This window comes from Phasianus colchicus, chromosome 1, assembly GCF_987193195.1.
Source record: "Phasianus colchicus chromosome 1, bPhaCol1.hap1.1, whole genome shotgun sequence".
Taxonomy (NCBI): domain Eukaryota; kingdom Metazoa; phylum Chordata; class Aves; order Galliformes; family Phasianidae; genus Phasianus; species Phasianus colchicus.
The window spans coordinates 173,553,337-173,625,425 of record NC_143436.1 but is presented as its reverse complement, the minus strand read 5'-3'; the positions used below and the strand labels follow the sequence as shown (position 1 = coordinate 173,625,425).

At 42.0% G+C, this 72,089-nt stretch overlaps 2 protein-coding genes across 2 annotated transcripts; one reads left to right on the top strand and one right to left on the bottom strand.

Annotated features, from left to right (window-relative positions):
• Positions 1 to 18,293: 18,293 nt before the first annotated feature.
• On the top strand, positions 18,294 to 24,550 carry RFXAP (regulatory factor X associated protein). The gene is made up of 3 exons (XM_031615710.2): positions 18,294 to 19,106; positions 21,290 to 21,397; positions 23,026 to 24,550. The coding sequence occupies exons 1-3, from the start codon at positions 18,312 to 18,314 to the stop codon at positions 23,134 to 23,136; spliced, it is 1,014 nt and encodes a 337-aa protein (XP_031471570.2). The 5' UTR covers positions 18,294 to 18,311; the 3' UTR covers positions 23,137 to 24,550.
• Positions 24,551 to 28,645: 4,095 nt separating this feature from the next.
• On the bottom strand, positions 28,646 to 70,263 carry SMAD9 (SMAD family member 9). The gene is made up of 8 exons (XM_031615696.2): positions 70,179 to 70,263; positions 60,534 to 60,629; positions 55,050 to 55,674; positions 48,065 to 48,322; positions 45,247 to 45,384; positions 43,611 to 43,832; positions 39,042 to 39,298; positions 28,646 to 34,526 (listed from the first exon to the last, which is right to left on the bottom strand). The coding sequence occupies exons 3-8, from the start codon at positions 55,459 to 55,461 to the stop codon at positions 34,383 to 34,385; spliced, it is 1,431 nt and encodes a 476-aa protein (XP_031471556.1). The 5' UTR covers positions 55,462 to 55,674; positions 60,534 to 60,629; positions 70,179 to 70,263; the 3' UTR covers positions 28,646 to 34,382.
• Between the last annotated feature and the right edge of the window lie 1,826 nt (positions 70,264 to 72,089).

Below are 72,089 nucleotides of genomic sequence, written 5' to 3'. Positions count from 1 at the left end.
GGCAGCAAAGAGAAAGAGTTGGCAGTAAGTCGTTTCTGATGGCTTGGTTCCTTGAAAGCCTGCTGTGGTACAATCACTGAACTTCTCAGAGCACTAAACTGCCATGCTCTAGAGGGCTCCAACACAATGCCTCTGACATGCACCATTAAGCAGCACAAAAAATTACCGCATGTACAGAACCTCTGGTATGGATTGAAGCTTTGAAGGCTGCATTCAGCTGACAAGGAACTTTCTGAAGTTGAAGGACATTTTACTCTCTCCCCACTGCTGTCTGACACCATTATCACAATCCACACTATCTATGAGCAGCAGAATGAACCCATGACGTGACAAGGAACATGCCATCGGCTCTATTACAGACCCAATTCCGGTAGCTCCATCCTCAAAACAGCACAGGGTGATGTTTGTTAGAACACAGTGGGGTGGCAATGGCAAATTAGCACAGTTCAGTGCCAAACTTCAGTATCCTTACATTTATTGTAGAACAGTGAGTTCAAAAACTATTGGTTCTTCCTCCTCCTCATCTTCATTTGAAAATAGACTCTTGCTACCTTGCTGTTATTCACTCCCTGAGTGATCATTGCTGCCTCTTATTAAGGAAATGTGGTCTTACATAAGCAGCTACATTAACAGGCATTAATAGTACAGTAAAATTATTGAAATTTCCTCAGACTTTTTTATTTTTTTAGCTACTTCCTTCCTAATTTGGAATAATTATCTGTATTTGCAAGAGGAACCATACCTTCCCTATAAATGCACTTTTTTTCTCTGTTGAACTAGCTAGCACACAGCAAGACAAGAGGTCGAAGAGTGTAACAATTTTCTCTCCCCAAAGACCACAAAAGAACATCAAATTGTCCACTGACAGTGACCTCAAATGACTGAGAATGCTCACTTTTAAGAACGTCTTGGAACATATGCTTTTTTACATTTGAATCTAAAGCTGAATTGGCTTGAAAAGTACATCAAAGCCCCTGTTCCAATGGCAACATTATCCAGGATCCCATACTTAGGAACATTTTTCTTCTCAGTGTGCCCTCCTCCCTACATGCTTTTATATACATCTCCATAAAGTGAAAGCTACCACATTAGAATTTAGCAATGATTGGCAAGGAACACTTTCAGGCAATGCACAGTACAGGCAGAGAATGATGCTGGATTGCAGTCCCACCTCACTCGAAAGATGGTGCTAGCTTACACCCCTGTGCTGCTTCATGACAAACACTGTGTTTTTACTCCTCACACTGTCCCTTAGCTACTAACTCGCATGTTATAGCTCATCTGCTGAAGCTAAAGGGCCACCTCTTAGTTATAATACCTCTGTGGGAGGAAAACCAGCAGGTTCTGTGGATCTTTTCTAAAGTAACATAAAAATAGCAGTCTCATTCATTTTAGTGACGAGACAAATCAACTTCAGCCCAAATTCCCAGCCGAAATTGTTCTAATTTCTGTAAGTGTCAATGTAAGACGGATATTTAACTGCTGCTTGGATCTAAACCATAGGTCCATCAAAAATTCTGTTGCCCAGATTTTAAATTAATTACTAATCCTATTACATGCCAAAATTCTTAATTTCTCATCCCCATGACCTCTTCCGGGGCTGAGGCTATCTGCATCTACAAGAGAATTATAAGTCAATCATGAGTCATAACAAGCCAAATGCTGCACACAATTAGCTGCCTATTTACAGTTTTAAAGACACATTAATCTTGCTAAGAGTTACAGTGACTTATAAACAATTAGGATTCTTGGGATAGGTTTCATTCTTCCTGATTGAGTAATAGATTGACACAGTCAGTTGGTGCTTTTTCTCAGTGCAGTTCCAGTATAGGCCATACACAACTGTGTATACTCTTGTGCAGGAAGATCTGGTGCTAAGAGCCAAATGGAAATCTGCAGCTTATAGTAAACACTTGTAGACCTAATTCCAGTATTTGAACATGGAAGTTTTCATATGTTCTGTTCTTTCTCATTAATGGCTCTTAAACTCGGGGCTCAACTATGCTTCAGACACTGCTAATATTTGCTATAACTGGTAATACTTGTTCAGTGATGCAGAACAGCCTTTGTTTAGAAAAACTCTCCTAGATGAGATGCAAATGGATGTGGGCCAAATCTGGCCAACAAACTGCCTCAGTTTGAGCAGTTTTGCCCACATGTGTTCTTCAAGCCTCATCACACACAGGAGGCTTCAGGTAGTCCCTCTGCTACACCACAGGCATCACTATCTTTCACTGCATCATCTACATGTACTAAGGCTGGCTCTTGTTCTTTTCCAACTGTGGTGTAGATGCAGAAACCCTATAAAATCCAACCACATTCCACCTTTTAATTCCTTTTCTCCCACTCACTGAAAAAAAAAAAGGCACCATTCAGCGGAGTGTTGCAAAACTTTAGCCAGTACTGTGCCCATGGCACCATCAGAACTTCAAAGGCCGCAGGAGTGGATGATGAGGCCTCTCTAGTCAAGGGATATTTGGTAAAACACTTCAGAGAGCAGTTTCCAACACCCAGTGCAGTTAGAAGTACTTTTGTTGGGCGGAGGGAAAGGAAAATAGGAAAAAAGAAAACTCAAGAAAAGCAGATGTCAGTATGCTTGATAAAGGTAATAAGAGTATGCTTACAGTAGTACTTCTGCCAGTAACGATGAGAGAACTTTCTCAATCAGAGATATTATTATGTTTATTAAAATTGCATTATATCATTTTGTTGTACACCATAAACAGTTCCATGTAGCACCACGGCATATAACACAATGCATTCATGTCTTACTTTGGATGTAGTTTTCTTTCATGAATTTTTCCGTTCACCTTTTGAACTACGTAAACATGTTGAATTCATACATTTCTCCAGTAAAGACTTCCATGGCTTAGCTGAAATACCGTATGAAAATTCACATCCTTTGTTTGCTTTTATCCAGTCACTTGCTAGTTTTGTTCAATGTTCTCTTATTCTTGTGTTGGGAGAGGGAGCTACTTAGTATTTTAATCGTCTTTTCTCATTTTCACAGCTTTTCTACCTTCTCAGTTATCTCTGTCAGTCTATTCACTGCTCTATTTATTATTTAGCAGTTCCATAGTTTTGATCATCCTTATCACTCATCTCTACTATTTCCAGTTTTGGTGTCTGGACTGAGATAGAATAACCAGAACTGTACTGAGCACTACCTAGAAGCACACTGTGCTTATTATTATCTGCTTAGTTTGCTCTTGCTTTCTTACAATTTTTAACATACTAGTTGCCTTTTTGCACTGTGAATTCTGAGCTGGCATTCTCCAAGATCATTCTTTGGGATTTTGTTCCTGCAGTTGAGCTTAATTTTGGATTGTTTTTTCAGCTGCACTCCTTTTAGCTACATTGAATTTTAACTGATCCCTCATGAGAAAAGGTAAGGGATGACATTTCCAGCAAAGAAGATTCAGGTTAAAGCACTGATGCAGTTTCCAGTGGTAAGTAAATCATGGATGCAGACTGTTTAGATAGGGTCCAGCTCTGCCTCTTAAGAGTTATTTTAGAACAAGTTAGGCTATCCATATTCATGTCTACTATATAGTAAATTATGATTTGGATCAGAAGATGAATAGGCGCCTCTTAAGGGTTTTAAAAGTAACTAAAACAACAGTTTCAAAAGACTTCACTAAGTCTTTCAAGGTTCATAAACTGCCACTGATTTTCTTCCTTCTGATCATGCTGGACATTTGCAAGCTCAATGCATCTGGAGAGCAAATTATTCCAGCGATGTAATGTTAAAAACAGAAAAATTTAAAAATATAAAAAATAACAATGAAATATCCTAGGTCATCACTTAAACACCAATCACTTATGAACTGACCTTGACATACCAAGTGCAGAAGTAGTAAAGCTGCTAAAGAAGTGACAGATATCCTAGAAATTCAGAGGTTACGAAATGTAGAAAGACTTTCAATTGTTAGGCCTCATCTACAGAGCAGAGCTGTTGAAGAGAAAATTGAAAAAATTAAAAGATTTGACAGTACATTGACATATTCACATGCAGTTCTACATTTAAACTCAGTGAACTTCTAACTTATCCCGTCCCCACAAGGATCCTACAATACTCACTATTTTAGGCTGTCTTCAGAATGGAAACATTTCTGAATTAAGTACTGGAGAATCACAAGGAATTGTATGAGGACAAATCTAACTTGCATATCAAGACTAGAATTTCTTATTTCAGTGACAGCACTCCAAACTTCACAAGAATTAAGTTTGTCTTTTATCGCTCACTGTGTTTTGAGAACAATGAGAGGCTGGTTTACTGGTTTTTTGTTTGTCTTTGGGCATTTAATAAAAACTTCTTCAACCTGTATATCTTTGGCTTCAGCTTATTTAGCCTGTTTAACAGCTTTTAGCTTACTTATTTAATTTTATCAGATGTCTTATGTTGATTCTTGGCAACGCCACTTGATACTGGGACACTTGGTAGGTGCAGTATGACAAATGACAGAGACAGTACACGTGCCACAAAAAAATTCTGGACAAGTAGCAGATAGAACATGATCTGGCTAATAAAACAAAACAAATAAATAAATAAATCTGAAAACCCTGTGGAAAGGCCCATTAGTTGCAAAGAAGTGCATTACAGCTACAGCGATATTGAGCTTGTATTCGTGAACAAGGAGATACATGTTTCTCCATGTCCCACCTCTGCCTCTTTGAATGCTTTAGAGAGAAAGACACCACAGGTAGGAGATTTGTTCATTATCAGCCTAAGGAAACTCACTTTAATGACTATAGGGAACAATTCTGAGGTATAAGGGAAGAGGTAGAGAAGAGAACTTGTCTTGCCACAACCAGGAACTCATAACCGTATGTAATGAAGAAATGAGCCTTCCCCGGAACACAGTGGAGGGGAAAGAAATGTCTGAAACATTTCCACTAAATTTGGCTCACTTGTTATATTTAAACATTAAAAAGATTTGCAAACTATTCTAGCTAGTATGAATGTTCTCTATGATCCTTAATATTAATAACCTGAGTACCATCAAAGTAATATTAACAGTACCTGCAGTTGAGATGCAGAGTTTAAAATGAGAAGGGGCATTAGATTCTCTGATTTGGATCTCTAGTTCCATAGACCATTTCACAGATGCATCATCTAGTTCCCTTGTGTCTGGCTAAACACATTTTCCAGCAGTTTAGTGAGGCCTGAATTCGAGAAACAGAAAGCTTGAGAATCCACCATTGCTTTATTAGATTAATCCAGTGATTAATCAGCGTCACTTAAAAAATTGTGCCTAATGTTCCATCTGAATCTGGTATGAGTAAAGTATCCAAAGTATCCTTTTTTTTGGCTTACGTTTTCTTTATTTAATTCAAGTTCCTTACTATTATTCTCTCTTCATAAAGGTACTTATAATGATATCATGTCTCAAGTCTTACTTTTCAGAGAACACATTTTGTGTCTCATTCTAAAGCTATCCCTGCATGTTCCTCTAGGTCTCAAACCATTTTGTCTAGGTTTTTCATATATATGTATCTATTCTAATAGAGAAGCTAGAATTGCTACTTGTATTTGCATTTCACTGGTGTTCTACAAGAAAATAACCTTGTCTCCCTAACAGTAAGTATTAAAAGTGATTTTCTTTTTAACAGAGCATCACTGTGAGTTTTTGGTGAGATAATTACACACAGTACCTTTAAATCATTTTCAGAACCACATTGTTCTAGTAAATGTTCAGCACTTTGTAAGATTGGTTTGAATTTCATGTTCTCAGCTTTGCATTTGGCTGTCATAATGACTATCTTGTTTCAGGGTGCTAGGGGCACAGCCAAAGCCTCACTACAATTTACCATACCATGCATCTGGAAATGGTCTGCAAATTTCATCAGCTGTGAGTTTGTATTTACTTCCAGATCATTAATTCAAATGCTGAAAAACATAAGGATTAGTACAACCCCACCACAGACGGTCATGTTCAGCTGTGGATTCCATGAGAACAATTCATCACTCACATCTGACTAAAGAATCAGCTTCCAGATTATTTTCTTTGCTATTCCTTTCCAATTCATATACAATATAGATCTCTATCAAAATGCACTAGTATATTGCCAAATTTTTACCAAAACCTAAATAAGTTTTGTATTTTTAATCAAAGAAACATATTCTATCCTAAAAGTGTAATTTGATATTCAGATTCACTTAGAAAACCCTATTTCCTGTTGATAACCTATTCTTTATTCTGTTTGATATCCAATTCTTTAACAGCTATAACTCACATCCAGTATTCACTATTAAGATTTATCTACCTGTGACTTTTGCCAGTCTATCCTGTAAATACTGCTTTGAGCCATCCTCCCTATCTTTGGAATATCACCACAGCACTAACAGCCTTCCTGTCTCATGGAATAGTTGGTGATGTTCCAAGATTTATTAAAACTAAATTTCAGCAGGCAAGAGGTCCATCTGGTCAACTCCTTAGGTCTCTGGGTACAAATTACATAGGTCTGTAGACTTGAGAAAATTTTTCTTCAGCAGATGTTTAATATCATCCTTAGTTGCTATTAAACTATAAAATACTTTTCATTTCCTCTTCTGCTAGAAGAAAAGCATCATACATTTTAGAATCAATTAACATAAATATTTATTAAATTGTTGTTTTCTTCCTTATTAACTTTATCATCTCCATTTAGTACTGAGCCTAAGCAGGATTTATTTTCTAGTACTCTTCGTCTTCTTATTTCATTCTACGTGATACTAGCATTCTTTAGCAATTTTTCTACATTTCATGACTATATATTAATTGCTAGAGATAGCTCCTGCCATATTTTTCATTGCACAATTTTAATGATAAATTCTATTCTGTCTTCATTATCGTGACAAGACTGGCTCTAAGCCAAAGCTGTCCCTTTCGATAGATTGGAACTACTGGGACTATACAATCCGTTCTGCTCTTAAAACAACCATTTTCATTCTTTTTTTTTTTTTAATTTATTATTTTATTTTATTTTATTTTATTTTATTTTATTTTATTTTATTTTATTTTATTTTATTTTATTTTATTTTATTTTTAATCCTAAACCTAATACGCATTCCATGCATGTTTATGTGCAGTACATTTTTTTAATTACTATTTAATGGAAAATTTATTTTTCCACAGTGACTGTAGTTAGTCTTGGATACTGGTTTACATGCAACCACAAATTTTCCAGTCAGTAATTATTTGTTCTTTAACACAATCTAGCACAAAACAGTCACCCTTTGTTTTCTGTAGCATCTGTCATGTAAGAAAAATATTGCCTTATATTTTTAGAAAGTTTAACAATATTGGCGGCCTGGACCACTCATAGCTGTTCTATACTTTCAATCTAATATAGGATGATGTATTTGTTATAGCATTGACTGTTGATCTGCCTGATGAGGACACTCTTGAAAGACCATTACTCTAAGTTGTATGGGAGTAAAGAAGCAGATAAGACTAATAATGCTAGTGATAGGTTAAAGAGCAACTTTCATGGATTACATTAATGCACTTAGTAGTGCTGGCTGTCTTGCCTGTCAGCAAGGTACTGAGAAATTAAGGATATTATCTCTAATTAATGACAGTGGAAATAGGTCAAATACATCTGCAACTCATCATGTCACTGCTAGCATGTGACATACTAAACTTTGAAACAACAGATCCAGCTCACAGGCTAACTAGAAAGACTAAACTCAGTGAAAGAAATCACTAGCCTTCACAAATATCAGTGCAGTCAGTAGAGGTGAATGATTTTCATGCTAATGCTCTTCTTCATTATTTTCTGTAAGCAAAATGGATCTTACAATCTCATCTGAATTAAAAAAAAAAAAGTATTGCAACTTTCTTTGGAATGAAGGCTGGAGATGCAGAAGACACTGTCAACAAATAAATGGCTTGTAGGTCCAAATTCTGTTTGAAGTGCTATTTGGATAGATACGTGGAAATTGGCAGGGTTGACTTTGTTCTTACCAATTTTGGTACGGGTGCTCAAGTTTCAAATCACAGCAACAAATATATGTAAACATAGGTTCACATTATTAATTCTTTCAATAATTTTAAAAACTAACAAAATACAGCTATTAAAATAGATGAGAAGGCAATCTATTATGTCTAGATTCTCTCCATCTAAAAATCTTCCTTAAATACAGGCAGTTTCAGAGCAGCACAGTGTTTATTACCCAAGGCAAAGCATGTGAGATTTTCATCACCACTAACAAAGTCCATAATCTCCATCTGTGCACTCCTTACACTGCAGACTGTAAATCAGCCTTCTTCTCCAAGCACTGGCTTGAAGTCATTGACTCCCCTCCCTTCAGGGTAAAGAAGACTGGAGGAGCTTCTCAGTGGTCTGGCAGTGCCAACGAGAAGCAGAATGGCTAAATTTCCAGTTTTCAGACTTGTATATGTTACTTAGTCAGCTTGGTCCTCAGTCAGCTTCCAGACATTACTTGGAACAAAGCTGTCTTTACCAAAACCCTCATGTCAAGGATAATTTATAATAATAAAATAATACCATTATTTCATGCCATTGCACAACATCTGCATTATGAGAAGGCACATTTAGAAATAGAAACTCCATATCGAATGGACATGATGGTATAAAAATTGAGAGGGCAGAAAAATCTAGATTGCACATTGCTTCCTTTCTCTCCAAAGATAATCCCATGGATGATCAGGAGATTCTGACTGTGTGGTAAAAACTATTACAAGATTGCTTGCAAGCAGTATAAAAAATGGGTGATCAATACCAACAATTCATTAAGCCTATAAGAAGCCATCAATTTAATAAAGAAATGAAGTTCATAATTACATATACAAAGTCCTTAGGAAATACTTGTCCTTGGTTCCTTAACTGAACAGCTACTGAAAATCCACAACAGCCAGAATAGCATTTTTCAAAAGGGAACATTGTGCTCTGCTTCTTCAAGGAGATGATCTTGTCTGACCAACTGCTATCACTTGAAGTAACAAAGCAGCTTCCTCACCAAAGTTCCATGAATAACTGCTGCTTCTTGGGAAAATTATGGATCTGCAGATGACCATCTCATATATACAAAGCTGCATAATCTTCTCGAATTTTCTTGTACCGGCACAGGAATCCAGGAGTGTGATTCAGCATAGCCATTCAGTTTTCAGTGACCAAATTAACTTTTAGCTTTCTATATGCCAATAGCTGCTTCTAAAATAATAACCAGGATCTGGACAGAGACTGAATATCTACTGAGTAGGAGAAATCATTGATCCCAGCTGGGAGAAGTTCATCCAGTGAATCACAGCCTTTATCCCTTTGTCTGTAATGAGTAGGAATTATGCAGAAATAGATGTGTTTCAGCCAAATGCGTTGGCAGGCTACAAGGGAGTTTGCGGAAAGGTCCTGAAATAATACATGAAGCTCATTTGCTTGGAAATAGCTGTTTATGCTCAAGTGCAAAAAAGCTTGTCATATGCCTACAGAAATACTTGCATCAGGTGTATGTAGCTGCAAATGCCAATGTGTTATAAAGACTATAAATACAAATGCTTGAGGTGCAGTTGCATGACAGGACCTCAGCGTTTGAAAGTGTTCCAAGCGCCAGTCTCAAAGCATGTAGTAACTAATCAAGGAGTCAGTCCTAGATGTCTCAAAGAGAAGGTGGATTAAGATAATTAGAATTAAGAGAGTGAAGCAAACAATCATGCAGTGCTCTGATTGCTCATTAACAGCTCAATTTTGAGCTGTTCAAGAGCTGATCGTGGTCAGGTTCTTGGATTTTGAGCCAACTTGATCCAGGTGGAAATCTGGACCCTGATTTAAAAACAGACTCAAATGGACTTTCCAATAGTCTGTTAATTCTGGAGGTTTGTAGGGAAGCATTCAGATCCAAATTAGAAATGTTTTTGTCAGGATGAAAGGCAGAAAATAGCTGTATGCAAAAAGAGAGCATATTTGATAAGAAAATGTTATTCCTGTTCCTGAATATGCAAGTCATAGAATCATAGAATGGCCTGGGTTGAAAAGGACCACAGTGATCATTGAGTTTCAATCCTCTCTGCTATGTGCAGTGTTGCCAACCACCAGACCAGGCTGCCCAGAGCCACATCCAGCCTGGCCTTGAATGCCTCCAGGGATGGGGCATCCACAAACTCCTTAGGCAACCTGTTCAGAAGAAATAATTTCTGAGGCACAGATTACTTATGTTCTGAAGCCATGCTTCAGTTCTGTAGTGTGCTTAATTCTTTCCTCCTCCCCTGCAAAAAATTGAATCTTTTAGTTTGAATTTTATCATTATAAAGTCCCTATCTATGAACTTCTTTTGTATATGTATTTGCCAAGCATTTCAAAGAGAATGGGAGTAAGTTCTTGTGCAAAATAAAACTAAATTGTTAAAAAGCCAAGAGTGTGGCTGTTTTTCTTCTCATTTTCTGCAAATCGGAAGAGTGAGCTAGCAAAGCATGTAGGAACATACAAACCTTATAAACTGATTGTTATTAACATGTAATTTTATAAATCAGGGCATTTTGTCTTTCCTGTATCAAGAACATTCTACACTTTTGTCATTCTCTGTCTTCAAAAACGGGTACTTTATCCTACACTGCAGTTAAAAAAAAAAAAAAAAAAAAAAAAAAAAGACAAGATTTGTTATGCTCTGGCTTTTTCAGAATAGTGTCTTAAACAGAATAAATCCAAGCAAAAAAAAAAAAAAAAAATTCAACTTCTTATTGAAAAACAAACAGCAGAACTTCTGTAACTGTGTAGAAGAATTTGCAAAGTTGCTATTTCACAGCTTCAACAAAGTGACAGAAAATTGCGTAAAAATAACTCCAGTTCAAGTGAAGAACTTTCAGTGAATGGGTTAGAACCATCCATGAAGGGGACTCTAAAGTGTGAAATAAATCTTTCAGAAAGCAAGACACTTTCAAAAACTTGTATATGAGAAATGTGTGGCATTAAGCCAAAAATAGAAATTATAAATTTTGCTGCAAAGATAACTTTGCCAGAAGAAATGCATCTTCCAACTATGTGGAATGACATGTAACATCTTATTAAGAGAACTATTCAGGAAATACTTTGTGGCTTGATTAAAGTGTGAAAAGACTCCTCCGAACAAAACTTGGGTGAGTAACTCTAAGGTGAGACTGACCCCAACATGTGACTCTTTTAGATCATGAAACAATACAAATATGAATGTATAAAAAATGTTAGTAACATTACCAAACATTATAGAAAGAAAAGATGCTGAAATTCAGATACAGATATGTGTTTCTTACACTTGTCAGTTGCAGATGTTAGCAATGGACAGTGCAGCTGATCTGATATATCTCCTGCCAGTAGAGGATTGCTTCCCTTATCTAGAGCTTTGCTTCCCTCTAGTTTTAACTTTCTTAATAAGTGAGAGTCTTCCTATTTGTACTGGAAGATAATGCTTCACACTGTAAAAATGGAGCATATTGTATTTATTTGTTCTTATTTTTGTTCAAGTATTCCATTATTTATGCTTACTGCTTCATTAAGCAGAGTGACTACGCATACTTTTCTTCTCAGTTATCCACTCTTTCTTGGATACACAGAGATCTTCCTGCATGTCATTAAATGATTTAGATTGAGAGGGAGATGTTCAAGAGCCATTTAGATGCTGTATTGAGGGCTGTGGTTTGGTGGGGAAGTATTGGTAGATGGATGGTTGGACTGGATGGTCTCGGAGGTCATTTCCAACCTTGGTGATTCTGTGATTCTATGATTCTAAGTAGAATTAGCAGATACTAACCTCTACCAACATAATACCTGCTTTGAATCACAAAGATTCAGACTCACATGGATATGAGAACATTCAGGAATGCTGGTTCTGAAGGGCAGGAGAGTATGCAGAATGAAACTGATTTGCTTGTGTGCTAAAAGCAATAATCTCCCATCCATCCATAGCAGGCGGAAATCATCTAGACTAATAAAATGGCCTCTAAATAAGGTCTGCCTCAGCAACTGAAAACATCAACAAAATACTGCTCTGCAATTTAGAAATGTTATAGTAATTAAAGCTGTTGAGCTTATAGGGTTTAATAAATTCCTGTAAGAGATTCAAGGCATACCCTAAATCATGGGTGCTCAAGCTTTTGGCTTGCTTGGGCTTCACTGAGCATAGAGGAATTGCCTTGGGCTGCATATAAAATATATAATATAGTTAATGTATAGAAGCAACAAAACTTCTTTGTTAATAAACATTTTTTATTATAACAGTAAAAAAGGGAGCAACAACAACATAAAACTAGTGAGAAAATTTTTTGTGAATCTAATGTAATGAGTGTCTGATTCGATGGAAATGGTTGCAATTCTTAGTGAGTTCTCAAGGTGGTTATCAGAGATTTTGTTGGATGAAATTCTGCTCTTCGTGTACTTTAACCTTGACAATATTTGTTCACGAATGTATGTACTATCAAAAATGATGTCATGGATAAGGTGTGATTGTGAAGAGGGTGAGAGCCAATGCTCAAAACACATAAAACTATGCTATAACTTGAGTTAGCGCTGCATTGTGCCCTTGCCAGCAAATCAAGACAAGTGATCTTTTCCCTTTGCTCAGCACTGGTGAGGCCACACCTGGAGTGCTGTGTCCAGTTCTAGGTTCCCATGTATAAGAGATTTGGACATACTGGAGAGAGCCCAGTGGACAGCTACCACAATCAGGTCCTGGAGAGCCTCTCCTGTGAGGAAAGGATGAGAAAGCTGGGACTGCTCACCTGGAGAAGAAAAGGCTCAGGAGGATCTCATCATTGTCCATAAATGGCCAAATGGAGGGTGCCAAGAGGATGGAGCCAGGCTCTGTTAATGATGCCCAGTAGCAAGACCAGAGGCCATGGATACAAACTAGAGCACAGGAGGTTCTCTCTGAACACCAGAAGCACTTCTGTGCTGAGTGGATAATGGAGCTCTGGCACAGGCTGCCCAAAGACTGTGGGGGCTCCTCCTTGGGGATCTTCTAAAGCCAACTGCACATGGCCCTGGTCACTCTGCTCTGGGTGTCCCTGCTGGAGCAGGGGTCTAGTCACATGTCCTCCAGAAGTCCCTGACAATGTCAACCGTCTTGTGATTCTATGATAGATAAGCTGGTTAATTTACATTTAATTAAAAGTAAATAAATGAAAGGGAAGACTTGATTTCAGCAAACTTATTTATCTGCTGTCATAAGAAAAAGGTAAAGACAGAAAATGAGAAGGGTGTGGGGAAAGAAATCCATTTCTGATGGCCATCTTACATCAGCCATGCACACATTACGACCACTATATACCTATAATTCAAACCAAATTTCTGTTCACGTAGTTGGGGTTATTTATTTATTTCAATCATTTGCAAAAATAAATTAATGTATAATTCAGAAAGACAGATATGCTTCTGGCTTTCTAGTATTGTTGGGAAACAAATACTTGAATAGTGTCAAAAGCAGTATTTAGAGCATTTGATAAAATTGAAATTAAACTTTTGTAGACTTACTTGAAAACCAAGTTTTAATAAACTGACAACCGCAGCAACATTTATTTTGCTACTGATGGAAAGATTTAGAAGCCATTGCTGCCTCAAAATTACTATCAGCGAGCATATTGATCAGTCTGCACTTTGCCTTCCTTTGAGGGAATATCTGTTTTGAAGCTGCTGAGGTTTTTGTGTCTTTCCATGACTGTACCACTGTGCAATATGACTGGAATCCAAGAGCAGGTGGGAGGAATAAATGGGGGGATTGCTAAGCGCTAAGAGGTACAATAAAGAAAGAAAATCTCTGTTACCTATATACTTGCATTTTGATGATCAAATGAAGTGTTTCTAAAGAGTTGTGCTTTAAAAATAATTACTTCTCAGATTTCTCCACCAGTCCTCATTCCCTTGTATGTTTCAAGTACCTCTCAAAGCTGTTTTAAAAATCCGAGTGCTCCCCTTGACTTGACCTTTTCATTTTATAACCGAGCAATAAGGTTACAAGATAATTTGCATTTAGATTATATTTTCTTTGTAGGGCCATCACACCATTGGATGCATGAATTTCATAGTCCCTCTTCTCACTGAAGTTCTTACTGTGGCTTGTGCTCTTCAAGATAAAGGCAAATGCACTTCAGTGTAAAACATGCAGCAATTGAGTGAACAGAATTCATACCACCACTCACACGAAAATGTGGACATGACTTCCAAAATTTGAAAGTTTTACTGCGGCTAAACTCCTTACTACTATTTTGGCCTGTAAACAGGACAGCTCAGGCTCTCCAGTCACTGAAAACTTGGTATGTTGACAGCTTGTATTTTTTAAATAGGTGGTTAATTGTTGGAATAAATCTTACTCCTTGCCAGTCTGCTTGTCATTGGTTTCAGGCAGCACTAGCTTCCCCAAAAACTAGATTTGTTGATTATTCTCCTCAATTTTATCTGTTTGGTGTTTTTCTAAATACATGTAGTTTCCTGAGACAATTAAAGACTGTGTATTAAGAAATGGCACAGGGAGCTACAACATTAAAATGAACTATTTCACAGATGGAACAGAGATGGCAAAAATTTGGCATCTCCTCTTAAATGTACATGTGAAGGCAAAACAAGATGCAGCTGCTCCTGGTTGGCTAGCAATGATGTATAGAATAGTTATAAAATTTGTAAAACATGACCTTCCTTCCTCAAGAGCTTGAATGCCAGAAGTGCAGCCCAGAAAAAAGAATACTTTGCTTCATTTGTTTTCCATCGCAATGTTTCTCTTTCACAGAAAACCAGCAGGAAAAGCAACAACAACAACAACAACAACAACAACACATCAATGGCAGCTTTTTAAGAAGGGCTTAATTTGTTAGTGGTTCCTAATCTATTTTCTGTTTATGTTTCTATGCCCTCAAGCAAGCAAAGGACAAGGTCCCGTAGTAATGAGAATTGGATAATACCTTACACAGCAGTTCAATAACACGCTCCCTAAATATCAAATCAATTTGCTAATTAATTAACCCCCTCGGTATTTTCGTAAGGCACTGTTAGTTTTCTGATTTATTTTTTCCCTCAGATGAGGAAGATGAACTAGGAAACAGAAACATGCTTCTAGAAACACATTGGAGAATGAGATCCCCAAGTGTTACTAGGGTGTCTGAGGCAAAATCCAACGCATTCCAAAAGACAACAGGGCTTTTCTAGAAGAGCATTTGTATGGAAAACTTCACACTGGAAATGGTTTTCTCCTTTAGCCTTGAGCTGTTTAAATCTGCTGGTCTTACTGGCCTGAGCCAAAACCCAGCTGTCTCAGTGGGGTTTGAAAAACTCAGTGGCACTTCCTTCTTGAATATCATGGGTATCAGCCTCCAACTTCTTATTTGCATTTTAATTATAGTGTGGATGTGTGAAGTGAGTGTGGGTGGAGAAAAATGCTTTTATTTTGGATTCATTATTACTTTTGAATTTATTTTAATTCATGTCAGGGACACTTAGAATTTTAAGTAGGTGTTCTTTCAAGATGTATTCAAACTCAAACGAATAAACAAAAATGATTTAAATTGAGCTACAATGCAAAAAAAAAAAAACAAAAAAAAAAACCCTCATAACATTTACTGATGCCCTTTATTCTGAGCTCACCATCTAAAGAGATAAAAGGCTGAATGATAAAGCTACATGTTATAGTTACATGCTTAACTACTAGTGCAGATACAAGGCTGAGAGTCCCAAAGAAGATCTTGTGAGAAGTGGCTGTAACAGAAACGAAAGCCACAGTGAGGCAGGTATGGGGGAAGTGTCTCCATTGACAAAAAGAAATAGTCTTCAACATTAGTTTAAACAGTAGAGCTGGGAGTTGTCTTGCTAATTTTAAAGGTGATAGGCAGGTCAAAGGAGATGAGGATAGAGCACTCAGTTCATTGTAATTTGACTGAGTCATTAGCTGTTTTGACAGATGAGGGAGAAGTGTCTTAGGCATGGTCAAGGTTGAAAGTGAATGGCTACAGCTGTAAATGGCATAATCATTTGTCTTAATGGCAGCTGTGGCAATTACCAAAGAACAAATGGGATCATGGGATCAGCACTGTTTCTTTAATATGAGATGAACTTAGGTGTACAATGAGTAAGGCTAGAAGTCATGGAGAGAAAGGAGAAAAGAAAAATGAAGGGGGAATAAATAGCAGATGATCACAGAGATGAAAGCCAGTGGGACTTCCCTATGGAGTTAGGAAAACTCAGCACCTGTAGCACAGAAAGATGATGCAGAAGGAAAATGGAAGGTTAACAAAATGATTACTTTTTTTTTTTTTTTTCCTGGAAAGGTTTAATTCAATTTCACTCTGGGAAAAAAAAAAAAAAAAAAAAAAAGACAGGACTGAGGAGTTAAAAGGTGGCTGAAATAAATGATACAGCGTTTATTTACATTCCATAAGTAATGTAAATTCCATAGAATAGGCTTAGGTTGGAAAGGACCTTAAAGATCATTGAGCTCCAACCCCCTGCCATGGGCAGTGCTACCCAGCAGCTCAGACTGCCCAGGGTCCCATCCAACCTGGCTTTGAGTGCCTCCAGGGATGGGGCACCAATAGCTTCTCTGGGCAGCTGTGCCTCATGGCCCTCTGAATTAAGAATTTCTTACTAACATCTAAATTAATTTCTCCCTCTTTTAGTTTAAAGACATTCTCCTTTGTCCTGTTGCTATCAGATCATGTAACAAGTCAGTCCCCCGACTGCCTGTAAGCTCCATGTACTGCAAGGCTGCAATGAGGTCTCTCAGGTGCCTTCTCCAAGCTAAACAAGCCCAATTCCTTCAGACTTTCTTCATACGAGAGGTGCTCCAGCCATCCAATCATACTAGTTTACTTAGAAAATATTTGTAAAGGTACAAACTGGGTGAACATGGTCTCAGCTGCTCAGATGATTCTTGTAATAGCTAAAAGCATCCACAAGTAATGCCAAAGTGAGCCAAAGTGATAATCCTGTGATGCCCAAACCAATGACGGAAAGGGTAAGAAAGCTGGAAGCTGCAAGTAGTAGAATGGTGGCCATTCTACGCCGTCTTCATGATGCCCTGTCATCTGAAATCTCGGAAGAAAACTCCCTAACTCCAATGTGATGTTAGAAAACAGCATTCCTTTATTCCTCATGATACATACCAGGTGACTTGACAAGCAAGTGCGCCCTTTCAGAGTTCAGGTTCTACATTTAAACCGTTAAGACATACAGATGCAGTACGCTGGCATACATATTCATTCTTTTTCATGGTCTCATAGATATATGCTAATGTTCCTTTGGGCGTGCTCAGTGGTATCTAGGGTGATCAAGTGCCCACCTACTTCTTCCCCCTTTTCACCATCAGCTTAATCATTGAAGCCTTTGACCCACTTCCATCCACTTTTCCCCAGTTTGGAAGATTTCCATTGCTTATTAGGCCACTGTGAGCTATTTCTTAAACACAACGTATGTGGAACTGGAGGAAAATGTCCCTGCATGTTTTGAGTCAAAAGACAGAATTATTCTGCTGAGACTCCAGTACTTCTCATGAGACAAAATCATTGAGGCAGAAGATGAAAGTATTCTATTATGTCCCTTGTGCAAAATTATTGAGGGAAAACAAGACTGTTTTCCCTCTAAAGCTGAAATGGAAAGTTTTAGACTATCACTTATGGATTTGTTTTGCTAATGTACTGGTTCTTAAACTAACATACAATCCCTATTGCTAAAAAAAAGCAACCTATATCAGCCCCATTTGGAGTATTGCATCCAGGTCTGGGGCCCAAAACACAGAAAAGATGTGGAGCTGTTGGAGAGGGTCCAGAGGAGAGCCAAAAGATGATCAGAGGGCTGGAGCACCTCCTCTAAGAAGACAGGCTGAGGGAGTTGGGCTTGCTCAGCCTGGAGAAGATTGTGAAAACATCACACTGCAGCCTTCCAGTATATAAAAGGGGATTATAAAAAGGAAGGGAATCAACCTTTCACTTGGTGATAGGACAAAGGGAAATGGTTTTAAGCTGAAGGAGGGAAGGTTTAGATTGGATGTTGGGGAGAAGTTTTTCAGAGAGAGAGCAGTGAGGTGCTGGAACGGGTTGCCCAAAGAGGTTGTGGATGCCCCATCCCTGGAGGTGTTCAAGGCCGGGTTGGATGGGGCCCTGGGCAACCTGATGTAGTATTAAATTTGAAGGCTGGTGACCCTGCATGCGACAGGGGGGTTGGAGCCTCATGATCCTTGGCGTCCCTTCCAACCCAAGCCACTCTATGGTTCTATGATTCACAAGGAGGCAAAGCGGAAGCACAGCAGCACCTCTGGGTACCCCTCTCCCGCTGGCTACAAGCACAGCCAAGGCACGGTGCACACGCAGACCCTCATCAGGACAGCGTGTGTGCAGTCAGCCACACCCATTTCCACATGCATGCTAGACAAGGAACTGATAAGCCCAGCGCACACCAACTGCTGTGACACAGCTGGGACGCGGTTCTTCACCGGAGAGCCGCAAGACAAAACTCCAGCACGCAGCGCGAAGCTGCGCCACGAAGGAGCTCTTCCGCTGGCGACAAGATGGCGGCAGGCAGGCGGCCCTGCCGTGCATGCGCGGAGAGCGCGGGGCGGCGGCGCCTGCGCGCTGGGGCAGCTGCGGGCTGAGGCGCCGTCGGGCGCGGCGGGCTCGCTGACCGGCGTCCTGCGGGCCAGCCCCGCCGCCGCTCCCCCGTCCTCCGCCTCCTCGTCCGCCTCCTCCTCCTCCTCGCCGCCGCAGCTGGCGCTGCTCGTGATGCAGCCGTGCGGCGGCGAGGAGGAGGCGGCGGCGGGAGGCGGAGTGCTGCCGGGCGCCGACGCGCCGCCGTCCGCCTCGGGCGGCCTGATGCTGTTCTACGAGCTGGGCCCCGGCGACGGCGAGGCCGAAGCGGGAGAGGAGGAGACGGCGGCGGCGGGCGGCGAGAGCACGGCCAGCCCCGAGGAGCTGGAGGAGGAGGAGCAGGCGGCGGCCTCCAGCGGCGAGGCGGCGGCGGCGGGCGGCGGCTGCAAGAGCTGCACCTACCAGGGCTGCAGCGAGACCACCACGCAGGTGGCGAAGCAGCGCAAGCCGTGGATGTGCAAGCGGCACCGCAACAAGATGTACAAGGACAAGTACAAGCGCAAGAAGAGCGACCAGGCCCTGGGCGGCGGCGGCGCCGCGGCGGCCAACGCGGGGGGCGGCCCCAGGGCTGAGGTGAGGCGGGGGGCCGCCGGGCTGCGGGGCGCCGCGGGTGGAAAAGCGGTTGCGGCCAGCGCGGCCCGCTTCGTGCTTCATCCGCTGCGTTCGTTTTGCGGCGGGAACTCGTGTGCTTCTGCCCGCTTTCCCCCTTTGAAGCGTCTCCAGCTCCAGTTGCTGCTCAGCCTGCAGGGCGGAAGGTTCGAGCGAGGCGTCGTTGCAGCCTTACAGAGAGCTAATGAGAGGGAGGGGGATTAAGTTTAAAAACTATGTGCGTGGGTACATAGCGATAAGACAAGGGGAAACAACTTTAAGTTGAAGGATGGGAGACTTAAGTTAGATTTGAAAGGAAACTTTTCACTGACAAGGTGGCGAAGTGCTGGCACAGCTGCCCAGAGAGGCTGCGGGTGCCCCATCCTTGGAGGTGTTCACAGCTGGGTTGGGTTGCACACTGGGCAGCCTGATCTAGTGCTCAATTTAGTAGCTGGCAACCCTGCCCACAGCACAGGGCTTGGAACTTGATGATCTTTGAGTTCCCTGCTAAGCCATTCTGTGATTCTGTTTCTTTCTCGGTTGAGAGGAAAAAACAACTATTGCATGCAGTAACCAAGATGCAAATGAATTCTGGGTTTACATACTGGTAGTATGGCATTCTTTATTCCTTTCCTAATAATTCAGCACAATCGGACTGGCAATAGAAATAGTCCCCATAACTCAGGAGGGAATATGGGAGAGGTATACAATTTGAGCATTTTGTGTAGCAATGGGTTGAAGGTTATTGGTGTGTGGTATGCAGTAGTGATTGCTGCATGCTGGGTAACCAAGGGCTTGTTTCTCCCAAGTTGGTTGGAATGTAACAACTTCAAGGCCTGAACCTGCAGGAGAAATAAGGATAGCAGGACTTTTTATAAAGAGATGTGGCAACAAGACAAGGGGAAATGGCTTTAAATTGGAAGAGGGTAGATTATGACTAGATATCAGGAAGAAATTATTTACAGTGCAGGTGTTGAGACACTGGAACGGTTTGCCCAGTGAGGCTGTGGGTGCCCCTTTCCTGAAAGCATTCAAGGTCAGGCTGGATGGGGCTGTGAGCAACTTGGTCGAGGGGGAGCTGTCCCTTCTATAGAGTTGGAACTAAATGATCTTAAAGGTCCCTTCCAACTCAAACCATTCTATGATTCTTTGCTAAACTTGGTGCGCTGTTTTGTTGCGCTAGTAGTATATTTTTTGGCCTCGCCAAGCACCTCTGGAGTCAGATTCTTAATAGAGGTTTTACTTCTCATCTTTGTGGACAGGATTAAAGTGAAAGACTGTTGGGTTAGATGATTGTTCTGCTCTTAAGCCTTTCAGATAGAAGGGAAGTATTGATAGAGATTTGTAAGTTTGAGGAGGCTGTTGGGCAGGAGGGGAGAAACAGTGGAAAGCCAAAGAAGATGTCCTAAGTTGTGAATGTGATCTGCTTAAGGTCAACGTGACTGAAACTTTCCAAAGTGTGAATATTTTCTCTGTAGAACATCATAGAATGTCTTCTGAACAGTGTAGCTCTAATTCGTAAGTGGTGGTTGTACAAGGAACAGGATAAAAATGCAAATGAAAAGTATGTAAATTTTATTGTTTCTTGCATGTGGCTTTGACAAGTCCGTGCTAGCATAATGAAGTATGTTTTGTTTTGCTGTTAAAAAAAAATTGTCACTCCTACCCAACTGCAAATGCTAAACGTAGTTCACTTACACAAACAAGACTGAAGTGTTTTGAATGACTTCACTTACAAGAAACACGGTCAAATTCAGGGCATGAACTAACCATAGTAACTTAGGATCATAGAATCCCCAAGGTTGGAAGAGACCTCCAAGATCATCCAGTCCAGCTGCCCGCCTATCGACGGTATTTCCCACTAAACCACGTCCCTCAGTACAATATGAAATGTTTTTTGAGCACCTAACTTGGTTTGTTTTGAAGTTTAGAAGATTAACTCGTCTGTATTGCTGGAACATTCTCTGTGACTGATGGAACAGTGAAGATAATGTGGAAAGGAAAAGAGACCAGATGTTGAATAAATACAATTGCGTTCTGTTGCTGTTATTTTCCTCTGCAGATCAATAAGACTACCAGATTCTTTACTCTTAAGATTCTTCAGCAGTAAAAAGTAAATGTATGATACCAGGCTCACTTCTCTATTTTATTTTGTCTTTAACGCTCAGGATTGTGTTGAAGGTTCAGTTTCTGCTACAAAACAGAGAACAGGCTCCATTGGAGATCGCCCAGCAAGACCGACTCTTTTAGAACAAGTATTGAATAAAAAGAGACTGGTAAGTTATGTCGTCTTAGAGGTCTGGAACTCGGATACACGAAAGTGGTGTAGCAATGTTTCGCTGTCACCCTTTGTGAAAGATAAAAATCAGTTCAGTGATGCATGTGCATATCTTCAGATGTTAAATATGTTGCAGTTCAGGTGTCTGACTGCTGCTGCCTGAAATGGAAAGGTTACTGAATTTATTGATTGTTGCTTTGTTAACTGAAGTTGGTTTTTTTTTTTTTGTTGTACTAGGTAGGTTTTAATTGGTTAACCAACTTTTCTGTAAAGTTTCAGATAGACTTGAAGTCCCTACACTGTTCTTCTGTAAACTCTGCTATTGTAAATTTGGTAGGCTTATTGTATCACTCTCAAAATTGCATACTATTTGTTGGTAGAACAAACTGAGCATGTGGACTGCACGGATGGCATAGGTTATAAGGTTTGAAACACTAGTGTTGCTTCTGTAAGTCTTTTTAAAGAATTGTGCCTAATGAAAGGGAATAATTCAGTACTTAACTATTGTTTGGGCTTTTTCATTGCAATTCTTTCTACTTCGTTGGTTTTCTTACAGTCTCCTTCCACCAGAAGCTAATAGAACTGTCTGCCTGCTCTCTGTTAGCAGTGCAAAGCAGTTTTAGAATCCTTGCAGCCCTTGTTCAGAGTTCTTAAAGAAACATCAGAGAAATCTTAAGTATACAGACTAATTTTATTGAATACTTCATCCATAGCTGTGAGTGGAAGTACTTGTGTTTTGTATCAGAGGCTGCAGCAGTCAGGGGTAGTAGAATGGGAAAGAATTCATTGAAATGCTGTAAAACAGAACTACCCTGTAAAGTGAAGTAACTTGAGAAAACTAATGTAAGTATGGAGAAGCAGGCTGCACATCTATTCAGTGAGACAGTTGTTGTTAGTAATCTTAACTATCCAGTGCAGTTGGAGGTTTAAGTTGTCTGCAGAATTGTTGTTTTCAGCTGTAGTCTCTGCAGAATCACTTTGTAATAGCATAAAGTTCTCTGCCCTTACCTGGAAACTGCTGGTCCCTTTTGCTGTAAATCTGAGTTGCAGGGTAGCAGTACCTGATGCAGTGAGATGTCCGTTGCGTTCAAAGAACAGCCAACCTAGGGAATTAATTCAACTGAAAAATAACTCTTTTCCTGCTTTATATTTTGGATGATCACTTCCCAACTTGATGTGCTATCTGGCCTTACAAACACTTGTGTTGTCACCTTGCAGGAATGAGAATGATGTTTGTTGGTTGGAAGGCAGGCTGTGACTGTTTGGAAAGGGTTAAGCAGTGCTCTTTGCAAGTATCCATCTGCAGCTTTAGGCTTGTTCCTCTCCTTCCACTTGTTTCAGCAAATTTCTGTTCATTCACTTTCATCTAAGCTGACTTAAAGGCAGTTCATTCTTAAAATCTCATGTCCAGTGATAATCAGCATCATGATCAGCAGTGGAATTTCTTCAGATGTATTCATTTAACCAGCTCCTATTTGGCTTTCCCATTCTAGGTTAGAGGTTAAGATGCAAACAGTTTTAAATACTCTCATCTTTTGACTTTTTTGTGTTTTGTAATTCATCACTAAGGGGTGATATTTCAGTTCTTTGATTCCTTTAAGTCAAGTCTGCTTTTTTGCCTTGCAGTCCCTGCTCAGAAGTCCAGAAGTAGTGCAGTTTCTACAGAAACAACAGCAGCTGTTAAGTCAGCAGGCTTTGGAACAACGGCAGCAGCAGTTTCAAGGAGCACCTGGGTAATGAGAACAGATCGTGACCTGCAGATGAGTCTGGTTCTGAAGGAGGAATAGGATGTATATTTTCTTCAAATATAAAAAATGTAAATGTTTAAAGGAAAAGTAAAGCTGCTGTCATGTATTTTACTTGGTTCTTGTTTGCACTTTGATGTTTTGAGCTGCTTGGGTGTCTGCAAACTTGTGAGTAAATCTGGAGGAGTATTTCTTGATTCTTTTTAAAACTTAGTTTGATTTTTCTTTTTAATGGAAATTTGTTTATGTCAGTAATGTTTAGCTGTACACCCTTTTCCTACCAAAGTCTTCCACTAGATTAACATTTTTCTATATGAAGATTTACTGTTAAACAAGTCACTCTTTGATGACAATCATTGAAGGAAGTCAGTTACTTTCTATGGAAGTTGTGAAATAAAGTCCAATTTGAGCCAGTCCTGTGGCATGACTTAACAGCAATTCCTCAGGGATATGAGAAGCTTATATCCAGTATAATCTTGCACTAAAGGCTAAAGACAACATGCCATCAAGAATTCAACCAGTGGCTCAGAAAAGCATAAATCAGGTGCTCCTCCTGCTTTGTATTCATTATATGCAAGTTGAGTAGGTTTGAAATGCTTCCCTGTCTGTGCAAAGCATGTAAAGGAATAAGTGTTCAAAATCTCCAAATGGGAAGAAATAGAAAAGTGCTTTGGAGAAGAGTTAGAGATGCAGTGTATGCAGTGGGAGAGTTGGACCTTGTTTTGTAAAGTTATTTTGGAGGACCACCTTGTAACACATCCTCACTTGTGAGTAAGTTAAAGCTTTTAACTCAAATGCTTAAGGTTTTTAACAGCAAATGCCTCCAAAATGTCAAACGGGACTGTGCATTTGTAGTCCTTTCTCTTCCAAAAAAGTATAGTTAAAATTATGTTAGTAAGACAACTGATAGCTAATCAGCTCAAGTGCTGGACTTCTCAGGTTTTCAGCCAATTCAGACGAACTTGCAGTTGATTTGGTAAAGAATCCAAACACCTTATTTAAGTAATGAATCCCAAGTTTTGTTATTAAACCGTATTTCCTAGTTGAAGCTGTCTGAATGGTGGAGGTGCTTATTGAAGTACTACTTTGATATTGCAGCAGTTCGATCCGCTGAATAATACCTGTTCAGGAGTGTTTGTCAGTCTTATGGGTTTTTATAAGCTGTGCTTTTTGTATGTATAAAAACTGTTCAGTAGGGATTTTTGTATTCAGCGTTGTGTAAGTTGTTCTCTAAAAAAAGAGATCCAAAAATTTTGTACCAGCAGTTCTGGACCAATAAGTGTTTGAGTAAATCTGTGTTTTTTAATTTTATTTCTTTTGTTTGTTGTTGTTTGGTTACATTTGTATGTTGCTTTGTGTTTATTTTCTGTATTAAAATGGCTAGCTCTGGCTAGGTGACATGAAAACTGTTGTGTTCCCACTTTAAGGTTATTTTAGCATATTTGTGAAAATGTATAATTTCAGCCCATTATAAGGAAGCACTTGTTCTATTGTTTTAGACGGTCATCTTAGGAAAGCATTTAGGCCAACAGCTCTGTCTGGACACTTCTGAAAAATGAAATAATCCCAGGTATCCAACTTGGCCTTTGCCAGTTTCACTGATAGTTATTTTTCCTCTGCTGCTTTCCCATTTCTGGTTTTATCACATTATTTGCCATTATTAAATTCTCAAGGAATTTGTTTCAATTATTTCTCAAGGAAGATATGATGTAAAACATGCTCTAAGGGCATTTGCTTTTACTGGATGAACACAAGTGATTGTAATGAAATGGTTTCAGAAATTTTAGTTGGTGTTGTCCCTCTGCATCTATTCAAAACCAATTAATTCTTCGTTATACTATATTCATTGTACCATATATATTGTATTTTTGGAGACACCATGCTCTCAGCTTTAAAAATATTTCTGCATATAGTCTTATAGTAGTTGGAGTCCTTACTTGTGATTTTTTTTCATTGCAGTTGTATCTGTATTCTATTTAACTGTGGGTTTTTTTTTTACTTTCTACATTTTTCTCTGCATTTCTTAGGAACTAATACTTGGGAAAAAAAGTGCTCAAGTTTCCTTTTCACTAACAGAACGATAAAAACACTCTCTGTTTTATGTAATACACTTGCCTCAGCAGATAGGAGGATGTGCTGTACCACTGATAGAAGCCTTTTTCTGAAGATAGGAACATTCTTGCATCTAAACTAATCCATTATTAATAATCTAACTGATTAAATGGCCATTTAAGATGTAATTTGGGTTGTGGGTTTTTTCTTATTTTTGTATATTTCTAAATTTATCAAACATGGGATCTTCTAGAATGAAAGGTATAAGCCACTTTAAAATCTGTAGTAGAATTAGGTAAGTTGGACCTGGAGTGGCCTCCTCACCCACTTGGGTTTTGATCTCCAGGAATTTTTGCAGTTTCTGTCAGTGGTGTTTGATCACCTTCAAAACTTTTTAAAACCACACATGGACATGTGTTTTTTTTTTACTCAGTTTAGCATTTATCCAGTCCATATATAAGCAGTTTGAGTAGGTTATTACAGGGTGTCATCTCAAAGACCTTGCAGAAGTCAAGATGCACACTGTTTTCTCCCCCTCTTGCCTGCAGAGCGACGTGTTGCATTTTGGATGGCAATCAGTTGGTCTGCTGTCATTTACCTGTGTATAATTGCTGTTCACTCACAGTCCTGTCACATATGGGCTTGGAAATAGTTTTGAGGAGAATCTGCCCCGTGAGACTGAGCAGCTTGTAGTTTCCTGGATTCTTCTTTCCCTTCTTGATGATGGGTGTAATCTTCCTTTGTCCTATGGTAACACACCTCCCCCTGGTCACTCTGACCTTTCTGAAATGATAAGAGTGAGGCCATGCAATGATACTGGCCAGCTCCTGCATCATCCTTGGCATCTCATTTGGTCTCATAGATTTGTGCGTGTCTTGAACAGCATAAGCATTCCTTTTTGTGGAAGACTTTTTCTCTTATGGGTACTGCTTCACATACACTGCTATGAGGCTTGCAGAATGGGGCTTGTAGAGGACAAGCTTTGCCAGGAAAAACCAAGAGACAAGAAGCACCAAGTAAGTATGTCAGCCTTCTCTATGCTTTGTCCATAGGTGTGCTGCCCACTGAGCAGTGGGCCTGTGTTTTCACTGGGAACAGAAGTGTGAAGTGGAAAACAACCACAAAAGGAAAGCTGAACCTATACTGCAATAGAGAAAAATAGTTTTCTAGGATGAAATTTATTTTTAGATGATTGTTTTGATATCTGTAGATGAGATATCTGATGTTGATTTCATAGTAATTACTTATGTCAGTTTCTCATGGAAGAAATTTTTGCATGCCTTCCTTAAACTTTGAAGTGTACATGCATCTGAAAATGAGAACTTAATGCAGTGCCTGAATGTCGTAACAATAGTAAGTTGTGTAGGCCTATTTTGCAAACACTTATACAGCCCAGCTACCTTTTATCTAGTGTAGTGCAGTTATTTAGTATAGCGTAGATGTGCACTGTTCAATTTGATTTTATTAGGTTTTAGATCCAAAGTAAGTTATAAATGAAGATGGCAGTAAATCTGGTTGAAACAGCCATGTCTGGACAAGCTTTTGTTAATCATGTACCACTGAAGCAGTTCAAATGTTGGATTCTCTACATTTATTGATTTGATATATTTCCAAAGACTGACTAAACACATTTTGTTGAGTGCATTGATACCTTTTATCTGTTCTTACAGAATTGCAGGGCTTGGAAGGAACCTAAGAGATCACTGAGTCCAACCCTGTGCCAAAGCAGGTACCCTACAATAGGTTGCACAGGTGGGTGCCCAGGCAGGTCTCCATAGGAGACTCTACAATGTCTCTGGGCAGCCTGTTCCAGTGCTCTGTCACCTTTAACATAAAGAAGTTCCTCTACATGTTAGTGCAGATCTTCCTATGTTCAAGTTTTAGGCCGTTACTCCTTGTCCTAACGCTACACACCACAAAGAACCTGCATCATTTATTTACCTCCTGCTTCCTTTTAGATACTAATAAACATTTATCAGATTCCCTCTCAAGCCAAATGAGGTTTAACAAAGTGCTTACACTTCTTTTTTTCCTTAATATTTTCTTTGGGCAGTGGCAGAGGCACTGTGTGCTGTGGACGTTTGCAATTCCTAGTTTTATGGCAGGCTTACATTACCTACGTGGTAGCTGAATTCAGTATGCCTTGGGGCACAGCCTGTCCTGCTGCAGCCTGGCAGGTAAGAACCTACTAATAGTTTTTGTTCTCATGTTCAGCCCATAGCTGAGATACAACACAGAGTCATAACAGATGGATGCGCGCACACACAAAACAGCTCAAAGATGATGCATTTACCAGCTTTTGCATAGCACTTACCAAGCATGAGCTGGCGTGCTTAGATGGTGGAGGAGCACAGGGTAGAAGAGGTATAGGATGATATTCAACTCTTTGAAAGCATAGATAATGGCAGAACAAGGGGAAATGGTCTTAAGTTGAGGGAGGGAAGATTTAGGTTGGATGTCAGGGGGAAGTTCTTTACAGAGAGAGTGGTGGAGTGCTGGAACAGGCTGCCCAGAGAGGGTGTGGATGTCCCGTCCCTGGAGGTGTTCAAGGCCAGATTGGGTGGGGGCTTGGGCAGCGTGGTCTAGTATTAAATGTGGAGGTTGGTGGCCATGCCTGTGGTGGAAGTGTTGGAGGTTTGTGATCCTTGAGGTCCCTTCCAAGCCTGGCCATTGTGTGATTTTGTGAATGTGTTAAAACAGACAGTGTTTAATAAGATAGTTATCTCAAAATAAATGCAACTTGCTGAAGTGCAAGTTCACTGATGTGAATCTCAGCTATCCTGTATTTCTAGTGGTCTGTGATGTTGGTGCCTTACAAGCTGGTGTAGACTTCAAACATGCTGGTAGCTGGGCTGTCCTGTTTGGGCAGTGTCAGATGGGATTTTCAGGAGGTGTGTGACCCAGCAGTGTCAACACGGTTTCAAGACCATTATCTGTTCATGTTTCTGTACTGCAGAACATAGATAATGAATTTTAGGAAAATTAAAACCTGACTTGTATAAAAAAAGAACATTTGCCTACATTTTTCCTTCAATCTGCACAACTGCAAATCTGTCTGATCAGGTCGGCCTCTTCTCAAAGTAAGCTGGACCATCCTCCTGAATCTTCAAATCTACCACAGCAGAGCTAATGAGGGATGCATATACTTTATACCAGGCAGATTTTACGCCATGAAAATGTTCAGTCCATTTATATATTAGCATCCCATTCTGCTGGGACATCCCACTGATCTTCTTGCATAAGTCCTGTATGAATAAAGGCTTCCTAAAAGCACCAGTTTCCAAAGTCACTGGTTGTCAGGTGGGGACCTACAGCTTTCCAAAGCCAATCACTTTCAAATAAGAAAATAGGAAGGAACAAGACAAAGTTCTTAAATCAGAAATAACTTTATTAACAGTAAAACACAAGACGTGAATAATCCCTTTTACAATAGAATAGTTCCAGCCAAAGAAAATGGAGTGTGTTGAGAAGTGTGCTGTTCAAACATCAGGCTAAATATGTTGACTTCAGGATGCCTCAAATCAAATGCAACAAGAGGAATGCTTGGGAGAACATCCACTTGATTAGCAGTGGTTGTATTTCTGTGTCAGGGCATGGGGCTGATAGAGGACACTGAGCTGCCCCAATGCCTCAGGCTCCTGAAAATAAGCATGTCTCTGAGATTTTTTTGTTCTCGAGAGGCAAGAGTCCAAGTAGCATTATTTACACAGTGATCCACACTGTTTTTACAGAATCTCACTAACTGCAAATACTACTTACTTTCTTCTAGGTGGTGAAGTTTTGCCTCAACTGTGATGGAAAAGAGAGAGGGCAGAATTGTTCGTAGACAGAAGTGGTACCATTAAATCTTTATGTATTTCACAGTTCTTTTCTGCACCAGGCTGTGATAGCTAGAACTTTACACAAAAAACCCCACACTTTGCTCAAATCTACCACTACGACCCCTTGGTTGCATACATCCCTGCAGGATTATGGCTCCGTCAATCCATACCAAGGCCTGTTTTTTTGCTTTCTTGTCTAACTTCTCAGCCCAATTTAAATCACAGAGGTGATACTGAAATGGCAGATTAAACTGCTAACACTGAATTGTCTGAAGAAAACACGCTCTGATATGCTTAACCTGTACTTATAAAGTATTATAAATAATTAAAAACTGAACTCCAATTGCTTGAATAAGTAAAAAAATTATCTAGAGGTGCCTTCTCTCTGCTTGCTTGTTTGTTCTCTTGCTCTCTTGTTTGCAAAGCATCTCTTGGACATAACTGAATCAGTAAGATGTAACACACACCTAAGCATCAAATGATCATTTTGAAACAGATGATGTGCTTGCTACAGTGGAAGTGCAATGGGTCAGACTTTACCAATTTTCTTCTAGCTTTTCTTTGCTGATGAGGTCTGTATTTAAAATTACTAAATGATTGGTCTATTTCTTTCTATGCTATTCATATGCAATATTATTTGAAGATTAACACAGACTATAAAATAGCAGCATTCATGGATAATAAAAACACTATGACTGAAGATCTAAAAACTGTTCACAATTAGCTGCAAATGTTCACATTGGCTATATTCGAAGAGTAGTTGACTGAAGGACATAGTGGTTATGTTTGTCTTGCAGAAGAGACATGACCTGCCTCATTACCTGTCATAGAATCATAGAATGGCCTGGGTTGAAAAGGACCTCAAAGATCATCTAGTTTTTATCTCCCTGCCACGGGCAGAGTCACCAACCACCAGACCAAACTGTACAGGCACCAGCTCTGGTGCAAGTGGAGGTGTGCTCTTGGCTGGACTTACGCCTCACCTCCCTAGCAGGTAAGTGTGGCAGCAGTATGGCAATGCAACATAAAGCACACCCGAGCAAGCTGGGATGAAACAGACAACAGGATTCTGGTCACTCCTGACCACTCTGGAGCTCCCATGAGTAGGTGATGGTCACAAATTAAAGGCTGCTTCTTAAGCTGGTGCATATTGTGTGCACTAGAGATACTGAGCAATTTCTCTCCACTGAACAAAGACTAAATGCCCATTCAGGTTTTCAGCACCAGAGAAGTCAATAAAGAGCCGTGTACTTGAGACCCCTTCAAAGTCTACTAAGGCCTATTGAGTTCCTTGACTGTTTGCATCCAACCAAGGAGCTGACATGTCTGCCTGAGCAGCCTCTGCATATCCAGTGGTTTGTGCAGTACTGCTGAGACTTTGACTTGCAGCACTTATCAGCCAGGGATGCTTGCCAGAAGCAAGGATGAACACGGGTGGATTAGACAAAGCTGTAGTCACAAATGCCCGATTTGCTCCATTTTAAGAGCTATGTGATGGGATGATGTTTACAACGAGAGATGTTTCCAGTGCTGGTTTTATACTCATGAAATGTTAGTATCTAACAACTCTGTCCTGCACTGAACTCATGCAGAAATAGCTCAGGGTAAATAAACATGCTTCATCCTGACACTGTCTCCACTAACAGAGAACTCCTGCCTGTGACAACCAGTTACCATTGAACGTCTGCACAGAGCCACAGAACGACGTAAACCAGAAGGGGTCTCTGGGGCACCCACTCTGACACCCTGCTCAAGGCAGAGAGCTCTCCAAGGAGGCTGTTCAGGCTGTGGGAAGGCTTAACACGGTGCTTGCTGGCTGAGTTCTCTGTAAGGAGGGATTTGAAGGGAGGCAAAGCCCGTGCTGCGCTTCTGAGTGCTCCAGCCATCATATTGACTGTCTGTTGCAGTGCAACTTTTGGGCACAAGGAGAGCAGCAGTGCCATTGGAATGGCTTCAGGCAGCGTAAGACCTGCGTCAGTCCCCTATGGATGTGAACAGCACATTAACACTGGTGCTGCAGATGAACTGGCAGCAATTAGACAGTCTCTTCTCAACTACTTAACAAGAAAACAAGAGGTCTGAGTATCATGATGGATGTTCTTTATGCCATGGCCTGACCAAACTCCCATTGCTGCCTGCTGATGCACAGTACTTTTCCACAGAAACCTTCAACAGGGTTTGATGTTGATGACTCAAAAGACATTTAAAAAAATCTGCCTTCAGCTAAGCAGTCTCCCTGTAAGTGGTTTTAAATCCCTCAGGAAGTCCATCTGAAAAGCTTGGGTATTAATGAATGCCTTTAAAGGCTATAAATTGAATACACAGGGTGATGGGTTCATGAGGACCTTAGAGCACAAAAGATCTCCTTCCAAAATGGGGAGGCATTACAGTGAAATACAAAGGTACCTTGCTGTAAATTATCAGAAACCTGAATTTTTAATTTTTAATTCGCATACTAGAGAAGACTCTGAGGGTCTTTCAGCAAATAGTTAAATGATTTGTCTCATCTTACTGTAGGCATTTAAGTAGGTCAGAAGAAGTGCACTCCAGAAATGCCTGCTTCTTTCCTTTAGGAGGAAGGGCACATTAAGGTGACAGCCTTTAATGAGATGCACACATGGACTGCATGGAGGCCAAAGGGCTACCTGTGTGAAGACTTCTGCAAGAGCAGAAATAAGGAAAGGAAAAGCTGCTCTGAATTTACCAACTTGCATTTAAAAAACACACACTCACTGAGGAGGCATCATTACCAGGCTGTAAGGCCACCTCCCCACAGGCTCACCTCACCTCCTTTTGGATGCATCCAGTGTAGCAGTCCATCTCTGACCATGTGTTCCCCTTACACACAGTTGGCAGACAGAAGAATGCTCAGGGTGCAGTGTATCTGATCCACCTGAAAGACCTCATGATGAGATGAATGACGCCTCAGAAAAACTGCTTCTCTTCACTGTCTGCACTTCTTCCTCTGCAGCATCAGCAGGAAACTGGGTTCTGAAGCTGCCCAAGAGCAGTGCACCTTAGCACAGCCACCTTTGCTCTCTGGGAGAGAGAAGACAATACTGGCGACATCCAAAAGCAACACCTAGGCTTCTCTTTGCGTGAGAAGGGGAGGAGGTTTCAACCTAAGAGGCAAAGAAGAATTTAGGACAAAGAACAGTACTAGATCCTGGACAGGGGAGCTGATTTTCCTGTCCTTAGCTGCTAAATAAAAGGATTAGCAATATGAAATGCACAACTGGGGAAAGGGCACAATGGACACCCTGAAAACAATGGTACCAACAGCTAAATACAGTGACACTGGCGACCAAGGGAGCTGAGGAGAAGGTCTGTTTCCAAATCCATCTTTCTTCAGTCTGCAAAGCAGTAAATAGCATGCCTGGAATTTGGGTGGGACCTCTGTACTGGAATCACTGCCACAGGTCATGCTTTTCCTACTCCACACTGATGATGTTGATGGCAAATGGTGACAGAATACAGTTCTTCATATTTATGAACTTCCTATAAACCTGCAATTCTGCTAAAACTTAACAACCATCTGTCCTCCTGTGCTCTGCCAAAGCTGGAGGCAGCTGATGGTGTGTTTAAAGGAAGCAAGCCCTCTGTTTTATGCATTCTTCTGCTCTTTTCATAACTGCCACCTCGTAGCAGGCATTATATAGCATCTAAAAGACACAGAAAGTATTTCCAGTGAATATTACTTGGTTTGCCTATGTAATGTACCTGAAGATTTCACGCATTCTTTTGTAATTAAGCAGTAAATTGTGTAGCACCAGATACTGTGTGAGGAGAAAAGAAATATTATGTAGAAAATATTTTTCTCAGTGTAATTCTAGTGTGTGAGATTTGAGAAATTACCACTCTTGTTGACCTTTATTGCAAAGCAGTTTTCAGGGGCCTGTTACGCTCGCAGGGAAATAATCCTTTACCCTTTCAGCAAGGTAAAGGGGACCATCAAAATGCAGTACTGTTTCCCATGGCTCACCAGAAAAGAACAGCACATGGAAAGGCTGGCTCTGGGGATGACAGTACAGACCGTAATTCCTCCTGCTTACAGGTCCACAGACAGGGAACTGTTAAGAAAGCGTTACACATAGACACACTCTTCTCTTGCTTATGGCTTATGCTGCCTCACCATCCTGTGCGGGCAAGGCCACAACACCGCAAATGCTGAAGCCTCTATCCAGCATGAGAAACCATCCATGGTATTAATGAAATGCCAGGAGCCCCTCTGCCAAACCAGGGCACTGCAGTCAGGTCGAGGACTGGCACAGTGCAGGGCACAGCCTGCCTGCCTGTCACCTCCTCCTCACTGTATCTTGTGAGCATGGGCCTTCCTGTTCCCAACGCAGACTGTCCTGAGCTGAATGATGATATCATTTCTCAGTTCTTCAATGCACACTTCATTTCTTTTTCCTGAATCACAGTTCAAGTCCCTTTTAGACGTACCCTTGGTATCAGCACAGTAGTCTAACTACAGATAGTCCTAACTTCAAAACAAACAACATCAATACTGTATAATGGATAGGATTCAGTTTACATGCCAGATACATATGTAAGTATGTACGTACTTTGCAAAAAAAGCACTGGAAGTTAATTAGATTTTAAACTTCTAGGCATATACTTCAAATTTTCTTTTTTTTCTTAGGAGCTTGTTGCTTTTCAGTGCAGCAGTACCATAAACTACTGTGTTAAGTGTATCGGACTACTCAGATGTGTCCAGAATGCTCTGATAAGGCGCCAGAGCCAAAGGCATCCCAAGGGCTCTCTCCTCCTGCCAAACCCAGGGGTCTCAGCTCCTCACAGGATCTGTGGTCCCACAGTGCCTTGCAGTACGGAGACAGACTGGAATTGCTGTTTAATCCTTCAGTTGACTGGAGAAAAGTCTTCTCTCTGCTTAAGTCCTGTGCACCACCTAAAGTCCTCTCTCAGATCTGAAGTTAGGATGTAAAACAAATATAAATGGTGCCAATATTTGACTTCTGTTGCCTGCAGAAGGGTGAATTTCACCTACTAGGAACAGCTACAGCCAGGTTTCTGAATCCATGTGAAAGTGCTGAGAATTTGCACCATTTACTGGCTTGGTTGGGGAATGAAGGTGCTCATAGGAACTGCTTGACACTTTTGCAGGAACTTGGCTTATTTTGAGAACAGATATTCTATACCTGAATTCCTATACTTATTGTACTGGCATCAGAATAACTAGAAACCACAAAACGTAGCATGAAAAAAAAAAATAGGAGAGTAGACTATGTATAGATATATTTACATCTGCATACATCTACATATAGAAGCTTCTGTTCACTGGAAATCCTATAAGCCACTGCCTGCAATAGCATCCATCCTAAGGGAATTCTAGAGATGATTCTTAAGAGACGGAAGAGATGGGGTTATGAGGTGAGCCCATCTGTGTCAGAACCTTATCCAGCCATTGCAATGGTCCGTGCAGATGGATCTCAATCCAGCAGGGCGTGCTTGTAACATCTTGGCGATGATACTCTGCTCCCCAGCCCTACAAAAGCACCAGAGGACCAAAAAGTGAGTCTTTTAAAAAAGTACATCAGTAAATCATAAATTCAGTGCTGTTGGTCTAGGATAGCAACAGGTAGCCCACCATCCAGCTCACCAAGATTTAATGCTTTGTCCTAGGGATAATTTTCTCTAAAAAATTAGCTCCTTTTAAAGTTTATTGCTATCATAGTTAACAGGAACTCTGTACTATTGAATTAAAAATGCTTCCCCACACTTCCAGCAGGCGAGGAATGGCCTGTTTCTGAGTCTGGCTGCCTGCAAACAGCCCACAGGGAATGGTCCCCACTGTTTGCATGCCGAAGACGTGCCCGGGAAAGTCTGCCAGGCTGTTGTCTGCACAGACAAAAAGCAGGCCAGGCCCTGTCATAACACTTCAGCAAGACTGGTAATGTTCCTGGGCATTGCTTCATTCATTGGCAGAGATGTACCCTGCACATCTGAGACTCTAGAAGTTGTATGTATTTCTCTAAGTCTTTGGAAACTTCCAGCAAGGTTCTCTTGTCCTCTTTACTTTTAACTTAATTAATGCGCAGACATTTTCCATAGGTTTTCTATCCTCAAACACGTTCTCTTTTCCCAAGGGAATTCCTGCCTGTCTGCCACAAGAAATCCTGCAGTAATTTGTCCAGATCTTTCTGGAAGATAGGGGACATGGAACTCCTGTCAGAAGATGGGCATGTGGTGTAGGCAAGGAGAAAACAGAAGCAGGAGTGCCTCACTTCAAGTGGGCACAGTGTCTGCTTGTTAAGCAGGCAGCCAGTCTGCCAAGATTTGAGCTAGATACACTGATTTTAGCCACCTATGTGAATTCCTAGAACAGTGTGATGGGGTTAACAACGTGCCACTGGACTTGACCAGGTGCTTTTATGAGCATAGAAATACAGAAAACAAGTCATAGCATTCAGCATCCAACCCCAGAGTTACTGCTTGCCTCTTTCCAACCCAAATGCAGAAGCTTTGAGTCGTGATGCTTATGCACAGTACCACTCTCTGTGGTTTCACAGCAATGCAAAGGAGTCCAAAGGAGAGCCCAAAGTCTTACAGCATAGTGGCTGCATCACTGACAAATGCTGAACTCTTCAAGTACTGGGGCTGCTAGAAGCCAGTTCTCTAGAAAACCAACTGGAAAACTAGGACCAACACCAGATAGATGCTGCAAGTGGCCTAGATAAAATCCATTTGTACTTAATGAAGAAAAGAGGCAGAGAACAGATGAAGATGTGAAGCTAAAAAAGCCCAAAGAGTGCTTTTAATCAGGAAGTATTTTTCTGGCCTTCAGAATATTTATCAAGCTAGAAGGTGCCTGTGTTCATAGGCACCTCAGATAAGTGTTCTGGAAATGTTCATATAAAATGCTACTCTTCAAGTGCTGTCATGCTTCTGACTTTGTTAAGAGTCTTAATTACTCAGCTGCACTGAAGATACATGACCAAAGGGTAAGTGTCAGAGGAAATGCTGCACCTCCCCTGACTAGCAGGACGGAAAACCTATATATGAACAGTAATTACAGGTTGCAAACACAACCTGTCTGATTTTGAGAGTTCGGCAGCCTGTGTAAGTGACTGGGCATCTCCCTCTGCTGGCAGCTCCCAAACACTTCCAGCCTTCTTCCTACTGCCTGTGCTGCCTTCCTGGACTGGGACTGGGGCTTTCGGAGGGTAAAATGCCCTGGGGGAGGACTCCCCTGTGATCCCATAGGTCACACAGCATCCTGGAGTATAGGTCAGCCCCAGGGCCAGCATGAACTCAGAGGTGGAGCTTTTCTAAGGATGGAATAGAATAAGAACCACATGCAAAGCTGTGGTGTTATTTTGCACAAAGGATGGGAAGAGAATCCCAGTGCTCACATAAGAAGTCTAGAAATGAGCTTTCCACAGTGAAAAATGAGCTGGGGAATCCTGCTGCTCCTGCCACACCTTCCCAACCTTGTGCAGGTGACAGCTCTCTCCAGTCTGGGTAACTAGTGATAGGACAAAAGGTAATTCCTTTAAGTTGTGCCAGAGCAGTTCAGGTAAGATATTAGGAAAATCTTCTCCTCAGAATGAGTGGTGAGGTATTGGAACAGGCTGCCCACAGGTGTGGTGGAGTCACATCCCTGGACGTGTTCACAAACTGTGTAGATGTGGCACTGAGGGACATGGTTTAGTGGGTATGGTGGTGATGGGTTGATGGCTGGCATAAATGATCTTAGTGTTCTTTTCCAACTCTAATGATTCTATTCTACTCTGTGATTCTGTGATTTTACCCTCTGGCAGCTCCAGCTCCAGCCTTGTGTGGGGGAGTAGGATCAAGCCTCAGCCCCAGAACTTGAAGTAATGTGGGAGGGATGGCACGGGGTTCAGTTCTCAGTTCAGTGGAGAACTCTGACCCTCTGCTTTGTGCATCAGATGTCTCATCTGTGGAGAAGGGACAACAGCCGACCTTGTTTTGTTGGGTTTATCAGCAGCACTGTGTGGATGGCAATTATTACCTGCTCTCCCTGGTGGTCCCTGCACATGTGCCTGAAGTTGAGCTCCTCTCAGGGAGGAGAGGAACTTCACTTCCCTCTGTCTCATGTCCTGCCTCCAGAGACTGACACAGTCCTCGCAAGCTTCTCATGATCTGATGTATACCCAGCCCTCCCTTCCAGCTCAAGCATTGGTGGTGTAGGAGGTTGGGACCAGTGATCTGACAGACAACGTGCTCCTCTGCCCACTGCATACCCAATGCCCAAGAGTATTTATGACCCAGAACCAAATACACCAAGGCTCACACCTTGGGATAGAAATCATTTGAGAAGAATGAGTACAGGAAAGGGTTTTTATGGGCCAGGAAGAGTCTAGTTGACATTTGCATAGCCGTTTTCCAAAGGTCATGGGAAAAGGTTCAAAATAACTCTGTACACTGGTCTTCTGGTGCCTGAGGCACTATAGTGCCTGCTATTGTTTCAACAAAGCAAGGTGATAATATACCAGCAGTATTATTTAGTGCATCAATGCCACTACTTTTTGCTGCCATGCTGGGCTTGGAGGCAGATAACACATCAAAGAGACTGCCCCTGAGTTGCTGAGATAATGAAAATATTGCGTAACTGGCTATACTGCCTTAACAAACAACATGCCCATTCATGTCTTCCATTAAAGAAAAGGCTGCTTGTTGGATTTCTTGCTTTCTTTTTTTCCCCTAATGCTTGCGTGTGAACAAGATGCCAGTCCCTTCCCAAGAACAAAGCAACACCATGGTCACAGGTATGGAGATTATGGTTTGGACTCTTGGGAAAAGTTACAGGGTATTCTTAATGCTCTCAGAGTTATGCAGATGGGTTCCTAGGGACAGCTGGAAAGAATCAGAATCAGAAAGCTGTGTAGGACAGCTCATCTGTTTTTCAGAATATGGAAGAACTGGGCTAGAGCCTCAAGCAATTTTGTTATATCTTAGATGTAAATTCAATTGGCTTGACTCACTCATTTGTTTGGAACCAAATCTGCATGATGAATGGACACATTCAAGCCATTTCTTTTGGTGTCTAGTAGGACCAACTTGCTTCTAATGGTGCACCTTCCCTAGTTTGCAGGCTGAACAACTGCTGCCAGCTCTTCCTAGCAGCACTATAGGAAGTCACAGTGTAGTATGTCTGTAGTCTTGAAGCATTCACTATTCTCTGAAGTCTAAGTGCTACAACAGACAGCAAAGTAAATCCTGAATACTAAAAAGGGTCAAGAAATATTCTAGTAAGAAGGCCATTCAGAAGATTCAAGAAACTCCCACAAAGACCAATACACTGCACACAGAGCAATCACATTGCAAAGTTCAGATTTCAAAGACATGGAAACTGCAAAGGCTTTGGTTGCCTACTATCTCTTCTAATCAGGGGAAGATCAGTTGTTCTTTTGGGCATTGTATTCTGCTCACAAGATCTTCTGTTTGTGTGACTGCCAGTGTGAATGCCATCAGGAATTAAGATAATCTCGAGGCAGGGATCAGACAGGTGGCAAACAATGACTATTCCCAACAAGCTCAGTGGGAAGTCCTAGTATTTCTTGACTGATCATGTATATATGAGTTTACAGTAATGGTGACTGTAAATTTGATTAGAGACATAAAGACTTTTTTTTTCAGATGTGTGGCTCTATCAAATTCTATTGCAAAACAGTAACAATGGGAGAGATCTGCCTAAGTGCCTTGTTTACACACTGCTAAGCCCACCTAAGCTGAACTCCTTATGCAGTCAGTGGGGGAACACCACCATTCAGTATCTGCTTGTTTTTTGCATGAATCTGTGAGATACTTTATTTCTGTAGTCCACGGAGTTCTGTAGGTTGATCACAAATCTACTGATTTTTAGTACCTACAAGTTTAAGGCAGTACTGGAGAACAAGAATTCTGGACTGCAATTTGCAGCTTGGGTGCATATCTCTACTTGGGAAGGATTTGATATGGTCTAGTTTTGTGCTAAAGCTAGCAAGTGCTGGGATTCTCCTTTTCATAAAGGCAAAAGAAAACAAAGAAGCCTTACTTTAACAAAGCTCATTCGAATCGTACACATCTTCGTCAGCTCATATACCACTTCAAAACCATGATTGACTGATTGGGCAAGCAGCTGGGCAAAGAGCTGGTTGTTGAAAATCTTGAGGCTGCAGCCACTGGGGATCTTGCAGACAGTGGCTGGGTGGAAACCATGCTGATAGTTACAATTGCGGCTCTGCACAAAAATACTGCTGTCACTGACACATTCAGCATACACTTCCCCACCAACATAATAAAGATGAACACCTAGAAAAAGAAAACAAGACAGGTATTATTTCTCCATTGCTTACAACACGTTTTATATCAGTAACTTGGTTTGGTTCTGTAAATTCTTTAACTATTTAATTGGTGTGGGCATATAAGCCCACATCACTCCAGGAACTTAGTGCCAATTAAAAGACAGAAAACTTTGTCTACATCCCTATATCTGTACAAGGAACCCATCAGCATAAAGAGGAAATTATCAAAAACAGTATTTCAAGATATGAGTGCAGGAGTAAAATTCTTTATCTCCCAGTTAAGACTGGTTTACTTCTTTAATTAAATAGCATGGTACCTTATGACACATACGTGCACATACACACACACACAGAAATGTCAAACATATGCCAGCCATATTAAAGTGTGGATCAAATCTGTTAAAGAACTGACAAATCTGTTACACATTACCATTGAGCACATGCATGCTGACCAAGACCCACTTCATTGCATGCTACGCTTTACTACAAGGTCTTGCCACATGCTGTTCAAACACACATGGTGTGTATTTCAAGTCATCCAGAACCACGTGTTTACATTTGCACGACTCTGACTTACTCACCAAATCCTTCTTAAAAAAGCAAACTTTAGCAGGAAAACAATTGATCTGGTGAACTTCTCAGTGTCCAAGTGACTTACCAACATTAACTCTCAAACTTTTACCACATTTTGGAAAAAGGAAGATGGAGGCACTTCCATCCATTCAAGGACTCTTATCCACCCAGGATGTCTGCTTGTATGAAAATATATATAAACTAGTGTAAGCATTTTTCTCTTATCTGGTAGATGAGAGGCACTGTGACCAGTCGAGTCACTCCATCCACCACAGAGTGCAGGCTCACAGCCAAATCAAAATGATGGAAGTCAGTGCTGGTGCAGTAAAGGCTCGCTCTTCCCCTGTCCTTATTATTTCTTCCCACACCTGCCTTCAAGCTGTAGCAGTGTCTGGGGACCGGGCAGGCATCGAAGTCAGGGAACTGAACCCAGTGAAAACTAATAAACTTAAAAACAAACAGAACAAAACAACAACAAAGATCTATTTGCAATGAGATCTTCTTCAGTGCCAGCATGGCAATAGGGAACTAGACTACTTAAATGTGAGCAAGAAGCCACACCCTGAAAGGGACCGAGTCACACTGAGAAGATACCTAGACGTTCAACCTTCCCATGGCTAGATTAGGGAAGATTAACCTCTCCCATGGGCAAGAGAGGTGGTAGAACTCTGTTCTTTCTTCTCATAAAAACCACCACTAAATAAAAATAAAATTCCCCTTTCTACTCCCAGAGATGGCATTCACACCTTTATATACAAATGCACATGTTCACAGAGTCTAAGTGTAATGTCTGCAAAGCCAGTGATAACTATGCTTTATTAATTCAGTTGTAATTTGTTTTATTCCTGTTGTCTTTTGTACAAAAATGACTGGTTACATATTCCCAGTCTCTGTTCTTGATTCTGTGGTCATGACAGCAAGGGACAGCAGCACATCCTTAAAACAAAAACAGCCTCTGAACAGGAGTGGGAAAGACTTGGGGAAAAGCAGGTTGAGTGGGAAAAGGATCTGGGAAAAATATGCTCTCCCAGACACTTCCAGTGTGACTCAGACAAGAACCTTAGTCTGTCTTCAAGCCATCACTTGAATTCTACCTCTATGTACCCATGAGATCTCAAATTAAATGTGAGGGGGTGTGGCTCACAGCACAAGCTGGTACTTCACTGAGAACACAGGTGAGACCGCAGCTCCATTAGACCGACCAGTCAGCAGCTTCAGTCCAGGTGCACACAGAGATGCACTTTGTGACTGCTATGATTTGATCAGTGTCTCCTTTCCATTCTGTGGAAGGGGGATGAAAAGGAAGGACACTGATACTAAAATCACACAGGTCTTGGCTGACACTAATGGAGTCCAGGTAAATTCCTGAAATAGACTGAAAACACGGGGAAGGAAGGGAAGAATAAGGACATGTGTTCACCTCCTTATGAATCTTCAGTTGTGATGACTGATTTAGGGTGACTGCACTTCTGGATGCTAAAGTGCAAAGCTTTAAGGGCTGAATTTTCACACTGAATACCCAACTTCCAAAAACAACAACAACAACAAAAAAAAAACAACCCAATGCTTTCAAAGGCATTACTAAAACTGCATACTACAATAACAGAAACACCAAAGTCACTTCTGAAAGTGGCTCTAATTTTCTTTTTCCTTAAAAAAGCAATAAATACAGCAGTAATGAAATGTTAGTGAATATTTCCATTCTTCTGCTATTCACTCACTGGAGACAAGCACCCTGAAGAAGCCAACCAGCTGAATGCATATTTGTAAAAGACCAAATCGAAGGCCTACGTGTTTTAGCAGGATTTCATTGCCCTCTGCAGAAACTGGAGATTCAGCAGCTTCCAAGCATCCACTTCTTTTTAACTCTCTGATCAGTAGTCTCCTTTACGTCCTTGAAGTCTGACTGCTGAAACAGATCCAATTGCTAGTAGATGTTGCATTGTGTTCTGGATTGTTTTTAGCTTTGATGTGGTATTTCCAGGAAACCGTTTCACGCTGATACACTAGATGACAACTCAAACGCATATCCTTATCCTACTGAGCTAATCTTGTTTATTCACTCTTTTTTCTCCCTTGTTAACATGTGACAATTGTATCAATTTCTGCAGCTTTCATCTGTCCAGTGTGCCTTTGAACCACACACTTTTGGAGTTGCTCTGTACTCTTCTGCAGGCCCATACTGGTGCCACTTGTATTCCACTTAAACATGTTTTCTTAAGATTTGCATAAACAGAGAAGAGCATTAACACTGAGGATCTCAGATATACTAAGCTCCTCTCTAGGCAACCTGCTCCCTTCCCTTGGGCAGATTCCTAGTGTAAGACTTAAAAGAACTTTTAATCAATGAAGACGCATCTTCAGATTTGAAAGGACAAAGACTATTAGCATTTACCTCATATTTTTCCTGTTCTGTCTCTTTGTATTTTGGGGCAGAAATTCACAGGATGTAAGATCCTCAAATAACAGCTTTGACTGGGATTTTTTGTTGTTCTTCTTTTAGGGCCAGGCTCAGCTTTGATCTATACCCCTTTGACAGCTTATGCTGATAGAGAAGCTTTGCCTCGTTTCCTGAGTAAGTTAAATCTAGATGCACAACTCATTTCCACTGCTCACATCAATTTACTGGTCTAGCATCACGCCACCTTCATACAGGACATTTGTAACACAGGTACTTTTTTTCCTTCTGGAGAAAAGTGTGAGAGCTGAGTACAACATCTTTCAACCTTCAGATTCATTGTTGTTTGTAAAAACTATGTCACATTGTCTCAGACCTTCCTCGTACTCAGTCATTTAACACTAAGGTATCAAGAGTCAATTAAAATATTGCTCTAGGCCCGGGAAATGAGGTGAGGTTGACAAGATAATAAGAGTGAAACAATTAAGAGTTAATTAGCCCAGTAGGGAATCCATTCCCAGGATGCTACTGGTGAGAGGCTTGGCTGGCAAGATAATGAGTCTAGACTGGATATACTAGAAGAGGCAAAGCTTCAACTGCACAGAGAAGTGGCCAGTGCAGGGCTTCTGTCTCACTGCCACAAAGACCAATAAATTCCAGGAGAATATCAAGCCTTACCCTACCCTAGCAAGCTGGGATGGAGCGAGTGTGGCCATGTGTATCCAGGTGTGGTCTCATCCTACTTGTCACCAACAGCAGATGATCTTGTGTGCACAGGATATGCATACACCAGAAGTGAAGCATACAATGAGAACTGCTGGAGGCAGAACCCAAGACTTCGTTTTACCAGTGAGAAGTTGACGTGGCAGGGAATCAGATTGGACTGATTTCCTTACGTTGCTAGGGGAAAAAAATCTATAAAGGCAACTCTTGTAGAGTTCTTCAACTAAATAACTCAACTGCTAAGTGTTTCATCCATCTCTCTTTGTTATTTGGTGGTAGAAGAACCAGCCCTGAGGCACCAGCAATTATCCTTTTAGTGGCATTTCAATGGCAATATTCCCAGTTGCCAGAAGCTCTAATAAATAAAATGAAAATACATACTGCTAAATTAGAACTTACAACTATAAACAACATTTTTCTCCTTGCTGGCCAAGTAAATAGCTTTTGTAAGTAGATACTCTGCTGATTGTTATTCAGTCAGAAAAGAATCAACTCTTCTGCTTCAGAAGTAATCTCAGCTTTGGTTTTAAGACAAGCACATCAGACAAATCAGCTAGAATTGTTAACACAGTGTATGGTTCTCCCGAGCTCTGAATATTCCCAAGGGGAAGGAATTTGCTCTTACCTTTTCCTATGTGTCTCCTGGTGTTTTCAATAGTAGAATTGCGGTTTACATTTGAGAGCAGTCCCAGGCAGAACCTGTTTTTGTTATTTGAGGGATCTGTAAAACCATCTATAAGGATACTTCGAGAGGAAGCCTGGAAAGTCTCTCCTACCCTGTTGTTGAGTTCATAGTAGGCAACTGAGCACCAGTGTTGTGGTTCCTCATAGCAAACAGGCCGAAAATCTGTAGGAAACAAAATTAATTAGCTGCTGAGGTCTTAGTAATATTTTTTTCAGACAATCGTTCTCTGTCTCTTTTCCTCTCTTCTGTCCCTTCCACGCCCCCAGCTCTTCGTCTAAACAGACATTTATGTCAGACAATCTCAACAGTAGCTTCTGCTTCTTAATGTTATGACCAAAACTCCAAATGTGCAAAAGCTGGTACACCAGTTTAGTTAACTACGAGCCTTTGAGAAGTCCCACTTGTTCACAAAAAAGCGGTAATCCTAATGCATTAAATTAAGCACATGCTAACATTCCTTGCTGAAATGTGGCCCAATCTCTATACTGAAAGTAGTAGGGGATACATTCACTCTGCACACCAGCAGGAGTTAGGGATGACAGATGGGCTCAAAGTAAGTCAAAACCGAGCCAAGCCTTAAGTCTAGTACCAAATGCTGGAGTTCAGAAGTAATCAATCACTTCCTCCCCTCCACCCTTCCTTCTTTGCACGCTTTGAGGCTTTCCACTCCCATGTGGGTCTGTAAATAGAAATCTCATCAAGGTCATTTCTTTCGGATCTATCTCTACCCAGGTTTTCTAACACAGAGACAGCAAAGGACTCAAAAACACGAAAGAATCTCTGAACCCTCACTTGTCCTACAGGAATTATTGGGAAACTTTATCCTGCTTGCCTACCACAGGCATATGAGACCTCCTGCCCCAGAGCACCTTTGCCCATAACCTTTAGTAAACTTCCAACCAAGATTCACAACAGCTGTGATCAGGGAAAATAAATTATGCTAAGGAGATTAAAATCTCAACAATTTATTAAAAAATATTGGTGTCTGATAGCTAGTAATTACCTAGCCATCCTGTGCACTCATCTGTTATTAACAATACCTCAACTTCCTTCTCCTCTAGTTCTGATACAGATATGATCCTCACTGTTTCAGAAAGCTGTACTTCACTAGAATATCTTTTTATATTCCAGCCAGTCAGTAATGTAACATTAATACAATGAAGGTAATAAGAAAGTTTCCAAACATAAGACTTTAAAGTACATGAAACTTAGAACTGATGGTGATAAAGAAATCAGTTTTGATTTAGATAGTGTTCTTTTGTGTTGTATTACTACCTATCCTTGATTTTATATCCTTATCTTTACAAAGTAGATAACAATGTTTGCTTTCATTATCAACTTTCTAACTGTAGTAATTCATGGTTTCAAGAAGAATCTAATCTCTCTAACTTCACATGTAAGTCACTGAATTCTTAGATCACCCTATTCTCCTAGCTAATGGATGGATTTAATACACAGCCTAACCCTCAAAGCTGTCTGAAACCTACTATTACAGATCACTGAACTGATTGTTGTTCGAATAATACTTTACTGCTTAACAATTTTTCTTTAAAAAATAGTATAAATAGTTACTTACTTTCAGTTTCTCCATCGGCAGATTTACCTCCATTGGGCAAAGACAGTACTAGTTGGCTTTCAGCTATTGCATCCATTGACCGCCCACTGTGGCTTCCTGGAGTTTCTCTTGCGTGGTAGGGTGGGGGTGGAGTTTCCACTATTAGAGAGAAGGAAAGAAAGAAAAGAAGATAGGACATCTAAATCAATACCTTGGTAAATTCTTCCCAGCCTTTCCTAGTGAATACATACCACTTCTTCAGCATTGTTTAGCTACAGAAGGGTTTGAAACAAAGCACAAATCTGAATCTGATCTCTTCTCAGCCTCCAGAGTAAGACCATCACATGTTCAGGAAGAATATTTAAGGAGGGGCAGTCATGTTGGATTCCGTACACTTGACGGAAGGAGGGACAGTCAGAGGACTGCCTCAGGCTCAGACCACCATTCACCATCATGCCAAGTTTTCTGATAATTAGAGCTGTTACACTAAGAAAGCAAAGCTGTTTGATCCTTCAGTTCCAGGCTTCTCTCCTGAATGTTAGAATCCTTGCAGAGGATGATTTAACAACAGAAAATAACTTTAATTTCCCCTCAAGGAGAAAGTTCTCTTTCTTCACAGACTATAAAGAAAGCCTATGGAAAGTCTTTTATTCTAAAGTGAGAATTGCCAAAACTCCTTCCTCCAGATTTGTCCTTTTAACTTCTGTCCCAGCTATATGACATCACATCACATAGCAATGAATGAAGAAGTACCAACCCGCAATGTGCCTAGCTCCTGGTTTGTTTCCTTCATGGCATAGTAAGAGAGAAAATGGAAGGTGGTTCTCTGCAGCAAGGATTCTCAAGAAGTGATTTTGTTTTTACATTAGAAAATGTCAGTGTTAAACATTCAGTATTAAACACTGAAAGTATGTAGTGACCAGAAACTCATGTGTAAGTTACAGTGATAACTGAACCTGTATGGCTATGGCTCTCTTTAAGGAGTTTATCCCAGTTTCAGGCTGAAGTTTCCACTTGTGTATGGGCTGTTGGCTGACCCTCGAGACAAATTCACCCAGAGTGGATAAAGGTGGCCTGTCTCATAAGATAATCATCCTTCCAAGTACATATTGCACAGGAATGTTATTAATTATTCTATTTAAGTAATATGCATGATATAGGAATCTCATACATTACACAATATTCCTAACATATACTGGGCATGACCCTCCCACAAAAATGCAGCATGCTAAAATAATAAAACAAAATAAAGAAACAATTGAAGATGATAATATTAAGTTACAGAAAGGAAATAATGAGGTTATACAAGTATTTTTGCTGTCTACACCTTAGCTAGTCACTATAAGCATTCCATATGCTTGCTTTATACACAATGCATCTCAGCAATTTTAGACATACACCTTAAGATGAAATGAATCTTGTTCTAAGAGTGCCTATTTTTCTCTACTGACTACAGAGCAGAGAGCAAATAAACAATTGCATCAGATGTAGAAATTTGCATTGCTGACATCTGTTTGGTCCTATCAATCCCACTCAAGGTTCTTGATACAATCCTAGTTTGCTTTAGATAGTTGTCCAACCCTGATTGTTACACAGGCAAATTATGTTTATCAGCATTCCCTGTGCTGTGATATAATGAAGTTCCAGCTGAGCCACTTACATTTTAAGTAGCTTTGCAAGTTCCCAAGTTCAGTTAAATTACACGAGTCAGAGTCATTGTATACTTAGCAATGCTCCTGATTTACCTGTCAGGACCAGCTTCACTAAATCAAGCTTAGTTACAGAGAGGTGAAAGAAAGAAATGGGAGAAGACAAACAAGTCCTACTGCTTGTGAATTTGGATGTTGCTAAGTATGAGTTAATCTGAACAACAGATCTAGAGAAGAAATGAACAACAATTAATTGAATGTACAAGGAAGGGAAAATGTGTTGAAAGTATCCGGCTTAAAAGGAAGTTCATATACTACAAATACCATGTAAAACTAAACATCTTACTTGTACTTAAAATCATAATAGCATATCATTAAATGTATGAATTCAAATACTTTGTAGTTGATATATTAAAACAATAATCTACAAGATTCTGACCTGAATTCTTCCTTTTGAAAAAGCTGAGTTCACTGAAACTATTTCAGAATGACAACAAAGTGCAGAAGTGAACTGAACCATGCTTTGATATTAAAGCTAGCTCTCAGCTGTGTTGTATGATATCTTCTTCATATATTTAAATTTTCAGTAATTAGAGCAGTACCAAGTGAGGAGTTCAAAACACAAAGATCTGAATGACTTAACCCTGTTGAGTTTAGAACTGTGGAGCAGATGAAACGTTCCAAATTCATGGGAATTTGCCTATTGTCTTGACTAAGTTTTGGACCAAATTATCAGACATCTTAACTTCCTGAAATTTATAGTCAATGGGATCATCATGTATTAAAAAATATTTCTGTGTACCAATTTCCCCAGTTTATTTTGTCTCTCCCATGGAGTTTATAAAGGTCCCATCCTCACCTTTGTTAAAGGTGCCTAACTTGGGTGGGCAGCCCTGGGCAGAAGGTGTCTTGGCACACCTAATCCCCTCCTGTACTTTTCCATTATAGTACTCATGACAGTTCATTCATGCATTCTAGGAGTGGAATGATTACAGCTCCTAACTCCTTGATTTGCCATCAGAAGGACTGGAAGACAATACTAAGAGACAGTCCCAAGAAATGCCATTCCGAATCCATCCTGTCCAATTTCAATTTATAGCCACAGCCTGGGGGGAGCACTGGCTCCTGATCCCAGGCCCTAGCAAGAACTTTGACTGCCTCAGTCAGAATTTCTGAAAGCTCATTCTTACCTGTGAGCTGATACGGACTTCCTGGTCCAGAAGAGCTTCCTGGTGAGTTGGGGTAGCTGATGCTGTTAGGTGACTGGGAGAACATGTGGCTGGGTGATGGTGGAAAAGGGGTACATGGAGGATGCTGGAAAGAATCAGGATAGGTGGCATTGTGAGGCATCAGTGGCTCACTGTGCAGAGAAGTATTTCGAAACTTGGCAAGAAGGCTGAGGTGAGGGTTAAACTCGCTGTGTCTTGGAACAAGTACAGGAGGTAGGACTGAAAATAAAAACAAGAACAGAAAAAATCTGTTCAGAATTACACTCTTGAACGGGTATCTCTTTGTCAGTAAAAAAGAGATATATTCCTTGCTACCTATATCATTCTGTATATACAAGTCATTGAAAAGCAACAAATCTGTCCAAGAACAAGAATCAAAACCTGGTATTTGACCATTTTCCAAGCTTTGCAACCAGTTTCCACATTTGCATGTGCAAAACAAGGTGTCATTCCTAATGTAAGCAAGGTTCCATAAGATTCACATGTACAGCATGTGCACAAAGTCTTCTTACAGAAATGCAAATGGCATAGAACCATAGAATCACAAGGTTGGAAACGACCTATAAGATCATCCAGTCTAACCGTCTTCTCATTACCACTGCTACCACAAGCACTAAACCATATCTCACAGCTCCTCATCCAGACGCCTCTTGAACACTGCCAGGGATGGCAACTCCACCACCTCCCTGGGCAGCCATTCCAGTGCCTGACCACTTCTGAGAGAAAAAGTTCTTCCTTAAGTCTAACCTAAACCTCCTCTGGTACAACTTGTGGCCATTTCCCCGGGTCCTGTTTGTTGCCTGGGAGAAGAGGCCAAATCCCTAATAACCACAGCCTCCCTTCAGGAAGTTGTAGAGTGCAATGAGGTCTCCCCTGAGCCTCCTCTTCTCCAGACTAAACAATCCCAGCTCCCTCAGCCACTCCTCATAAGACTTGTGCTCCAGACCCCTCACCAGCTTCGTTGCCCTTCTCTGGACAAGCTCCAGGGCCTCAATGTCTTTTTTGTAGTGAGGGGCCCAAAACTGAACACAGTACTTGAGGTGCAGCCTCACCAGTGCTGAGTACAGGGGGATGACCACCTCCCTGCTCCTGCTGGCCACACTATTTCTAATGCAGGCCAGGAAATATTTCTCCTTCTCAAAATTCTTTCTCTCTTCCTTACTGAAATAATGACTATATCAGGGGTTTGCTAAATATTATCATCAGATTTTTCCAAAATCAAAGCCAAGTTTAATAACAATTAACAGTGCTCAGCAATACAATGCATTATTTTACCACCAGATTGGCAAACAGAAGCACAGACCAGAAGCTAAACACTATATTTAAAACGTTTTCAGGTACTTGAAAATGCTGCCAGCCAGACAGTGGGATCCTTAAAAGGAAATATAAATGGCAATTGAAATATTGCAGCAATATTAATCTAGTTCTTGCAATATAGTTAGAAAAGATCCAGCATGAAAAGACAAATGTTAATGGTTGATAGTTAACACATGAAAAATGCAAGAAAACTGAAATTCAAATTCATCCATGCAAAAACTGGTCTAATAGAAGAAAAAATCTCTCCTCATCCAGCCTCTTTACTTACCTCTTATACTGTCAGTGCTGTAACACTGAGAAACCCAAAGTTGACCCAAGTGGTTTTGGATTTTGAATTCCGACTTACCAAGAACAAGAGCAGAAGTAGAGTCAAAGAACTTCAGCGGACAGGACTGTCTGAGTTACCTATAAAGCTGTTGCCCTGAGACTGGAACACAAAGAGGCTTGCTAAATATTTCTGCATATGGGAGTTCAACTTTAGGCTTTGACTGGGTCCCTCTGTAGTTGATGAAGGGGAATAGTACCTACAAGGTGCAATTCATGTACCCCAAGAGCTCCCTTAGTCACTAGCTCATTTAGCACCTAATTGTCTTTGCTAAGCCCTTAAACACAGGCATGGGAAATGAATCCCCAAGATTCATTTGGGGGATTGCTAAACCACAAAGGAAGATAAGGAGGCAATCTGCTTTATTGTGACAAGGATGAATTGTCCCAACAACTGGAACAATCCAGTGGGCTTATATTGATTGACCTGGTGTCCAGAGTTCCTTGGCCTAAAACCCAGCAGCTAGTAATCCTTCAGTCTCTCCTTACTAGCTTACAGAAACAAATAGCGATGTGCACTTTTAGCTATAAACGCTGACACAAATACATTGTTTGAACGTGTTTTAACAGATTGTTTAGGCCAAAAGCTCTGTCAAGGTAAGGCTAATTCTTTTTAGGTAAGTTAGCTAGCACCTTTTAATTACAGTGAGCTCTCATTTATATGGTGTAATGAAAGAGTGGAATAATTGCTACAAAGCAAATAATACAGAAATAATGCAAAACGTGTGCATGAGAAGGAACGTGTTCCTTAGTGATCAGTGTACCACACTACTGGCTGAGCTGGGGCAGACAAAACAGAAAGGCCCATGCTAGTACCACCAACACGTGTCCAGCTCCTTGTGGCACCATGCTGCTGCAGGGCTAAGCCACACTCCTGACCCACCACTTGCACACACCATTTGGGAATCTGCCAGTCACCAATGAACTGCCACTATCTGCGTGATGATGTTTTTGTTGCCACCCTGTAATGCCTTTTGGTGCAGAAAGCTATTTCTGCTTCCTTACTTCTCCCTAGTGTTTTGGAGGACTCGTGCAGAAAATACAGGCACTGACATCTCAGCCTGTTACCCCTTCATAGACATTGGAGAGAAAAAGACTCCTTCAGCCCTCAGTCTTTTGCTCTAAACAGGAACAAGGCACTACCACCACTGCAGATGTGGTTTTGGCCAGCTAAATCCCTCCCAGCTCATGATCCTGAAAGCAGCTCCAGGCTGTGAGCTGCTGTTTCTGGAGTTTCCCCTTGCTGCTTCATGGAACTGGTGTGATGCTTGCCAGGTTCACTGCTGCCTGGCCATCTCTGACCAGTAGCTGTGGATAACTCTGGAGATCCCTTTGCACCCAGCAGTGGTGCTGAGTAATTCTGTGCAGGGCTGGGAGGCAGGCACCTCACTGCAGGCCCCACTACTAGGAAAGCAATTTAGTGCAGCCCTGTGAGAACTCAGCACGACTCCTTTTCTAAATGAAAGCTGAGAACTGAGATGTGTCAACAGCACTTGCCAGGGAAAGCCTTTGACTTGCCCTGAGTGAGTCAGCAAGAGGAATTTTCTAGCCTTGCAAGGCCTTGAACTCATTCCCAGTTCTGACCAGGCTATTCTTTTAATTTCTACTCAGCTGCACAGTTTTTGCCACCTCAGTCAATCTTTCCACTGGCTGCCTAGAGGGCTAAAGCCTCTGTGGTGGTGACGAAGACAGAGATTTTTTTGTTTGTGGCTGAAAAATCCCCTAAGGGCTCCGTTCTTTTTCTTTTGGTAGCAGATGCCGTTCTCCAAGGCTCAACAGTCTTGAAGGAACTGTGACCAGAGGCATGAAACTGACTGACTGAGCGCACCAGGTCTTCACAATTGACCTGCATTATCACCGCTCTGTGGGATCTTTTTCTTTTACCTTCCATTCTCATCAAGAGCCAGGGAGGGATCTTTTCTGTGTAACCCCGAGTGCTGATTATTGTTGTTCAACTGAAGCCAAATACAGTCAGTCACATACCAAATCCTGCCACTGCCTTTCCTGCTCTGTTCTCTTCTCTTTTGCCAGAAACCTCTTTGTCCCCATGGTCACCGAGCCTGTGACTTCAGATGCTAGCAAGTAAACTATCTGCTTCATCCTTTAATTCCAGGTGCAACGTCCGCACTGCTGTTTGTGACAAATCAGCTCATCTTCGCAGAGTCTCCTCTCTTTGGAAGCCTACTCTCTGGTAAGCTCCACCTGTTCTCCATGCCCATTTTACTAATGTCAAACACGTGGTCAATAGTAAGATCATTAGGTGATCTTACAGTTGGGAAGACACCAGATCATAGTCCTACTCAGGCTTGCAAAAAGCAATCAGTCAAAGTTTAATGTTCACTTAGGCTTCTGCTCCCTACAGCAACACTGCATATTATAACATCCCTTTGTGAATGAAGTCATATAAAGTAATGAGATAAATGTTCAGGCAGCTTTTCCTGAACTGCAGAATCCCCTGAAAATCAAACATTTAGACTTCTGACAAGCTCTTCAAGGAGGAAGCAGAGCCTATCCATCCTATCTATCTCCTTTATTCTAGGTGGCCTAACTCCTAGCTGCACTGTGAAGTTGCACAAATAGAGGAAATAATTGTGGTTTGTTGTTGTATTGTTTTTTGGTTTTTTTTTTGTATGTTTATTTTTCTAAATGGCACCAGTTGCTCAGCAGACCTGCAAAGAGGAGCTCCACTGGGGACACTTACAGTAGCAAGGAATGCTACACACAGTCCAGGCTGTGCTGGTTAACACAGACTATGATGTGTCTGAGAAGCTTGAAGACACAGACTGCTCCCTGATTACAGAGGCCTAGGAATCTGCTAGGTCACTAGAGAAAGGGCAAGTCCCTTCCATCTTTGACACAAGTCACTCATGCTGAATAAAAGTTAATGGATATGGCCACAGAGTGGTTGATTCAGTAAGACAGATTAGAATAATGAAAGTGAGCCCCAAAAGGATGGATATTTGTATGAAAACAATACTACCTTCTGGAGAGTAAAGAAATGCACTGCTGAATCATTTAACAGGCGGATTCTATAACTCATGAGGATAAGTTTCAGAGAATTTTACATAACCCTAGGATTTCTGAAAGCCTAGATATAGAAGATTTCCTGTAGCTAAAAGAAGACTTTTATTTGAACGGACTGGCACCTGGATCAATTGCTCCCAACCTATTTTGTGGTGACCTCGCTGCTACCATTTCCCCATCAAGCTCATGTCTTCTCTTCCTTCATCCCCATCTCTTCACAGCACTGCTTTCTGACTGCAGCTCTTTCTGACTGTGAGTTATTTCTCCTGCTGCTGCCCCAGCACCTTTGAGTAGGTTGTGCTCCTTGCTGCTCCTCATCTTTAGCGGGGAGATAACTCTCTTGGGAGGCTCAGAGTCTCATCCGTCCCCGAGAAAAGTGTGATAGGAGTGGAATACAAGAATACAAGCTCCCCGATCCTGTAGCAAACTGGAAGAGCACAGCATGCATCTTTGCAGCTATGCTCTTTGCCCTCCAAAACAAGGTGGTCATGTCCAAGTTGCCCAAAAGTGCCTTATGTGGATTGAGCCCTGCACCCTGGGAATCACTAATATGTGATAGTCTGCATAAAACACAGCTGTGCCATAGAGCAAACAAGCATTTCAGCAATTCTCAGGCTGTAGCCTAGCCACGCTTCATTTACTAGTACAGACATAGCAAGCCTGCATTTAGCCAGTCAGGCAATATGATAGGGCCATATTCACAGCTGAAGTTAGAGCTTCATGACTGGAGGAAGTTCTGGAAGCCATTTAGCAGCTGCTGGTTAACGCAGTACTTGCGTTTGTAGAACAGAACAAAAGACCAGAGTTTAAAACAGCCCCGTGCAGAGCTGTCAGCAACTGCACTGAGGAGACTCCATTAACTACACTATAGGTACAACAAAAGAAATGAGAAAGCACCAGAGACTACAGCCTTAACAGTGAAAGATACACAAAATGGGATATTTTATGAGCATCTTTTCTTAGATTCTTGGAGTTTATTTTAGAAAGGCAGAAGATCAGCTCTTTCCACTAAAAACTGTTGACAACATGCACCACTCCCCACAGCTGCAAAATTTTTAGTTCTGGCAATGTTTACAGCAGTTCAGATGCAACTTCAAAATGACAGCTCTGCTGCTATGGAAGGACTATCAGGAAGGGAACAGCCCCATTTAACAAATGTTAACAAATGTCTTTCCCTTATTTCATCTGTGTGAAAAGAAACATCCCACAGTTCACTTATCTGATGCTAATGTCACCTCAGAGTAAAGTTCATGCCAGACAAAGAGTAATCACAGAATAATAAGTATACACTTACCAACCATATCCATTAGTAAATTAAATTACCATGATTTTTGGCAGCAAAGAGAGAGAGGTTAGACATTAGAAATCACTTTGAACTGTAAAGATAGCAAAGCAATAGATTCACTTGCCTGGGGAGGTTGTGGAGCCTCTATCACATGGGATTTTTAGTGCTAATTAGGAAAACATCTGTCAGAAATGTACCTGGCAGTTTGTTCTGAGAGTAGGAGGAGAGAGGAACAGGATGACCGCTTGAGATCACTTCCAGTCCTATAGAAGTCAACACTGAACACTACAATTCTCTAATAGCTGTTTCATTGATAAAAAGCCCAACTAAATGACCCTTCAATAAGGTCATAAGCTTTCAATGCTGACCAAGTCTAGTTTAAAGAGAATCATCAACTGAACAATTCAAGGTTTTATGAGAAGTTGGGGGATTTATTTCATATAAACCGACCACTGAGGTAATTAAATTCCATTGCATGCAGACCACCAAGCATTTTAACAAGAATCAGTTAACCCGGTTTCACATCCATAGCAACAGAAACCATCTTATTGCAACTCTACTCTTTACAGAGAGAGCTAGAGATACATTTTTACTGTGAATCAATGAGTTATTTTGGTTTTCAGACTGCGGCATAAATCCAGCCAAGGTGATAAGACTAGGCCAGTGCCTAGCCTTCAAGCTCACAGACATACCCATGACAGCAGCCTACAGGGGTAGGATTAGGGGGTGGCCAACAGCCATGTCCACAGAGAGGAGCTTTGCTTTCAGCACCCTGGACAAGATTCTTGGGGGTGCAATGGAGCAAAGGCCCCAGCCAGGATCCTGCTCTTCACAGCTGGTATCTGTGATGCTAGACAGGGAAAAAGCCAGGGTCCTTCACCGTCAAACAGAGCCTACTTTTTCAGGTCTCAAAGAACTCATCAGAATGCATCAGGTACAGACCTGCCAGCACAAGAGCTAACAGAGATGCGAATCATTCAGAGATGATATAATTACCTGGAGTTTCCACCCGCCGGTAATGATAGGGGTTAATGCACACTTCTTTCTGTTTTGAGCCAAATGGGAACTCACAACATTCCAGTGGCTTCAATTCATGGTGGGACTGTAAGTCAGGCCAGCGCCACACTCTGCAGTATATGACATGGGGGAGCCCCTTGCGGTGAGACACCTGCAGCCGCCCATCCAAGGAACGTGGGATTGTGACACATTTACTGGGCTGACCTGGGCAGCTTAGAGCCCTTTCCAGTTCTTCCATGGCACCTTTTTTCTTCTTTAATTTCTTCACCAAGGAATCAACAGCTTTTTCTGCCCACTTTTCTTCTTCATCTCCTTGTTTCCAGCCCAGCAGCCTTTTCACTGCAGGGCTGGTGAAGGAGAACAAGGAACTGATAGGGGTGCTGGAGTGCATAAGAAACAGAGATTACACACCAGTGTCAGCAGAAGCACAAATCACTCTCCTGCCTTGTAAGGCCAGGACAGAGTTTTTGCAATATTTGAGATGGATGTTTCCTTCAGAAAGAGGTTCTTCCAGACATAAGTTTCTGTAGCCTTAGGTGCTGGTTACAGGTAGTCCAACAGGCTGGGTCTCAGAACTTTCCAAACATCAAGAAGCTGCTGAAGCCTGGAATAACAACACAATGCATAGTTAAACTTCACACGCTCCTTTCATTGTTGCTTCAGTAAAATATGTTGAAAGATAAATGATTCAAAATGTGTATTCAGTTTTCAATGTTTTTCTGTTTGTTTCTTCTGCTGTTAATTTTGGGTTCAAATCTCTCCTCCTTACTACCCTCCACGCTCATTTTAGACTTGAGCCTCAGCAAGCATTAAGTATCCAGTCACTTTCATTTGCACTTGGACTTAAGTGCACTAGGCAAATTACTGCAGGGTTGGGATTACATTTAACGCAAAAGAAAATGTACCTTTTTTTTTTATGTCTGTAGCTCTAGCTTCAGCTCAAGCATCTTCTAAAAAAATTAATTTGTAATAACAAATTGTATGGGAGTAATGAGTAGAATATTTTTCTGAATTCAACTTTCCCTCTGTCCCTCCAATCTCATTTTACTTGTCAAGAGTTGTACAATATTAACTGCAAAATTCTTTTTCAATTCAACAATTCCCATTTAGTGCCTTTGAATGATCTATCATTATTCTCTAAGCTTATTTACATTGTCTCACATGCAAGAGAAAATCTTGTTTGCCCAGCCAGTTCGTTTGGCTGCCTCCAACAACTCAAAGTTTTTTGGATGAAAATCACAGGCTTTTGGACACAGTTTGTGCTGGATGGATCCTGGGTTATTTCTGCTAGGAGTTGCTACATTTGACAGAGTCCAACAGAAAGAGTTCAATTCTTGAGGGTTTTTCTTTGTTTTTATTTTACTTTTTTCTTTCTTTTTTTTTTTTTTTTTTTTTTCCTTAATGTAGTTGGAGCCAGTCTAATTTTAGATGAAAATGACATATTTCCACTGACTAGAACTCTGAGGGAAAGTCTCCTTGTATGTCAAGCTATTTACTGCTTTAAATATACTTCATGGACCCCCTGCACATATCAAGTCCAGAGGGCTGTACGAAGCACTTAAAGCAGGAGATGAGGGCAGCTAAAATGGATGCCTCCACAGAAGCAGTGCCACAACTGCCTCTGTGGGAGGACTCGAGTCCTTCCCAGCCCTCCCGCAGCCACTGAATAGACAGATATTGCTGGTGCTGGGAGCAACAGGGCTTCACAAACAGTGTTGTTCAGCAGTTTTTTTAGATGCACAACTATTATAAAAGTTCAAAGGGCACATGGGGACACGGAGTGCAAACACAGGCAGAACATGTTGAGACAGGATGCCAATCCCAAAGCCTGGTTCTTTGGCAGAGTCTGACATCCTCAGCACTGCACAACTCCGCAGCACACTCCAGAGTTCAAGAAGCACTTGGACAACGCTCTCAGACATATGGTTTAATTTTTAGGTAGTCCTATGTGGAGCCAGGAGTTGAACTGAAAGATCTTTGTGGATCCTTTCCAACTTGGGATGTCCTGAGCTTCTATACTGCAGGATATGCACACACGGCTTGGGGCACCAGAGCTGCACAGGCAACCTGCTATGTTTGCTGTGGAGTAATGACTGCCTACCTCAAAGGTGACTCTCTGGCATGTCACAAACCCAAGCAGTAGCTGCTATTCCATCTGCAGATTCATGCTCTGAAGTCTCCGCGCATCAGGGGACTTGAGCTAGCATGAAAACATGGACAGAGGGACTACAAAACTAGAAGAAAAAGCAGGCCCACCTTGCTTCACCTTGCTTCATACAGCCACTACACGACAGGATGTGGCTTATGCAATTTCTATACTATTATTCTGTGTGTATATCTAGCTGTCCTTAACTGTCAAGAGACACCCACCGCAACAATCACCATGCTTGCACCACTGAACAATCAATAATCGATTCCATGAAACCTCCCAAACTCATCCCATCAAAGAGAAACTTCAAATTCTGAATTTCTTTTCTCTGTATTTGTAAACATACAATGACCTGGAGTACTTAACTGGAGAGTTGCTTATGCTTCTTAATCAAAACTGCAGTCTGTTCCACCCCATTTAGAGGGTACAAGTGAAAAATAAAAAAGTTCAGAATGATTTACTACAGGGAGATACCATTGATCTGCTAGTACTAGGGCTGCTCTGAAAGTAATGCTTCCTATTTTATGATGTTGGCCCAGGACATCAGAGGTAAATGTTGGTGGTATGGCAGTAGAGGATGAACCTTCCCATCCATATCCCATTACATTTTGTTGACGTGTAACAGATGGCAACTTAGGGGCAGTCTGAGAAGATGGTGTCTGATATGGGAGTGTGTATGAAGCAAAGGCGTGTCACAGAATTCCTTGATGTGGAAAAAATGGCACCCACTGACATCCATCAACACTAGCTGAAGGTTTATAGAGCCCAAACAGTGGATGTGGGCACAGTGAGGCAGTGGGTGGTGTGTTTCAGCAGTGGTGACAGTGACGGTAGGTCACCTCTACTGGTGCTGATTTTTACAAGCGTGGCATGCTGGCTCTTGTTCATGGCTGATGAAAATACATAGCTAATAGTGGTGACTATGCTGAAAAATAATGTTTTGTCATTGAGAATTTGCTCTATCAAATAGTGTTACCGTGCTCTTTGAATCTATTGTAATTTCCATGGAAATAAATAAAAGGCATTACTTTTGGAGCAACCTATGTAGAACATAATGTGGTTGAAATTTAGGCAGTCTAATGCCTTAAAAGGAGGAGGCTCGGCCCACAGAGCCCAGCACCTTCTACAGTTGCAGTGTCCCCTGCTGCCCCATCACAACCTGCTGGCTTCCACGTGCCACTGCAGTGCTGTCATTACTTGGCTGCACCAAACCACATCCTCGCGCGAGAAAATAAAACAATGCTGGGATGGCTGTGGATCAGCCTTGGAAGCAGCAGCAAACGAAGACAGCCTGGGATGAAAGCCCACAGCACCAGCAGTGGTGTGGAAGCCTCTGCTCCAGGCCGACGGGGAAAATGGCTCCCAGTTCTTATCTGAGGGGGTCTCCGGGGCGTTAGTGTGTGTGTCAACAGCTGCCTCTGATAAGTTAATGTGACGCTGCAATCATCAGATATGAAAACATACACGTCCACGTAAAAGTATTGTCCCAAGATTTTCTTTTCCATTTTGACCAAGGTTTTAAATAAACACATTAATCTCTTTCAGTCAAATTAAATAACTCAACAGTGACATCAGTATGAGTCTAAGCACTATTGTTGCTAGTGGGAGAGTCGCCAAGGGTATGTGTATAAAAGCAAAAGCAGTGCTTTGCAGACCATGTGATGTAGTCTCAGATAAGTATATTGCACAATTTCCTATCGTTCTCCCCCTAGTTTCTTCTGAAATCTTCTTCTCCCCAAATCGAACTGACATTCAAAACATAAGTTGCATTAAATATACTGAAATTTTCAAATAACATCATTATCAGAACAACCTAGTTTAATATTATTTCATTACATAATACTGTATATTATTCAGCAGACTAAGCCATGTGCTGCTAGGCTTAGATACTCCATTATGAAATACCTAGGCAGCCACTCTGCTCCAGGGCTGTAAAGATAGAAATGTTAATCCACAATTTAATTTTAATGATCTCTTAGGAGAGTGGTTGTTTAAACTGTATGCCTCTTGTACCAGGCAACTTGCCCATCAGACTGGAAACTTCCAATGCTGAAATGTTTTAAAACTGTTTGACATATTTGCTGAACTGATGACCAATCTTGTTTCTTGATGCTCCAGACCTGAGAACAGAGGGAAGCCTTACAGCTTTGACCTATATCCCCAGCATTCACATAAAGCCCTGGGCCAAACCATGATGGTTGCTTGTATTTCCTTTGGTGACTGCACAAAGCACGATTGTGAGGATGAGGTACACATCCTCTAGGGTACCTCATTAACATGATTCCTTCTTCTGGGGCAACATGAAAAGCTTTGTCTATCTGTCTGGTAAGTGACAGTGAAGACCAAACATGGTCAATCTTTCATGCTTTCTTTATTCCGTTATCAAGCTTAGCCTAAGTTATAAAACATGCTTTATGGAAGAGACAGAAGACATGTACCATGTGAACATGGACCCACCCTTCTGTTTCTGTGGTCTAAAGGAACAGGAAAAGATGGGATTGGAAACATTCCAACTTAGTTCACGTGTTCTGTTCTCCCTGCACAGGTGCCTACCTTTACTATCTCTATGCTAGTAGATTAAACAGTGCTGGGGAACATTTCTAAGCATGAGAAATTGATTATGAATAGTGTAAATTGTTACCACAGTAACAGAAATGGCTTTGATATGTGCCAATACCAATCTCTCTAATGTTTCTTGTGCATGATTAAGGAGTTAGAAGGGTCCAGCAATCACTCCAAGTATGAAGTCTGAAGAGAGTGACCTGGTCTAGGAGGGTGACACAACTACTGTACGGAAGCAAGCATCTCCATCCCAATTGGGCTCAAGGCCAAGAACAGTATTAGGCATGTTTTATTTAGTGGTTTGGACGCAGTCTTGGGGTAGAATTCACTTGGCCACATAAACATGTCCAAATTGTTGACACTCATATCTGACATATAGTCACCCTGAAATCCCTAAATAAGTAACAGAAAAGCATGTGTGTACATAGCATGATGCATTCCACCTCACTGTCACCTAAGAAAAAATCAGCAAAATCAGGCACTGCAAACAACAATGAATGTTGAGTAAGATGAGCCTCACTGCAGTTTTGAATGACTGCTATGGACAGAGAGCAGAAGGGACTGGAATACTTCCTCCTACTCCTAAGCCTGTTTTTCACCTGCAAGCGTAGAACTTGCTTTTAGGCCCTCGGGTCAACAGGAGAAACGTGTTCCTCTACAGTAACTTCCACTGTACTGCTGAAAAGCCTGATATATCATAGTCAGAGAAAAGCAGAAGAAACACTGTCATCATGTGCTTGCTGTTAGCTGACCTGAGTGAAGGCCTGCTGAAGTCAGTAGGAAGGGTTCCAGAACTCATGGAAATTGAACATGTCCACCTCTGTATCTCGCACGGCAATATGCTGACACTGTGGAAAGATTCAGAGAAATTTAGGTTTAGCTTAATCTATAAACGACTTGCTGTGTTGCATCATCCCCCAGCAAAACATCTGTGCAGGCCACTGTGTTGCTGAAGTTTCCCGCTAATTCAATTTCAGTGGAATTGTATCAGTCCTCATTAAATTCCACTCTAAGCTGCATGCAGAAGCTTAAAAGAAAAACTGCTGAAATACTGGTGAAAACAGGCTTAAAATACTACCACATAAAAGCACGGTGCCTAATCATCCTCACAAGACTAGCTGTGCATGGGTATGTATGCAGATGTGTATATGAATCTGGTCTCAGCATAAAACTGCAAGACTCTGCCCTGCCTCGGCTAACTAAGCCATGAAAGGCACGGCTATCAGTCTCGAAAATGGCTGACATCATCAGTCTCCGTGTCATTGCAGCAGCTAAGTAAGGCCACAGAGAGAGATTTCTCAGAGGGTCGTCTAGACATAAGCTGTGCAGTTCTTAGAGATTGCACGCCGTTGGAAAATGGAAGAGTGAGACAATTATAACTGGAAGTCTACAGCTCGGTGACTAAATCACAACAGAATTGGAAGGGAGAAAATTATTTTAGTCAAAGGGAATGTTACAAACACACATGATTAGTTATTTTTACCTAGCACTGATTTAGTTATTGCTTCCTACTACAAAAGAGAAAAGCCTGTGGGTTTTCTCAGAGCTGATACTGCTGTAATAGAGGCTTGATAGCAGTCAGCATACATCGAGGGCTCAGGGTGGCAAAGATCTTCCTCTGTCACATCATCATTGCTGTTTGCTGCATGGATCTCCCACACATCAGCAAGGGGAAGAGTTTTTTAAATAAATAAATAAAAGATTGTTTATAAATTCTTCAGGTCCCAAATGAGTGAGGAACTTCCCTGACCTTACCCTGGGTGTGTTCCCACACCCTGAAGCACAAATCCTGCACTAGCATAGGCTTTTGCAAGTACGGATGGTTCAGTGCAGGGCAGGAGAGGTTTTTACCCATGTGTTTACTTCTGAAGAGTATCATGGAAATGCATATATGAGTTACACACACACACACACACACTCACACACACATTTTCTGCTGCTCCTGTAAGCAGCTCACAGCTCAGTAACAGCTGCCCCATGTTACTGTTTATACATGCAAATCACCTTCAAAAGACTCCTGTTCCAATTGTGACACCTGTGGCTCACTTTGGGATCCTCCACGGTTCTTCTTGTGATGGGGACCAGCAAGACAAGGTTGTTGTTATGAACCCATCCAAAACCACTGTCTTTTGCACCCAACAAAAAATACTGAATGAATTATTCATCACATTGTTACCAAGCTATTCCACAACCACAGAACCTGACACCCAGGGTTTTAATTAAATGGGATGTAAAGAAGGTGGGGTTTTTTTTGTTTTTTTAATTAAGAAACTAAATTTCTTCCTGGTTTGACCCTGGAGTGCTCCACTGAAAACAGCTGTGATGATATGAGGTAAAGTACTTGAGACTCAAATTTGTCCATGTTTCACACAGCCCTGGCAATATCTCATTGTTTATTCCTATAAGCTTAAATGAATAATGCAAACTTCTGAAACTTATTTTCTTGTTTATTTCAATTTGTTCTGAAGGCTTTTCTACACTGAATTTTAAGTGAAGCCATCGATACTAAAGAGCAAATCTCACAGCACTTTGTGCCTCTCTGGCCACTCCTCTGCACTGTGGAGACTTCACTGCATTTGCTGCTTCCAGGTTAAAATGAAGACAAAATCTGATGCCAGTGTCTAAACATCTGTGACTTCCAAATAATCTCACTGAGCTTGTGGAACCTCTCAAATATTACCACAGCTACTAGGCATAGTCTAGCTTCTCTGATCAGGAATAACACATTCATTTACTATAAGGAGGGACACATTCTGGCATGTAAACCGTGCAACTTAACACAGTTACATAAATTTCCATAAGCCAAGCACTTGAGGCCGTGTTTAAGAGGCACAGATTCAGTCACAACAGAAAAGTACCCCGCTCACTTCTGGTATGTCCATGATGCCCTGGGAAGGGATGAGCTAATTCCTGCAGTGGGACCACTCTGAACATGCACATCTACAAGACACTGTACAGCTGCAGACTGAACACTGAATGACTTCATCTTTTGAGTACCAGAAGCAGCAAAACCGTGTTAGACAGGAAGAAGGGAGGGTCACGGACATAGCAGGAGTATGCAAATGTACAAAATGTGCAAGTAAGATAGCAGCAATCTATCTTTCATGTGAAGAGACAAAGAAAGTAGCTAACAGTAAAGTGTTGGGATACTGTCTGCTGTTGGAGGTCTGAGAGAGCAATTACAGTATCACAGCACAGTAGAGGAAAGCAACTCTGAAGGGCACGTGGCCCAACCCCAACTACAGCAGGGACACCCAGAGCAGAGTGCTCAGGACCTTGTCCAGGTGGCTTCTGAAGCAAGGAGGGGACTCCAGAGCCTCCCAGACTTACACAGTTTTCTTGAAGAATAACTGTGCTAGCCATAAGGAGGAAGAATTGACTAGAAAGCCTCCTGAGAACCCTTCTGGCCCTACGGCTCTCTATTGTGATCAAGCCAAAGAGTTGCTCTTTTCAGGTGCAGCACTATGCTAACATGGTTGCACTGTTTCAAGCCCTAGGCCAACTCGGACAGTGCTCCTGCATCCCACTGCTCAGGAGAAACATGCTCACCAAAAACACAGGACTAGAAATTCACACTAATTTGTGCCTTTGAAAATCTCCCACAATATTTGAAAGCGCGACACAAAATTACCATAACCAAGATCCGTGCAAAAATATGAAACTGGACCAACCTATCACTACAATCTCTCTTTGACCGGGTTTCCTTCCTCAGTATTAAATGTTAAAGGAAACCAGCAACTGCCATGTTTATATGGAGTAGACCAAAGTATATTCTCTGGCTGGGGCACACCGAAGTCTCTGAGATGCAATCCCAGAGGATACACCCTCTCCTCTACCTCATGCCCTGCTCCTCCAAGGCAGGAAGAAGACCCATTCCCCTTATCCCTTCCTGTGGCCTGGCTTCCTCTGACCGGCAGCTGTGACAAAGTACTCATTTCTCAACTGCATTCCACCTTTCTGAGATAAGGGGCTAAGGAGTACGCATGCCATGGGGAAGTTCTGATGATGTATTTGTGGGGAAAAGGCAGGAGAGAGTGGGCTATGATGGTGAGGTGCATCAACCTGCCTTGGAGAGCTAACATGTCTTCTCGTGGCTCTGGTTCTCCCCATTCCATAGACAGTCTGTCCTGCATTCTTCACATACTCACCATTCCCAGAGAAACTGTAGCAAAGCCCATCGGTGTTTCTAAAAATGGAACAGTTGGAAATACGCAAAAAATAGAGTTCCTGCTTTTAAAATAAACGCTGACTCGTCTCTAATACAAAGCATGCAGCCAAGTGCCTCCAGAACAAACACTTCACAAAGGAAGAAGGGGACTAGAAAAGAATTTCAGCTTCGTTGCTGGCCTGAAGCTTATATCCACACTAATCAGATACTGTAATCCTTGTTATCAATCACTGCTGTTCTTGGAGCAATTCCCAAATACCCATTTTAGGAAAAGGATTTGCTTAGTTAGATATTAAGAATGTTTTGAATAAGGATACTTCTAAAGAACATTTGCTCCACCTAGGATCTGATGCTCAAAGCTGGTGAGGAGGCTATCCTGGAAGTAACTTAAGTTGGTGGAAAGGAATGCACTTTTTTAGTTCAAGATGTACATTTACAGCACATACATGCAAAATGCATAAGGCAAAACATGTAGCACATCCCATCTGGCTAGCAGGAGATGTGGGCCCAGCTCTGTCCATTCCCTGCTGGGAGGCACAGAAATGAAGGGAGGTTGGCTCCCTTAGGCAGATCTGCAAGCTTTAGTCCTGACACCAGGATCCATATCTTGTGCTTTGAGATCCGCTGCCTACTTGCATCATGTATCTCAAGTCATAGAACCAAAAGGCAACTGTGATGCTGAGAGTTAGCTGGGTACAAGAACAAGTTAGCGTGGCCAACAAGAACCCCATGTGACAGAGCAGCTCCAGCCACAGGCCTGCAGCTCAGCACGTAGGCTTCACACCTGACACCTAAGGCCCCAGATAGACATCGGGGATGCCTGCCTGAAGGGCTACTTACTCCATTACGGAGTTAATGCAGCAGACATCTTTGGCAGATTTAGTATCACTGAATGCAACACACAGCTTGGCGAGTGAAATATAGATCAATAGGTCACACAGACTGTCAATAAAACACTCAGAAGGGAGAACTTCCAGAAGTGGTCCCGCTTGGACTGACAGCAGGCCTAGAGACAGACCCTACAGCCAAATCCCTATAGGGGGATAAGTTTCACACACAAAACTTTCTATATATTTCATGTTAGCAGTTTTCCGTGGAATCACATCAGCATTTCATTGTGTTCAAGTCATATTGCATTCAAAACTGTTTTTCCTAAAAGGCTTTCATTGCACATTGCTGTGGGAAATTGTCAGTGCAATAAGATTGACATAAAGGCTCTCCTGCACCAAGAGTCGCAGCCGTCTGTGCTAACTGAGCCCTCAGTGGCTTGTGAAACCCTGTGAGGAGTAGGGAAGGGAGCATTCACAGGGTTTACATTCTGGAAATCTGCAAAAAAGGACTGTGGAGGACAGGTAGGCACTGATATCATGGGTTTTATCTATGTAGAGATCTGATTGAGCAGAGAGAATTGCCTTGGACAAGGGGCCAATGGTCCCAAGCATTTTCATCAAAAATATCTGGATATGCTTGGACTCTCTACGGAAGCTATTTCACAACAATATGACTAAGAGCAAAAGGAGCAAGAACTTGTCTATCTAGTTCTCTCCTGTGGGGTGTAAAAGAGGAGACAGCTGGCAGTTCCCAGTGACTTCAGCTGAAGATGTGGGTGCTCTGCAAACCAGAACACTTGCTTATGAGATTAAACAGCCTTCATATGTCTACATTTGAGCCTGGGAGCATAAAATGAGGGCTGAATTCTCTTTAACATTCAAGATGGCAAGCCATGGTTACAGCCAGCTTCAGAAAATGCAGGATAACAAACAAAAGGCAGGAAGAGGGCACCAAGTCTTTAGAAGGAACACATCTCTCTCCTGCACATCTGCAGGTGCAGGGAACATCTCATCTCTCCAGCTCCATTTCTACCTTTCCTCTCCCCTCCTATCACTCAGTTCTGCCAAAGTCCCATGCAGGTTCCCACCAAGAAGCCGATGTCCCAGCAGAAGTCTTGCAGGACATGCAGCAGGGCAGCCAAGGGAGCTGCAGGTTGTGCCTCACACCAGAATTAATTTCAGTTTCTCTACTCTAGATGTCCCTGTGAAGGCCTTGTGCCCTCCATGAAGTAATCCAAGGTCTCTTGATTAAAGAGATAAATTAGCTACCTCATTTGTGCCGCAGGGTAAGCAACTGCATGTTGGCAACTGGGCACATCCACAGCAATTGGATGGAGACAAGTAGGTTTGGATAGGCCAGGCCAGCAAGCAACCACAATGGAGTCTTGAAATCTGTGTGAAATCCTCGTGCCTTTGGTCCCTTCTGAGCCTACTGGGCAGTTGTGTGGGATCACAAGCCTCTGGGTAATTGATTTTCCCTCAGGTTTCTGCATCTATCACATAGGTATCCTGACAATGACTGCTTTGTAGAAGCCCTTTGATATCTCCTGATGAGAAACGCTACGCAAGAATGCTTAAAAAATGATTTTTCATTATGGAAAGGCATAGCAAGAGAACGTTAAATGATTAAGCATTGTTTAAATGTACTGACCTCAGTAACACAGTTATTTGCATTATAAAGTATTCTTAATTACATGGAGCTTTGCTGTTAGCAAACACCACTTTATGGAAAGGTCCCACCACCAATAGCTTGCTGCCTTGTGTTCTCACAGCACAGTTGCCTGACCAAGTACAATACAAGGCAGAACAAACACAGAGTAACAGTTATCAAGAAATGACAAATCTTGCTCCTTTTGTAGCCAGGTAATGAGGGTGAAAGGAAGCCTGAAGCAGAACAAACTAGAATGACTCAAGGGTCTGCTAATTTTCTTCCCTTCTCCTCTCTGTCTTTCAGTGAACCACAAGACTGAGGCCAATGGATCTGGAAAACACTGGAAGCAAGGAACATTTTCATGGTCTAAACTAAGACCAGGAGTATATAAAGACTCAGTAAGATAGGTCAGCACAGAGACGTTTCAGAATGGAAAGCAGAAGATAGAGGATTTTGGCAGGACCTTTCACTGACTGTGAACAGAACGTAGGTGGAAGAAGAGAGCTTGTTGGGAAACGGGAGGTTGCAGTATCAAGCTGGATGGTTGCCAAAGTGTGGACTAATGCTTTGGCAGCTGCAAACAAAAGGAAGAAGGAATGTAAGAAGCCATGCAAAGAAAAAAATGTCAGAAGACATCTGGGAGTACCGACTTGTAAGGAAACAGAGCAGTCAAAAGATGATGCTGAGTTTGACAGAGGGGAGGACGGTGGTGCTCCTGACAATGGATAAGAGAGAGGGAAAAAAACAAGTACTGGAGAGCAGGATGCAGGAAAGATAAGGCATTTCTCCTTCCGGTGAGAAACACACCTGGATCCTCATGTCTCAATTTAAAAAAAAAAAAAAAAAAAAAAGCACAGAGATTATAATTTTCTTTCTCTTTTGTTTTGTCTATTTACATAGAGGCAACAATGTCAACTGGGAAACTGTCTCCATTTCCACTGAGTCCTTGCTGTGTCTGTGTCCAGAGGAGCTGAACTTCAAAGAAAAACTGCTCGACCTGTCTGAGATGCTGCAATAGCTCTTTCAGAAACCTGCTGTTGATCCTGTGGAACAACCCATCTAAAAATCACAGGTATCTTCACTAAAACCTGAAAAAGTTTCACCTGTTTTAAATGCATACATCTGTTTGTCAGGATCTTGGACTGGGCTCTGATCCCACAGTCTGTTAGATCTAACTCATCTGCAAAAGCACAGCGTGGTTTTCAGCTACTACAATAAATATGCAGAGCCCTAGACTCTTTAATTCACCTCTTCATCTGTAAAATTCCCATGCTATTATCATTCAAATATTATAAAAGAATGTAAGATGGGAAATAATTGGGGATATTTTTGAAAAATTAATTTTATTACACTGTATTCAGTCTAATGTTTCTTAGAACAAATGTTCTCAAAGACAATAATAGGAAAGCAATGATTCTCTCAAATTGTCACTGCTATTACTATCTTTTGCTGTTAATGTACAATAACACTAATGACTCCTTATACCAGCCTGCAGCAGGAAACCAGGCAGCCTACCATAACAACGTTCTGTACGTTTTTGCTGTGCTGTTTTCAGTTAAAATATTTATGATATTTTTAATTATTTCTTCCTCATCCATGTCATTATTATTTGCAACAGGCATACTGCAGAGCAAATGGAATCTATGTACACTTCACTACATTTTCACCACAAATGACCGAGAGCGTTTGTATTTTCTCCCCTTTTGGCTCCCCTTATTCTGTCAGGTTTCTCTGAAGCAGGGTGCCCCATAGAGCTGAATTACTCTTAGTGAGTATCAGCACCAGTGATAAACACTAACTGGTGTTCTGGTTAGAGGTCACTTGTAATTAGTAGTCATTGTCCTTTGAATGTAACAATGGAAAAATAAAAGTTTATCGAGACAGATTAGCCAGGCCATCACAATTACAGCACTTTAGCATTCAGCAGAGAGGATTACATGACACCCTATCTGCCAAGCCGATAACAGCAGATAGCTGAGGATTCAAGCTCAAGATGCACAAAGTCTGTAAAAGAATAAAAGGGGAAAAAGGAGAATTAACTGTCCAGATGTTATGTGATACGCTCCGCCAACATTTCTGTGGTCTTATTTTAGTGGGTTGGGCCTTGCCTTGTTCCCAGTGAAGGCAGATGGGGAACCACCACCAGTTCGCATGCAGAAGCTCCGAGTGCCTCACCTCCACCTTCTGTAGGTGTGCAGCACAGTGTATGTGCTCTCAGGCTGGGACAAGTGCAGTGATAAAATAGTAATGCTTAACAGCTCTGCAAAGTTGTGCAGGTGAGAGCTTAGAGCAAACCTTTGTGTTCAGCTTAGTTCTGCATGTAAATAAAGCATCCATCCCCAACTCCTATGAAAACACAAATCCTGATCAAATCGGGGTGCATAATAAAATACAAGTGACCCTTGTTTGTTTTTGCAGTTATTGCTTATTGCTTGTATGCCTGTAACAGAGTGAAGAAGAAAACATCTGTAACTCCATCACAAAGGGCAGACAGGAATAGACATTACTGCAGAACTCAGAATGTAGAACAGTGTGCTTCTTGAAACGATTCACTTTAAGAACACTTTGTGGCACACTTCTTCTAGCTACTGTGTCAAAGTAACTCAGTGTGTAAAAATAAATGAAATAAAAATTACACCCAAAGCCTCCACTCTAAAGTACAGCAGGAAGCAAACGCAAACCAGGCAGAGGTGGGCACATATCAAATCTGGACAACGGCAGCTGTCTGCCTGGATGACGTTTGGGTGAGAGATGACATTCACCCTCCCAAGGCTGAGGGGAAGAGTTTTGTGGCGTTTTCTTATGCTTACGCTCTGGGAGCCGAGGAGGGCATCGCCACCCGTACAGACACACATCTCAGCACACGGGAGATGCAAAGCACCAAAACTCGTGCTCTCCGCAGTGTCCTTCCCCAGCAGCCACAAACTTGAACCCGTTCCAGAGACGTGCACATCACTTCCTACTGCTGCCAAGGCAGAGCTCATTCACCAAAGAGTTGGCCATCCTGGGCTGCGCTTTTTCTTTTCTTTTTTTTTTTTTTTCACTAATCTGTAAAACGCCAGCAATTAACAGCACGCGTGTGTTTGTGGGCACGCATGTGTGTGTCATTTATTTTTATTCCCACTGACGTGCCTTCGCGAGCGACCCCGGCCAGGATCAAATTAATTCACCCATAAAATCCAAGTGGGAAAACACAAAGTTGCCACCACACGATATCGGAATTGATACAAACGGGCCCAACTGTGGACCTCCCCCCCCCGGCTCGGGCTGTGCCTTACGAGGGTTTGGTTCTGAAGGATCCCGCGCCTGCAGCTGGAGCACAAACCCAAATCCCCGAATTTCTGCTCCGTTCCATTCGGGAGCGCGTCCGGCGGCGGGATTTCTCGAACAGAAAATAACCTCTGCAAGTGAAAAACCATCTCCGAACGTGTCATGTGGGTTTTGTTTTCCTTAAGGAAAGCAGCCCTCGCAGCGGGAATGCTTGTCAGCCTCCAGCCATCCACAACAACGTTCTTTTTCCCCGCGCTCCTCCTTTTCGCTCGCAGCCCTGGCGTCGCCGTGTCTCCCGCACCCCGGCCCCCTCCCGCCGAGGGGCACCGTCCCGGGGGATGCCGCCCGCCCGCCCGGTGGATGCCGCCCGCCCCAGGTGCGCCGCCCGCCCCCGGCGCGAACTTTCGGGACCGTCCTCCGCGTGCCCCCCGCCGCATCGCGCTCCGTCCCGGGACGCGGCCGGGAGCCCGGCTCTTACCTGCCTCCGGCGCGGGCTGGGGTCTCGGCGCGCCGCGGGCGGGAGCGGGGCTGCAGCTGCGCGGCGGCGGCGGCGGCGGGGCCAGGGCGCAGCGCAGCGCGGCAGCGGCAGCGGCAGCAGCAGCCCCGGCCGGCGTCAGTCAGGCGGGAGCCGCCAGCCTGTATTAGTGCGCCGGGCTGGAGCGCGGCCAGCAGCGCCGCTGCCGCCGGCCCGCCCCTGCGCTCCCCCCGCCGCCCGCCCCGCGCGCACACTCTCTCTCACACACACACACACACTCAGGCGCTCGCACACGCAGTGACACGCTCGCAGAGTTCACCCTCCGCACCCCCACTGCGCACGGCTCGCCCCGCGCTGCTCGCACCCATCCCGGTCCCCGGACGCCGCCATTTCCCGCCCCGCCGCTCTGGGGGCAGAGGCCGGGCCCGGGCGCCCGGAGGGGGCGAGGGGAACCGCAGAGCCCTCACTTCCCGCCTGTCCCTCCGGGGCTGTGACTGTGCCCGGGGACCCATCCTGCTGACGTGCCTCCGCAGCCAGAGGACCCTCACAAATGGCTCGGAGCACCGCAGGGTGGCTGTGGGGGGACGCTGGGACAGCGCCCTGTGAGGGAGCTGGGCACCAGCAGCGGGCTGGGGTCCAGCTGCACCTCCCCGGGCCGTGCTGCACGGGGCCACCAGCTCTCTCAGGCTCCTCTGTACAGACAGACACCACAGACAGGGATGTCGGCCAGGGAGGTGTCCTACAGCAGCCCTCTTCGTCCCACTGTCACACCAGTGCTTGTGGTTGTGGGATCCAGAGGCTAGGGTCTCACCAGCCGAGCAGGCAGTGCCTGGATTTTGCTGCCCAATGGTTTTGTGAGCCGGTCTCGTAGAACTTCCATTTACCTCCTAACAGTAATTCAAACAGAAGTTATGTTATAAAGTGGGTTGTAATACTTGCATAGGGTTGTGAATGCTCCCCTTGGTTCATGGGACTGCCCAGAGAACAGCAAACTGTTGTTAAGTGGATGTATGTTCTGCCTTAGATATTACCTATTAAACCCTCGAATTACCTATGAGAAACCGTTTCTAACCAAATTCTTGTGTACTGTATTAGCTGTAATAAGGACAGGCTGAAAGGGAAATATCAGGAAACCCTGATGCAGGCACTGGTACCAGAGGACACTAGAAGTAAGAGGTATCTGGGAATGTAGGGCTTGAGGCAATGCGAGGAATAGGTACTGGCTGAGCCCGACTGATTGCATAGAGGGTTCCAGTTAAATTGCACCGAGCTTTTGAAGTCAATCAATAAGTATGATTAAAGATACCATCCTGCTGACATTTTCGCCAAAATTCTTTTCCTTGTAAAACATGACAGAAAAGCTAATGTTGTTTGTGTAGACATCAGAAAGCCACAATGGAATTACAGCTCCGCAGTACAAATTCATCAAGGCATGTGTGTGAGGGCTGTGAGGGAGAAGGGGGATGTAATGTAACTCTCTGAATTCCTCACTTTACCACTTTGGTCCAAAACATCTTAAAATATCACTGCTTCCCCACTGCCGTCTCCTTTCTCCTTCATGAGGCTTCTTGACAGATGAGTGGCAGAGGAGATACTGTTATTTATAAATCACTGTAAACATTTATGAAGTGCCAATCACACATCCAAACTCAGCATGCCTGGAGATTTTACATCCACAGTGCTGTTTATTTTTAAGTTAGCTACTTAAAGCGTCAATCTGTATAAAGATTATGAGGAAAGTAACATAATTGCATGAAATACATCACAGTGATAGCTCAGTTGCATATTTAGGTATAAAAGCTATTGGTGAAGCTCACACCTTAGCCCACTCTATTAAATCCTGCACTTTCACCCTTGCAAGCAGCTGCTGCCATACACTGCATCATATGGGTGAGGATGGCCTCCCTCAGCGTG

Bases quoted from the DNA above. Each gene is read 5' to 3' on its own strand.
- RFXAP (XM_031615710.2), top strand. From the start codon at position 18,312: ATGCTAGACAAGGAACTGATAAGCCCAGCGCACACCAACTGCTGTGAC. The intron at 19,107-21,289 runs GTGAGGCGGGGG...TTTAACGCTCAG, and splicing joins GGGGCGGCCCCAGGGCTGAG to GATTGTGTTGAAGGTTCAGT. The intron at 21,398-23,025 runs GTAAGTTATGTC...TTTGCCTTGCAG, and splicing joins TATTGAATAAAAAGAGACTG to TCCCTGCTCAGAAGTCCAGA.
- SMAD9 (XM_031615696.2), bottom strand. From the start codon at position 55,461: ATGCACTCCAGCACCCCTATCAGTTCCTTGTTCTCCTTCACCAGCCCT. The intron at 48,323-55,049 runs GTAATTATATCA...TTTTATTTTCAG, and splicing joins CCGGCGGGTGGAAACTCCAG to TCCTACCTCCTGTACTTGTT. The intron at 39,299-43,610 runs GTAAGAGCAAAT...TTCTTTTTCTAG, and splicing joins CAGGAGACACATAGGAAAAG to GTGTTCATCTTTATTATGTT.